This window comes from Hippopotamus amphibius, chromosome 4 (genome assembly GCF_030028045.1).
Source record: "Hippopotamus amphibius kiboko isolate mHipAmp2 chromosome 4, mHipAmp2.hap2, whole genome shotgun sequence".
Taxonomy (NCBI): Eukaryota; Metazoa; Chordata; class Mammalia; order Artiodactyla; family Hippopotamidae; genus Hippopotamus; species Hippopotamus amphibius.
Window position 1 is genome coordinate 7603031 of NC_080189.1, and position 72089 is coordinate 7675119.

The following is a 72089-nucleotide window of genomic DNA, read 5'->3' on the forward strand; positions in this document are numbered from 1 at the left end:
AATGAAGATAAGGAGTCTAGCTTTAAGCACGCTGACTTGGAGATGCCATGTGAAGATGTCCGGGTGAATCACGGATCTAGTGCTCAGAAGCCAGGTCTGGTCTGACAGACGCACATTTGGGAGTCCTCAACCTAGACTGTAATCGGAGTCAAAGAAGTTGATAAAATTGCCTTGGTACAATGTTTAGGGTAACTGGAGAAGTAGCCTAGCACCCCCAAGGAACAGACACAGAAAACATAACTTGAAAAAGAGACTGATGGGATGTGGTCTGAGAAGTGTGAGAGAAGCAGAGGAATGGGCTGTCGCAGGAATCAAGAGGCTCTCCCAGAAGAGGAGGACGCTGGGCACATCACGCTGTCTGGGAGGGGGAGGGCTGGGATGCTCCATTGCACTTGACAGCGAGGACGTCCCTGGTGAGAACGGTTGTAGTTGATGAGGAACAGCCAGACGGTGCTGGTAAATGAGACCATGAGCGAAGATAACTCAAATAGGGAGAAGTGAGGTGGTTGTGGGAAAAGAACAAGGGGAACAGGGGCTGAGGAAGTTTGTTTGATTTTTAAATAAAGAAACCACCTGTGTGCATCTACTCACGTGCCAATGAGAAGGAAGTAGTTCAGAAGAAGTGAGAGATGGAGCGGAGATAGGACAAAGCAAGGAATGCGGTCTTTGAGCGGAAGTGGGTGGAAGGACTGACGGGGGTGGGGGTGGCAGGGGGGAGAGAGGGAAGGGACGGTGTGGATGCTGATGTTTATGTGGGAATGGTGGTGGGCGATTGTTGGGCTGCACCCCACAGTCCTGAAAGCCCTGTAGTTGCCCAGACTCAAGACCGAAGAAAGAGCCTGGAGACAGCAACAGAGACATCAGTGGTTTATTAGATTAGGGGATCTTACACAAAGGGTCCTAGAGCGACACCCCACCGTGTGCGGCAGACAGTGGGCAGGCCAGGCCAGCAGGGAGAAGGAGGCTACCATTTATAGGGGTTATAAGGGTTACTGACATCAGGTGGGTTCACCAGGGACTAACTAAGCCCTATAATTAAGAGGACTGAGTAGTCATGTGAGTGAAGCTGGGATTGGTTGAGCAGGGGATGTACAGAGAGCAAGAGAACAGCCATCTTCTCCAACCGTACAGGGATCAAGGACTTTCCCATTAGAGAGATTCATGCTAGTAGGATTGAGTATAGAGGGGAGATGTGGTGGGGTCAGAAGTTTGAGGAGAGTGGAAACATTGTGAAATAACTAGTGGAGACTGAAATGGATGAGGGCAGGATTCACAGGCTGCTGGCAGCACTTAGGGCCAGATAGGGTCTGGCAGGCATGAACTTATGGTGGCACCAATCTGTGAGGTTGTCTGATGTTCTCAAGCAGAGCTTGGCAGCCCAGGTACAAAAAGAGCTCAAGAATCTTGGCTTGATCCAAGCTGAGGTGTTTCCAGGTGGTTGGGGAGGGTGAACTAGGGAAACACTGGAGCCAGAGAGTTGAGGGTCTGCAAGAGTCTGGGTGAAGGCGCAGGTGGCAGAGCCTCAGCCGGATGAGGAGAAGGAGGGGCAGATCCCTGCTCTGGCTCTCATGTTGACTCTGATACTTTTGGTCAACTGCCACATATCTTGGGCTTCAGTTTTTTCCCACTTATAAGAGAGGGTGTTGGCTCACTTGGTTAACATCCCTTCCAGTTCTAAATTCTGTGGTTCAATTTTGCAAAAATGCAAGTACTTTCTGACCATGAGTGAGAGACCCTGCCAACTCCTTTTAATCACTGGGGTCAAACAACCTTCTCTTTGCCAGAGAAGCACATTCCATGGATGTTTCCAGACCATTGATGCAACTCTTTCATTTTCTCATGAAAATATGAAAAACGTTCAGGGCCCTGCCCATAAATCAAGAATAACTGCCTCATTGCCATTGGCAATCCAACCCTGCTGTACACTTCTGAATCTGTTATTTGATTCAGTTCAATTCACCTTAAAAACATATTTATTGAGTATCTACTTTGGGTAAGTTACTGAGACAGCAGTTCCAGGGGATACAGAGGTAAGAGAGCTCCAAGTGCTCATTCTGTTATAGTCTAGCAGGAAGGATCAGACTGGTACAGAAATAAGTGTGTCAGGGGAGTAAATCTTTGTATTCAACTCAGGGAAGATAGGACAATTTCTTTCTATATTTCTCCTTAACTTAATTTCTGTTTAGAGCCTGCTTTTTATCAAGTTGGAATAAACTCCGTGGGAGTCCCACCATTTTTGGGGTCACGACTAATTCTCAGGGCTTACATAATCCTAAGGCACCAGGAGGGGTGCCTTTATGGTTCTCAAGGTCATCTGTCAGCAGCTAGAGACATCCACAGGCCCCGCGGTTCTGCGTTACCAGTTCATGCAGGCAGCCACAGGGACATACTCATTTGCTCTGCGTGGTCCCTTTAGGACATTTCAATTCTCTCTGCTACCTCTAGGCCTTTCTGAGTTGCATGGGAATCAGCATGCTTAAACACACAGCTATGGTCTGACTGTTTTGTTTCCTCCCCAAATTCATATGTTGAAATCCTAACCCTGAGCTGATGGTACTAGGAGGTAGGGACTCGGGAGATGATTAGGTTGTGAGGGAAGAGCCCTCATGAATGGGATTAGTGCCTTTATAAAAGAGATCCCTGAGAGATCCCTTGCCCCTTCTGCCATGTGAGGACATACAAGGTTGGGCTCTCACCATATACTAAACCTACCAGCACGTTAAACTTGGACATCCCAGCTTCCAGAACTGTGAGCAATAGATATCTATTGTTTATAAGCCACCCAGTCTATGACATTTTATTATAGCAGCCTCAATGGACTGAGACACACCATTCATTTTCTTCATGGGGTCTTACTATGTGTCCCCAAGGTTCTATGTGGGACACAGGATAAAAGGCCTCTTCTCTCTAGAACCAATGGACATTTGATCCTCCTCATTTGCTCCCCCTGCCATCTTTCCTTTTTACTTCTAGCCCTGAGAACGCTCTGATCTGGGAAGACTGGGTAGGTGGGGTGGGGAATCCTACTATGACAAGTAACGTTTGCTTCCGAATCTTTCGTCTTTGCTGTGAGCCACTTCTGTTACACTGGGAAACTTCTTTTTCTCTCCCTTTTCTGCTCTATCACATGAACACAGAATGGATTATCTACTTGAATGTGGAGAAGAGAAAGGGGGAAAAAAGAAATGTTGGGGAAAATGTGGAAGCTATTTCATACAAGGCAGAAATATTATGAGATGTGCAAGCTTTGTGCTCTGGGGATTCAACTATATCAATAGAGATATTTGGTTGAACATGAAAAAAATGAATACCAGCTAACTTAAGAAAGAAAAATAATGTGCTATTAAGAGGATTCTGGGTACCTCACTGCACAGGAAAAAAGTGCTTAACAGATGCTTTGAGAATGACAGGAACCAGGGCAGCAGTGATGGATGCAGCAGGAGGAACTCAAGAAACATGGACCATGCTATGATCAGGGGACTCAGCTCCAACCACCTTCTGTCTGTGTGTTTCCACTGGGGAGAAAATCCTACCAGAGATAGAATCTGATTGGTTGAGCTTCGGTCACATGAACCACCCCTGTTGCCAGGGGTTCTGTACTTGGAAGCTCTGCCAGACCTAATGAATGGGAGAGAAGCTGTACTCCTAAGACAAGGGGGAGGTAAAGGAATGTAGGGGTGTGGACAAAACAACTGGTGCTTGCTCAAGAGAAGTGAGAGACCACTTCCTTGTCAGAAAACAGGAACACTTAGAGGAGATGGCATCTGTACATGACTTGGGAGGACAGGAAGTGCTCTGATGGACAGAGATAAGAGGTGGGGTAGAATGAGCAATGGCCCAGAGACAGGAAATCTGAGACTCTTTCAGGGACTGAGAACAATTTTGTAGAGCTCAGTAAATGAATAGGGGTAGGAAACAAGGTTGATAGGGCTGAGAATGTTGATCTGGAGCCATTTAAAGAAATCTGAATGAGGAATTGTTATGGGCTGAATTGTGTCCCTTCAATATCCATATATTGAAGACCTATCTCCCAAAAGTTCAGAATGACTGTGTTTGGGGATAGGATTTTTATAGGGGTAATTAAGTTAAACTGAGATTATAAGGGTGGACCCTAATCCAATATGACTGGTGTCCTTATAAGAAGAGGAGCACCTCAATATATAAGGCAAATGCTAACAGCCATAAAAAGAGAAATCAACAGTAACACAATAATAGTAGGGGACTTTAACACCCACTTATATCAAAGGATAGCTCATCCAGACAGAAAATCAGTAAGGAAACACAGGCCTTAAATGATACATTAGACCAGATGGACTTGATATTTATAGAGCATTCCATCCAAAAGCAGCAGATTATACCTCCTTTTCAAGTGCACGTGGAACATTCTCCAGGATAGGAATCACATGCTGTGCCACAAAGCAAGCTTTGGTAAATTTAAGAAAATTGATGGCATATCAGGCATCTTTTCTGACCACAACACTATGAGATCAGAAATCAACTACAAGAAAAAAAGAAAACTGTAAAACAAAAACATGCGGAGGCTAAACCATATATTACTAAACAACCAATGGATCACTGAAGAAACCAAAGAGGAAATCAAAGAACATCTTGAGACAAATGAAATAGAAAACACAACGATCCAAAACCTATGGGATGCAGCAAAAGCAGTTCTAAGAGGAAAATTTATAGCAATACAATCTTACCTCAGGAAGTAAGAAGAGGAGATTAGGACATAGACATGCACAGAGGGAGGACCATATGAAGATACAGGGAGAAGATGGCCATTTACAAGCCAAGAAAAGAGGCCGCAGAAGAAACCAACCCTGCTGGCACTCTGATCTTGGATTTCCAAGAAAATACAATTCTATAAGAAAATACAATTCTGTTGTTTAAGCCACTCAGTCTGTAGTACTTTGTCATGGCAGCCCTACCAATCTAAAACAGGATTTTTGTTTCTTATTTTGGTAGCAATGGGTACCCATGGAAACTTTGTAAAGAAGCAAATTATATAATGAGACTTATTCTGCAGGAAAATAGGTCTAACAGTGGTATATAAGTAAGGGGAGTGGGTAGAATCTGGAGGCTGGGAGACCAGTTATAAGGCTATTGTAATAGCCTTTAGAAAGGTAGATAGGATATTAGGTTGGAGAGTGAAGAAATGAGGGATATGGTGACTATTATGGGATTTACTAGGAAATGGGATTCACTAGGTTTGGTCATGAATTGAATGTTAGGGAGGAAAACAAACAGTTAAAGATGTCTTAGATTTTTCTAACCTGTTCACTGGGAGAATGGGTCATAAAGAGGACTCCTGATGATGAGTGACAAAAATCTAATTCAAATAATCTTAAGGAAAAATGGAATTTAGTAGCTGTTATAATTTCAAAGTCCAGTTGGGTGTACCCTCAGGTGGTTTATGAGGAAATTGAGGCCCCGGTGGGGCCATAACTTGTACAAGTTCCCCATGGGCTCTGGTAGAGGAACCAGGATGACCAAGCAAACCTTTGAATCTGGGTTGGTGTTCAACCCTAGGTTTGCCTTATGGTGTTGGCCTGCAGTTTCCTCTATACCAGGAGGCTTATGCTCAGATGCTTCTGGAAGCTTCTGGAAGGTAAAGCAAATGAGTGAAGCAGGCCCCATTAATGGGGACCCCTATTACTCAGCTCCATTGATCACTGCCACATGGGAATGAGAGGTCAAGAACTGTCCAGATGGGATTTTCCAAGAGAAGCTGGTAATCTGAATTTTCATGTTGGCAGATAACTTAAAAATGTCAAAATATCATGTGAGCAAAACAGGTTTGTGGTTGGACTGCCAATTTATGACCTTGGCTCTATACCTTGGGGATAGGAAGAAAAAAAAAAAAAAAAAAGAGTTCAAGATGTGGGGAAGAGATGATATAAGCAGCCTTCACCTCCAGCTCACATTCACCAGAGACGTTGGTGGGAAAATGGTTTCTGTGGTCCCGAAAATCTGTATACCTCTAATATGACAGGACAGAGTGTGGGACTTTTAAAGCCATCAGTGGTCTGGATTTTAGTCCCCTATTATCTTTTATATAAGTCTGGAAAGTTTTTCAGTGATGACCATTCTTTCCTTTTTGGTGTGAAAATACTATATAATTTGGATTAAAATAGAAGTTGTTGAAAAAAAAGATTTTGCCAATTTTGCAGTCATAGTTAATGGTATGACATCTCTTTCCTTCAACTCTTTTTTTTTTTTTTTTTTTTGCCTACAATGTGTAAGACAATGAGTTCTACCTTGAAGGGTATAAGAAATGACTAAAAATAAGCTGTGCCCATGCTCCTGATTTATAATTGAGGATTAATGGTTTCTACAGTCTCCCAACCATCATGTGTTCCTTGTACCATGTTATTATTGGGGACAAAATAATAAATAGGACATGTTCATGGACTCAGAGTTTAGTGTAGGGAGAGATGTAAACAAACAATTACAGTGTTGTATATATGTGATAATAGCAGTATGGTTGAGAAACTGAAACTGTGCACCTCAGACTGGGACTTGAACCTATGTGCTGGGACTCGAACCCAGCCTGTGCTGGGACTCAAACCTGGCCAAAATCCAACTGAGATTACACACCTGGTTTTAGGACTTAATGAAGCTCAGCTTCTTGATGTTTCATCACAGAAAGAATTCAGTGAGAGACAGAGTGATAGGTAAGAAGTGGATTTATTCAGAGAGAAACACACTCCACAGAGTGTGGGCCATCTCAGAAGCTGAGAAAGGCACCAGGGTATGGGGTTGTCTTTTTTTATAGGGATGGGTAATTTCATAGGCTAATGAGTGGGAGGAGTATTCCAGCTATTTTGGAGAAGGGGTAGGGATTTCCAGGAATTGGGCCAGCACCCACATTTTGATCCTTATGGTCAGCCTTGAACTGTCATGATGCCTGTGGGTGTCCTTGAGCTTGCTGATGTGTTACAGTGAGGCTCAAGGTCTAGTGGAAGTCAACCTGTCTGCCATCTTGGACCCATTTGGTTGTAATCAGTTTATGTCATGTCCTCGGGCTATGTCATTCTTTCAAAGGTTGTGCCCTACCCCCTTCCTTCCTGTTTCAAAACTACAGAGGAGAATGACCTAATTCTGTTTGCATGAGCCAGGGTAGGCTTCACATAGGAGGTAACATTCATGCTGTCTTTAAGGATGACTGAGGATTTGCAAAACAGATGAAGGGTAGACAGGCTTTCTAGGCAGAGGGCACAGCATGTGCAAAACTCAGGCATAAAGGAACATCACATGTTTAGGGTGTGATGGGTGAGAAATCAGACATGGCAGGTTCCTTAGGAAAACTACAAGCAAAGTGCTTTGTGATTCTTATTTACATCACAATTCTATGGTTTTATGTAAAATGAGTCAGGGCAGGGGAATGTGTGGGTCACACCAGACATTCAGGTATTTTGGGACTTGCCTTACATCCTCTACATGTGAAATTTTATTGGAATTTCTACTGGAAAGAAACCGTTCATGTCATCCAGGCTTGGGGAGTATAGTAGCCTCTACAAATTACTTCAAAGTATTTACTTCACTTCTGGTATTTAAAGTCAGGAGACCAGATATTTTAAAATGAGCATTATTTGTTACCATAATCCACAGAAAAACTGCCCTATATTATTGTGGAATTAGTGATTCTTTTTCCTTAGATGGCAGGGTTATGGTTTAAATGGAAATTTAATGGTAAGATCCATTATCTACTTACATTGAATATTGTCACCCAGATGACTATTCAGTGTTAACAATACACACAGGTAGCTATCTGAGTTTGTAAAGACAAGAGAATGCCTTTTACATTTGGTTTGTTTAGATCAGTATCACTACCGTAATTCAGAGTGAAAAAAAAAAAAACCCCAATCAAAGGAAAGGTACAGCTCCTTTCTCAGGAGAGACATTCAGAAAGACAGGACAACAATCCAACGGAACTGTCTTGGTCCACACCCTGAGGCAACCTGGTGAGAGCCGGGGACCTCCCATCAGTGAAGGTCACAGGCTGGAGGGCAGCCCATGTGATTTTTCCTTCATTTACACGCGTGTAGTTCCCATGAACTATATAATAAATATATGTGGGTTTTCAGCCAATTTTTGTTAAGAGACTGTTTCAGAGCATTTTATCTGTGAAATTTGATTTAAACATTATCAGATATTCACAAATAAAGACAATTATGTACTAAGCAGAATGTAAAATCTATTGAATTAATTCACTATCATAGTTTTAGAAAATAAACTTGAACTCTTGTGAATGTGAGTTGATGACTGCCAATGCCAGGTGACCAGCTTGTTCTGGTTGTAGCAAAGAAGATGCCACACCCCAGGGCTCCAGACTGCAAGATAATTCTGCAGATTGGAACCCAGCACCGCCCAGCTCAGGTTCACATCTGCACAGTGGGTCATGTTCTTACACCAGCTCTGAGGACTTAGCATCTGGCTGGAGCAGAGCTGGCTGGTGGCATGTGGATTGCCTGAAAAGTGAATGACCCAGGATTGTTGTGACAAATGATAAAATAATAAGGTTGCATCATCACAAATCTGATCACAAGTGGTGGGGAATATGAGAAAGACAGAAAATGTAGGCAGGAAGGAAGGAGTGCCAAAGGCTGGAGAGAAACTTAGAAAAATTTGGCTCACTAGCTCAAAAGCTTCACCCAGAAATGCTTATCAAGGAATGTTGTGGGACTTCCGTGGTGGCGCAGTGGTTGAATCCACCTGCCAATGCAGGGGACACGGGTTCGAGCCCTGGTCCGGGAAGATCCCACATGCTGTGGAGCAACTAAGCTGTCTGCCACAACTACTGAGCCTTGTGCTGCAACTACTGAAGCCCTCATGCCTAGAGCTCATGCTCTGCAACAAGAGAAGCCACCGCAATGAGAAGCCCACGCACCTCAAGGAAGAGTAGCTCCCATTCGCCACAACTAGAGAAAGCCCGCACACAGCAACAAAGACCCAATGCAGCCAAAAAATAATAAAGTTCTTTAAAAAAAAAAAAAAGGAATGTTGTTTCTCTCCTCACTGTCCCTCCACACACCTATGTTTAGGGAAAATCCAGTTAAAAATCCTCATGGACAGCATTTTAATCTTTCTCTTTTAAAAAAAAAAAATGTACTATGTCATTAAGTGAGTTTTCCTCACCATTTCTTTTTTAAGCTCTTTATTGGAATATAATTGCTTTACACTCTTGTACCAGCTTTTGAGGTACACCAAAGTGAATAAAAATATGGAACACTTCACAAATTTGCATATCATCCTTGCGCAGGGGCCATGCTAATCTTCTCTGTATCGTTTCAATTTTAGCACATGTGCTGCCGAAGCCAGCACTCCTCACCATTTTTTAATGGAAAATTTCAAACATGCAGAAAAGTTGCAAGAATTTTACCGTGAACACCCGTACACCCACCACGCAGACGGCACAATGAACATTTTACTATACACTTCGTCTCTCCAGCCATCAATCCATCTTGTTTTCTAAATGCATTTCAAAGTAAATCGCCACATCCCTTCCCCCTAAACACTTGAGCAGGCGTATCATTAACGAGACTCCAATATTTTAATGTTTTTTTCCTCTTGAGATAAAATTCACCCCCAGTGAAATACACAGAGCTTAAGCATATTTTCCCATGAGTTTTGACAAATAAATACACCTGTGTAACCGAAACCCTTAGCAACACACAGAGCGGTACATGACAACAGAAAGCTCCCCCTCATGCCTCTTCCTACTAACCCCCACCACTGTCATTCTCCCACTGCCCCCCCTCCCCAAGCAGGCAATTACTGTTCTGATCTTTTTCCACTACTAATTAGTTTTGTCTGTTCCATAGCTTCATATAAGTGGAATCAGAGAGTACACGTTCTTTGGGGTCTAGTTTGCTCTGCTCTCTGTAATATCTGCAAGATCCATCCTTGTTCATGTGACTGCCAGCATCCCACTGAATGTCTAGATCATAGTTTGTTTATTCCTTCTCCTATTCATGGACACCTGGACTGTTTCCAGCTTTTGAATATTATATATAAAGCTGCTATGGGCATTCTTGTGCAAGTCTTTTTGTGGACCTTTTCATCTCTCTGGGGTAAATGGGAATAGAATCCCCAGCATTATTTTAAATGGTTCAGTTTAGCACTCAATACATCCCATATCTCTACCCCTCCATCCATCAGATTTTCTCACCTTTTCTCCACTTTCTTATTTCTATTCTCCTGATGACCTTCTTCTGCGTCTTGTCTCTCTCTTTTTCTCTCTCTCTTGTCTCTCCTGATAGGGTATAGTATTTTATTACCATTTTTCATTGTCCTAAAAATTCTTCCAGAGGGAGGCAGTGTAATGTTGATGTAAAAGCCCTGATTCTTGGGCAACATTCAAGATACACCCCTGCCACTACTTAGCACAGCAAGTCACTACCTCTCGGAGCAGGGGGCTCATTGATCACTTATTCAAAGGGTTGGAAGAGGTGACTCTGAAGTCCCATTTCCAGATCTATTGTTCTGTGAATCCATGACCTCTTTTTCTAAGGCACAAATAGGGCAGAGAGCCAAGAGAAAAGGAGGGCAAAAGATGTGGATGTCAGGGTAGAGATGGAGAAGGAAAAGTAGAAAAATTTCCTTCCTGCTTCTTGGCCAGGAAAACACTGACACATTCTCTGGGACCAGGGCAGCTCTACCCTGTAGTTAGGTTTCTTTCCTTACTCATGGTTGTGGGGTTAGACACCCCACCTGGCTTAGCTTTTTCCTCTCCTACTGGGTGCCCCCAACTTCTCTGTTCCCCCATTAATATATGTGAGTTCTATGCTCCAGAGAAGCTCACTGTACCTTTTGAGATGGCATTGTATGCTAATTTAGGCCAAGACCCAATGAAGAAACCAACAGAGGTCCTTTCTTGCCCAGGTAAAATCTGCAATTTAACATAGGCTTTGTGGATGTGATGCACTCATTTTTATCATATAATCCAGAGTTAGGAGATGCAGGTCCAAGAAGTGAGGCAACACCATGTCAGCCTCTACGGGGAGTTCCTCTTGAGCACACGCGGCTGGGCATTTTGAGATTCTCCTCATACTATACAGACTATGTGACCTGAATTTTATCGTATAGTCTCAATGCCAAAAACTTTACCTGGCTGCTCTCAAATATACCCCTATTGTCATCAGAACACTTATCCCAACTTTTGGCTCAGAAGCTGTGTTCCCTGGCCATGTTGACTGATACCATTTTCAGCCTGTGTCCTCTCTTTTGGGCAGTCTCTGTCCTTTAATAATTAGCATATAATTAGCATATATGTTATTTCAAAAAGGAAAAGCTTCAGCTCTCAGTACTGGATTTACAGAAAGGTTAAATGAAGGGAGAAACTACTAAAATAAGAGGGAGGTAAAGCTAACTTAAAAAAAAGAAAGATAATGTAGAATGAAAGAAAGGGAAAAGATGGGATAAGCATGAATAGAAGATACAAAAAAAAAAACAACGGGATATGTGCAAAGAAAAGAGAAAGCCCTTAAAAGACATTTTATGGGGACTTCCCTGGTGGTGCAGTGGTTACAAATCCGCCTGCCAATGCAGGGGACATGGGTTTGAGCCCTGGTCCAGAAGACCCCACATGCCGTGAAGCAACTAAGCCCAAGTGCCACAACTACTGAAGCCCGCACGCCTAGAGCCTGTACTCGGCAACAAGAGAAGTCACCGCAATGAGAAGCCTGCACACGGCAACAAGGAGTAGCCAGCAGTTGTCGCAACTAGAGAAAGCCCACGTGCAGCAACGAAGACCTAACGCAGCCATAAATAAATAAATAAATAAATTTATTTAAAAAAAGACATTTTATGTTTGGAAAAAAAAATTCTGGGCTAATCTCATTCAAAACTGCTTTACCTACCCCCCCCCCACCCCTCCGCCAAAAAACCTTAAAAAACAAAACACAAAATTGCTTTACCCAAAACGAGATTTAAGAGTAGAAGGTAAATCTTGGGCCACAGCGCCCCCTGGCACACCTAGCTGCAAGCACAATCACGCATCTTCAGATCCCTTGTGTACCGTGATGCACTCAAACGTACTCATATTTCACAACAAACACAAATTAATTATAGTTCGAAAGCAGCAGAGCGAAGCTTTCAATTCAAACTCTAAGCAATCATATTAGTGATTATTTTTTCTGTTTCTAATACACCAATTAAGCTCACTGAGTGACTAATTAAGTTACTTCACTCAAAGATAAGGGAATCATAACATACACTAGAGATGGCATGGGCTTTAGCTTTTAAACACTTCTCTCTCTGAGGTTGGGGCTCTTCAGTTTCCTATGTTATGTCAGTAGACTGAATTTTAAGAGTCACTTACAGAAAAAGAAAAAGGCAGTTCTAAGGCAGTGGGTCCTCCTCATCAGACTCGGTTAAGAACACTGCGTCTTTAAGACCCAGGGGCAGGCACCTGTGGGAACTGGACCACACACATGCTTTGAAAAGAGGCCCAGCCACAGCTGGAAGTGATGCTGTACCCTTATCCTTGTCATCTAAAACCGAAGAGAGGGCGGACTCTCCACTCCAGGTATATCTAGGAGCTACTTGACGTTTAACTCCTTGGAAGGAAAGCTTCAGAAGACAGAGTGAACAAACGGAGAGTCTAACTTTGCAGACTGAGGAAATTATAAGATTTGAGATAAGGAGGAAGATCAGATAAATGAGGTCAGGCTGAAAAAACAAACCTCAGAGCCAGGATCTGGGTATCAGGGGAGGAAGGGGAAGAGGGCAGCACATCTTGTTTTGAGAGCCCAAACTAGCAAGCCTCCCAGACTGGGCTGGAAGGTGTGCCGCTGCACAGGTGGGTTGGGGGCAGGGGGAAACACCTGCCCCTGTGGCCTTTCAACTCAAGCTTGGGTTCAGAGATAACCACTTCCCCCACTACACTCCACCGTAATTAGTTAGCCCACTTCCTTGCTAACCCTGAGAATGTCTATCCAGAAATCTATCTGAAAAACAGCTCTTTTAATTTACTATTTTTTTTTTTTTTTTTTAGAAAAGAGAAGTTTTCAGTTTTTAAAAGACGTGACAGCTATGAGTCAGTCACCCTTCTGACATGGGCTGCCCCCTGGGAAGAGATGGCCACCTGTGGCTGAGAGCAAGGCCCAGCGAAGGACACAGCTGTCAGCCTTCAGCAGCCGGTGTTTCCAGCAGCACTGGTTCTGAAGGGGGAACTGAGTGAAGGCCACAACAGAACCCACTCCAGTCCACCCCTTGAGCCGTTCAGCTCCATTTACTTCCCGTAGCAAGTCTGTGCCATCTGGGAGTAGCTCCTCTAGAATTCTGGTTGGTTCTGTTTCCGGAGGAACTATCTGTCTCTTTCCTGGGGAAGAGACAGAAGGATGAGCTACAGTCCCTGATGTTACGGGTTGATCTCAAGGCTATAACTGATACACAAGATCCCCCTCCTCTGCTACCCAGTCTAGATTTCTCTCCCCACTGGGTTAGCACTCTGCTGATCTAGAGGCTTGTCCAGTGAAGTGATTCTGACCCTCATCCCAGAAGAGTGCAAGCCTCTGGCTGTGTCAACTGTACTTGTCTCTTAGCCTTTAAAACTCAGCACAGAGAACTGACACATCCCAGGGGATCACCTGAGTGCCACACATATGGTACAGATGTGTCGCAGCAGACCTGCCTGCCTACCCACCTGCTGTGATGATCAGAGGCAACTTCCTCTGCCAACGGGGCGACTCCTTCCATTGTCTGCTGGTCTCTTGCCACAAGGATTCTAAAGTGATGGGGTAGCAGCCGTGGCTTAAAGTTCAATGGGATTCTTACCATGTCCCAAGGTAGAAGTGTCCTCCTCAGGGAATAAGGACCTCTAGATGTACGATGCTTAAAGCTGTAGGGCAGAAAGCAAATTCCCCAAGTGGGTGACTGGGGGTGATGGTAAGTGGGGCCACTCCCCCTTCTATGGCCTTGGTTCCTAGAACCATGTGTTCTACCTGTTGAGAACACAGCACCATTATAATGGTTGTTGATTTAGGGTATGTAACACACCATGGAGGATGACGCCCCATCCTTGCAGGGCATCATCTCCAAGCTGGTACCCCAGCCCCATCTCTAAGAGGTCATTCCACTGCTTTACCAGGCCAGTGGCTTCTTGGTGGTGTGATAGTCTCATTGGATCTCATGGTCGTTTTCACCTCCTTTGCTGTGAAGTGGGTCCCTTCGTTCCATTCTGTTAGAGATTTTATTTCAGCAGATAAAACCATCTAAATCCTTGCATAGTAGTGCTACCCTGAGGCACTGAAGGCTGGAAAGGAACATCATTCGTGGATCCCAGGCAAGATGAATTTCTGTCTTCTCTGGAGTGGAGGGGGTCCAATGTAGTTAACCTGCTGCCAAGTGGCTGGTCTCTTCGAAGGGCAGTGCCACACTGGGGCTGGCCGTTTGGACGTCCAGCCGTGGGAGTAGCTAACTCAGCCTTGGTGAGTGGGGTCCAGGCACATGCAGGACTCGTACTGGCTCCCTGACCTTCACATGAGAGTTGGCTTAGTGACAAAGCTGTTGGGTGTATCCATAGTGTGTTCCTTTCTATTGTTTACTTTATTATTCCTGTTTAGTATTTCATTCTATAAATATATCGGTTTATCTGCTCATCTGCTGATGGACATTTAGACTGTTTCCATTTGGGGGTTATTATGAAAATCCACAACAAGTCTTTCTGTGGGAATGAGGTTTGGGAATCTGTATTTTTAATGAGTAACCCCAGGTGATTCTCGGGGATACTAAAGTTTGATAATCTGCCTGTTATGCTTAGTGAGGACCCAGAGGGCTGGGCTAGGGAGTCTCAAGGGGGAGGAGAGATGGGGATATATGTATAAATACAGCTGATTCACTGTGTTGTACAGCAGAAGCTGGCACAACAGTGTAAAGCAATTATACTCCAATAATGATCTAAAGAAAAAAAATAATCTGCCTGTTAGGACGAATGCTGACTTTTTGCTGAGACAACTGAAGGAGATGGAGCCCGACCAGGGCGGGGCGGGGCGGGGCGGGGTCTGACTCAGCAGCCAGATTTTCATGTGGATCTGGACCCCCAATTTAACGAACTTCCAGTTTGTGCCTGCCACTGAGTGTCTACCTTGAAGGTAGAATATGGGATTTAGGTGCTGGATTTGATGCTGAGTTTCTTGGTGATCAAAATAAAAAGCAGTTATGTTCTGCTACAGAATTCTTACTGTTCTGGAAGAAAACAAATGACACCAGCATCTTAGGAGAAGCAAAGCAGGTCCCAACCCTTACTCTAAAGGAATTTTCTCCCTGACTGATGTGGTGGACAAGTCCTCAATAACATCCCTGAGTAGATACAGCCCTGGGTGATCAGCTGGGTGGATAATAATTTGCAAAGCCTACAGCTTTTAAGTCAGCCGACCTGAGTTTGAATTGTAACTTACATTCCTTTCACTAGGTGAGTAATCTCCAGCAAATTATCCTTCTCGAACCCTGACCATTATTATTTTTTTAAATCAATTTCCTTTGTAAACGGTTCTAGGAATGTATAAGTGTAGAAAGAAATGGAAAAACCTCCTCTTCTCACTCTTATCTTCCCCCACTTCCCCCAATCTACTCCCCCTGCCGGAGGTGACCACCTTCAACATGTATGATGTATGTCCTGCCTAGCCTTTTATGAACACATTTTACTTTACATGAATGCATTATCCTGCAAATTTTTTTTTCACTGAATAATATATATTGGAAGTAAGAATGGGTTTACTTTACCATAAACAAAGTGAAAAGACAACCTATTTTCAAAGATGCAACCAAAAAGGGCTTAATTTCCAAAATACACAAACAGCTCATACAACTCAATACCAAAAAAAACCAAACAACCCAATCAAAAAAAAAATCAGCAGAACACCTAAAGAGACATTTCTCCAATGAAGACATACACATGGCCAACAGGCACACAAAAAGATGCTCAACATCGCTAATTCTTGGAGAAATGTACATCAAAACTATAATGAGGTCCCACCTCACACGGGTCAGAAAGGCCATCATCAAAAAGTCTACAAATAACAAATGCTGGAGAGGGTGTAGAGGAAAGGGAACCCTCCTGCACTGTTGGTGGGAATGTAAACTGGTACAGCCACTATGGAGAACAGTATGGAGGTTCCTTTAAAAACTCAAAATAGAGTCACCATATGATCCAGCAATCCCACTCTGGAGCATATATCCAGAAAAGATTAAAACTCTAATTAAAAAAGATACACCCACCTTAATGTTCATAGAAGCACTATTTACAATAACCAAGACATGGAAGCAACCTAAGTGCCCATTAACATGAATGGATAAAGAAGCTGTGGTACATGTATACAATGGAATACTACTCAGCCAGAAAAAAAATGAAGTATTATCATTTGCAGCACCATGGATGGATCTAGGGAATATACCAAGTGATGTAAGTCAGATAAAGACAAATATCATATGGTATCATTTATATGTGGAATCTGAAAAATAATACAAATGAATTTGTTTACAAAAGAGAAACAGACACAGACATAGAAAACAAACTTCTGGTTACCAAATGGAGAGGTGGGAGAGGGATAAATTAGGAGTATGGGATTAATAGATACATAACACTATATATAAAATAAATAAGCAAAAAAGATTTACTGCATAGCACAGGGAACTATATTCAATATCTTGTAATAACCTATAATGGAAAAAATCTTAAAAATATTTACATAATGGAATCACTTTGCTACACACCTGAAACTAACACAATATTATAAATCAAATATACTTCAATAAAGAAAAAAGAACGGGTTTACCTCATTTTTAAGGTTGCTTAATATTCCCAAATAGGGATATATCCTAATTTAACCACTTTTCTTTGATGACTCATAGATTTGTTCTTCTTTTCTCCTTCCCTCCCTCCCTCTCTTCCTTCTTTCCTTTGCTAATATAAACATTGCTGAACTGAACAGCAAATATGTCTTTAGGATAGATTCTAAAGGAGAATTAACTGGGTCAAAAGATACGCACATGCATTTAAAATTTGGATTGATACTGCCAAATGTCCTGCCAAGCAGCTTTACTTATTTATTACTTGGGGCAAGTTATTTAATTTCTGTTCTCCTTTGTTTCCTCAACTGTGGATATTAAACATAGTAAAACCTACCACGTGGGACTGGTGAGTTGATGCAATGAGAAAACAAACATAAAGAGTGATGGGAATGTAGGTGGCGGTCACCGCCTTTATGCCTTAGAACCAGATAGAAAAAAAAATCTATTTTACTGTGAACTTTAGTTTCATTATTCGTGGAGACTGAGGATGGTCCCAACTCTCCTTGTGGGATGTCTTCACAGTTGGTAAATTTCAGAGGTGCTACTATACAAAAAAGTTCTCCAAAACGTGGTGGTGTGATTTTTATTGTTATGCTAGAGCACCACTTGACAAGCCAATCTCAGGATCCTCTGACTTTAGGCAAATATAACTTTATTTAACTTACTATTTACTAATGAATAGGGCCCAGGTATTTTACAACAAAAATTAGAAGTTAATGTGTAAAAAAACCCAAATAAGTTGAAAATAATTCTTTGTCCAAGACCAATGCAAACGATTTCTGCTTAGGAGAGAAAATTACCCCAGAGATGATAATTTATTGCCCTGTAGGTATTGAGTTTTATATCTAATTCGATAATTTTATTCTAGTCTTGTTTTCTCTAACGCACATATGTTTCTTGACTCTACCTTGGAATCATTTTGTCATTCTGATGGTTCCTTCATGAATGAGCTAAATAAAACTTCAAGGTCAGCCTCTTTACATGTGTGTTTTTAGTATTTTGACAATCACCCTTTTGACAGTCACTGCTTGCAGATGGGTCATACTTTGGGGACCTCCATTGGTTGGTCTTTTGAGTTGTCTCTAAATTTTCCGTGGGTCTGGGGACTAATTAAACACAATACTCAAGTAAGGAGAGAACTCCTCCCACATCACTCCTTCAGTCCTCAGCTTAGATTTCATCTCCTTTGGAAACCTTCCATCCTCCTTCTATCTTAGCACCCCGCAATTTCCTCTGGCATTATTGCTTATTTACTTGTCTGTCCTCTTCTCTGAATTTCTTGGGAGCACAGACTATATTTTAAGTTTTTAACCCCACTTTTCAGTGCAGTGCCCGGCTGTAGGTTCTCAATAAATATTTTAATGAATGGATTACGCAGTGAATATTACATCTGTTTTACTTTGTATTTCAAGGGTTCTACAGTCTACTTGTATGTAACTTACTGTTCTAACAACAGTGACATCAGTCTTTAGCTTGTGTATTTCTTGTAAATCTTCCTTTTGGGGACTGTACTGGTGCACAAGCATAACCAAGACTCCATCTTCTATTCATTGCTTTTGTTTCCTTCCCTAATATTTTCAGAGTGCTGCTCCTTTAAGATCGGAAGACGCCTGCTTGTAGAGAAGAGGTCCCGACACACAAAAAAATGTCTGTGCTGATCTAGCCACCCTTATTTTATATGTTCCTTAGTCTCCTTTAACTTGTCTATTCATCTATCCCTGTTTGATTTGTCCTTAGATTTGTCCCCGAGATGCTGCATTTGGCTTGTCCTGGTTTGAACTTGGTGTCTCTGGCCATTGACTCATGTTCTGACCTCCACCCATCCCTAGCTCTGCTCCTTGGTACCAGGCTTTGGCATCTCCAAGGACCTGACCTCGGCTCAACCTGCCTCTGGCCCTGTTTCTCCTGCCTGACACCAGCAACTGGAAGGAACTGGCCCTTCTGCAAGGAGCACGATGGAGCTGAGTGGCTTACCTGAAATAAAGCTTGCATTATGGGAGGGAACAAACAGGTACCTAGTGTTTTAGAAGGGAGGATTTGAACTTAATGTACGCGTTGTTTTTCTGGTAGGTCTCTTCTGTTTCTGCTTTTGTTATGAAATATGTTTTGCCAATATGGAATGGAATATTCCAGAAGTAAGAAAAAATAAAACCCTGGTTGCCTGTCAGTAATTAAAGTAAAACTCTGCTTTATTTTTAGTTTCTTTTCCAACTTCCTGTACAAAGAGGGGAAAACTTTACAGTTTGGAAAAAATTTAGACCTCGCCTGCTGAACTGAATGGTACTGCCGAGCTTTATTCTACTGACTATACGTGTTCTTTCTGTATATTATTCCACAATATTTTTACAAATACTTGATAAAAATATTTTCAGGAATTTTAGCAACCCTGCCTTTAGATGACTGTAAAATGCCTATTGTTAAACTATTAAAGCTCATTTCTAGCTTTTTATTAACTCGGTATAACCAAGCACAACCCTATAGGGCCCACCTGGGATAGACCCCTCCCCCATGTCCTCTGCTTTAGCTCCTCTCTGAAGTGCCTAGATAACAGTATCTGATGCACATTTCCTGAGTTGTTTTACAGATGCTAAAACCCCCACCAAATGGAAGAAATTAACTACTTGATGACCAGGAGGGAGCACATAGCCCCCAGACCTCCTGGAGCCTAAGGATTGATTATGTTAACCCCTGTGACACCGCCCTGTTACCTCACCATCAACCAATCAGAGTGCAGTAGCTGATCTCATACCCTGGGGCGCTCTCCCTCACCTGGCCTTTAAAAATGCGTTGCTGAACCCCATCATGGAGTTTGGGGTTTTACAGTCACCTGTTTTTCTTGTATTGGCGCCTGCAATAAATGTTGCACTTTCCTTCACCACAGCCCAGTGTCAGTAGATTGGCTTCACTGCGCACAAAAGAGCAACCTAAGTTTGGTTCGGTAACAATGGTATTTAGCATAGCTGTTTGTTAAAAAGAAGCCTCCAGAGAATGAATTTTGCAAAACGAAATCAGCTAACTACACAAGAAAGCCTCTTCATGCTTGTTCACAACTTTTTAGATAAAGTGGCTCTTTTCAAATATCACCTTTTTTTCCAGTCTCTAGGTGAAACATTATAGGAACTGTACTCCCATCAGATCCAGACCAGGTGAAGAAGTTACCTGCGGAGCACATGGGATACCCTCAGCTTGTGATGGGCTGTGCAGGTTTGTGGCTTACAGGCTGCTGATGAGAGTAGCAGCGCTGGTGGCCTGGTCCAAATAACCACAAAAGAGAACCGATTTCAGACAGGCAGTTTTACGGTTTTCCAGTGGTTATTTTGCCAACTTGCAGCCAGTTTCTCTAGAACTGAGCATAAAAGACAAACAATCATTCTTTTAAAATGTTCTGAATATATAGGTCACTCTGTTTCTTTTATCTTTAATCTGATGGGTATTGATTTACCTCTCCACACTGATCCACTCAATTTACATTTAAATAAAGCTTTCTAATTAATTGCATACTAAAAAAAAAGCTACTTAGGAAGATGAAGGCAGTTAAAAATGTGTTGTCTTTCTTCTCCATCGCTGGAAAGATGGAGAAGACCATCTTCTATAAAAAGCCTTTAAAATGTTTTTCATTCTAGCCATAGCCAGGTTTGCTGTTTTCCTAAAACCCTCATATGTAGCACACCTGTTGTAAATATTTTGTTTTATGTGGTTTTTATTTAAAAATCCTGAATCACATTTACTAGAGTAAAAAGGAAACCTCTTTGGAGAGAGTGTTTGGGTCTTCTTTTTCATTGATTTTACTTCTTTCCTGTGTGGCTGTATTTTCACTGCTACACCATCTGTCAATAAACCAACAGCTCCATGGGAGCAGTAAAAACCTGAGAGCTCTGCACGGCCACAGGAGCAGGCTTGTTTGTCAAGGGACGCAGGTTCTGGAGATGGAGCCTCTTAACGCAGATAACTCCCAGGCTTTTTCCAGGGATTGTATTTAAAAAATCTGCAGACCCAGATACAGGACCAGAGTTACAAAATCACCAAGTCTTGAGGTTTGACTCTTCAATCTTTTTCTTGCATCTTTCTAAAGATTTAGTTCATTTATTATTTAAAATATAGTCTTCCTATACTCAACAGTAATGTACACTTAAAAGTTTGTTGTGTGGGTAAATCTCACGTCAAATGTTCTTACCACAATAAAGTAAGGTAAAAAAGGTCTTTTAAAATATGTAATTAACGTAAGTTGGTGCAGCCACAATGGAAAACAGTATGGAGGCTCCTCAAAAAACTAAAAATAGAGTTGCCATATGATCTAGCAATCCCACTCCTGGGCATATATCCAGACAAAACCATAATTCAAAAAGATACATGCACCCCTATGTTCATAGCAGCACTATTCACAATAGCCAAGACATGGACACAACCTAAATGTCCATCTACAGATGAATGGATAAAGAAGATGTGGTACATATATACAGTGGAATATTACTCAGCCATGAAAAGGATGAAATATTGCCATTTGCAGCAACATGGATGGACCTAGAGATTACCATACTAAGTGAAGTAAGTCAGAAAGAGTAAGACAAATTCCATATGATATCACACATGTGGAATCTAAAATATGACATAAATGAACTTATCTATGAAACAGACTCACAGATATAGAGAACAGACTTGTGGTTGCCAATGGGGAGGGGGGTCAGGGGGAGGGATGGATTGGGAGTTTGGGATTAGATTGAAACTATTATATATAGAATGGATAAACAACAAGGTCCTACCGTACAGCACAGGGAACTATATTCAATATCCTGTGATAAACCATAATGGAAAAGAATATAAAAAATACTGTGTATGTATATATATATATATATATATATATATATATATATATATATATATATAACTGAATCACTTTGCTGTACAGCAGAAGTTACCACATTGCAAATCAACTATACTTCAATAAGAAAATCTTTTAAAATATTTTATTAAATTACTTTAAAAACTTTATTATTTTAATTAAATATTTAATAACATTTTAATATTCTAAGACAATTTAGGAATAACCTTGTTCCTAATCATTTCACACTAATGTGAGAATATTCATAAACTCCTAAAAGTGGAATTTCTTGAACAAAATGTACACATATTTAAAATTTTGATAGATACCACTAAATTGCCCTCCATAGGGGTTTTACTAACTTACTTTTCCACCAGCAAAGTATGAGAGGGCCTGTTTTCTGATGGTCTTAGTAACAGAGTGTGTTACCAAACTCTTTGGTTTTTGCCAAACTGATACATGAAAGTGATGTTTCAGTGTAGTTTTAAATGACATTTCTATTTTATGAGTAAGGTTGAATATCTTTTACATGTTTTAAAGCCATTGCATTTTGCTTTTTGTAAACTGTCCATTCCTGTTACTGAACTGAACTTGGATCTTTTCACCCGAGTGCAGTAAAGTCAATCTACTGACCTCAGGGTGTGGCAAAGGGAAGTGCAGCATTTACTGCAGGCACCAAACAAGGAGTCCAGGGCAGCTAATGCTCAAAAAGCCCGAACTCCCTGATGGGTTTCAGCAAAGCATTTTTAAAGGCAAGGTGAGGGAGGGGCGTCCCAGGGTGTGTGATCAACTTGTGCACAACTGATTGATGGTGAGGTAACAGGGCAGTGTCACAGGGGTTAACATTATTAATCCTCAGGCTCCAGGAGGCCTGGGGGGCTGCATGATCATGGTCATCAAGTAGTTAATTTCTTCCATTTGGTGGGGGTTTTAGCATCTGTAAAACAACTCAGTGTTGTGCATCAGACACTGTTATCTAGGTACTTCAGAGAGGAATTATAGCAGAGGATATGGGGGAGGGGTCCATCCCAGGAAGGCCCCATGGGGTCCTGCTCATTTACATTCCTATACTTCACTAATACTTTTACTGAGTTGTTGATTAAAAAAATATTTTGTAGTAGCTCTTTATATATTAATAAGCTTAACCCTTAGTCTGTGATATAGTAGAAAATGTTTTTTCCTCTATTTGTTTGTGTTTTGACTTTGCTTTTTTTTGTTAAAGTGTTTTTTTAAAGATGAATTTATAAATATTTTCTTTTATAATGTCTAGAATTTGTGTCATAGTTAGGCTTCCCTGTACTCCAGTTATGAAAAAATGCTCCTAAATTTTCACTGTCTTTTTAAAAAAATCTTTTCCTTCCTCCCTTCCTTTCTTCTTTCCTTCTTCACTTCTTTCCCTTCTTTTACCCCCCTCTCTTTTCTCTCCTCTCTCTTTTTCTCTCTCTACCAAACTGGGTTCCAGGAGTGAGTTAAATCCAGAGAGTGGGTATTTGGCCAGGTCAGGAATCAGAATTACAGGAGTGGAGCTTAGAGGTCATTACTAGGGAAATAATGGAAACCATTAAGTCTAATCATTGAGGACAAAAATGGAAGAAGTAGCAGCAAAGTGAAGCAGCTGCAAAAGATGTAAGCAGAACCAGGTGCAAGACAAAGGTCAAGGGGAGTGATTCAGGACCCAATCTGTGAATGCCTCTTGTTCAAAAGCCTAGTGCATGTTATAGCATGCAAGAGAGCTTTAGTGGGCTCTGCAGGGCTGGACAATTTGTTAATGCCAAGTCTAAAAACCTGGAGAGAGGCTGGATGCACACAACTCAGAGGCTGCTGAGAGTACCTTGTGTTGTGGTCAGCGGTTTAAGTAACATCAGGGGTTTGTACGTGGTTCAAGGGAGTGGTTGACATCAGGCAGGCTGAAATCTGAAGGTTAATCAAGAAGGACGCCAGGTCAAAGATCTCATAGTCAGTCAGGGGCCAGGGACTCTCCCGGAGCCAAAGGGCAAGTCTGGATGAGCGAGACAAGAAGTTAGCAGTAAGGTGAGTGAGCACCTAGCAGACTGGACCACAGCCTGCACAACAGGAGTGAGCATGTGGAAAGGGAGGCTAGGCAACACCAAACCGAAAGCTTAATTGATGCTGAGTTACCCCAACGTGGAAGCGCCAGCTGATGTGTTCTACTAGACTGGGAGCCGATTATACGGCGCTGGCGGCAGCTGGAATTCAGAGGAAACAGCCAGTGGATGGAGAGCTTGAGTGAAGGGGCAGCATGAAGGGCCGCTGGTGCTCCCACCCCATCCTCAAGTGGCCTTCTCTTCCCTGGCATTGTCCCATGTGTTTCTGTGCAGGGGGTTCTAGGACTAAGTGAGCTTGGTTTTGTTCCTGGGGCCACCAATGCTTCCCAGGAGAGTCACCCTCTCTTTGAGAAGTGTCAGCTCTCTTCACGGGGTGTGGGGGGCAACAATACCCTAAGATGATTCCGTTTGGAAAAGCATTTGGACAGATTCTTCATTGATTTGTTTACTGTTTTTATTTTGAAAATTTCAAACCTACAGAACATTTCAACAATAGTAGAATAAACTCCTATAGACCCATCAACAGATACTTAGCCAGCATACATCCAGACTCAGGAAAATCATGAACGGCAGATTTCTGAGAAACAAAAGCTTTCACTGGGCGCAGAGGATGGACTAGGAGCTGCCTCTTAAGCTGCAGGAGTAGGTTTGGAGGATGCAGGAGATTCAGGAAAGGGTTCACGGAGGTGGATGCACCTGCCTCCTGACGCTCCAGGGGCTTGAATGGACAAGGGCTCTCAAGTCCATAGGGCAGAAGGAATAGACTTTGTAGGCATCCAAGGCCCAGGAGTCCCAGACGGGATGGGTCTTTTCAACCAAGAGACGCTGGTTTTCAGAGCTCAGATAAGCAATTATCAGGAGAGAAAGCAGCTGAATACTGGAATAGGTGCCCTCAGCGTTCCTATAATAATCCCGTAGATGACACCCTGAAGCCTCTGGCCTCATCACTCCTCCCTTTTCTGAAAATGGCTTGGCCCCCTACTTTGTAGGGAAAACAGATGCTAGCAGCGACTCTAAACAAATCTGCATTTACACGTGGTTAAATGGGAGAAGAGTGCCTTCTCCTCTCTAAGGCTCTAGTTCCCTCCTCAGAAAAAACCAACCCTGCTGACACCTGGATCTCAGCCTCCCAGCCTCTAGAAACATGAGAAGATGAGCTTCTGTTGTTTAAGCCACCCAGTCTGCGGTACTTGGTTATGGCAACCTGAGCTAACTAATTAAACTATCAATATTACAGAGTAAAGCTGTGGTCAGACTTCTCCATTTCAAACTGGCAAGGACTGTCCTCTCCTTTACACTCAATATAATGGTTTCCAAATGGTTTTTTGGAGAAATCTATGTGACATCTAATTTATTTGGGGTCAAAGACCAGATATAGGATGAACCTGGGCTTCTCATATTTATGAGAAAGGACCCCAGGCCCAAGTAAATGGAGGGTCACCACAGGGTCACTACAGGTCAGTTCAAAGGGGCTGTGTCAGAAAGGAGCACACAAGCCATGTGATGAAGTGGACGTGGCAGCAGGAGGCCTGAGTAACAATGCCAGGCCATGGCTTCTCCCGAGACATCCCACCTGGCTGACAGCAGGACCTCGAAGGGGCAGGTCCTTGCCCTTTTCGACCACAATCGAGTGATTCTCTTTTCAAGCTGGACGTGTGCCCAGTCTGACAAGAAGAACTTCATGAAGAATCAACGTGCTCCCAGGGGCAGAAAGAACGTCAGGGAAAGGGTCTGTTAATTCAGTGTTTCCAAGAAATGTGTCGTCAAGACCATGCTGAATGAAAATAGCTGTCACTGTGATGGGACTATGCGTAAGCTCTGTGATCATTATTTTGAATTTTGATTTAATCTCTTTATGCTCTATTTCCAACGAACAATTTTTAAAGAGTGCACGGGGCAGGTGGATGGCACATGAGTTTCTTGGGCTGCCTATCCTTTACCTACTAACATTCCCATTGCTGTTACCAAGGTGATCTGTGACCTTCCTGCTACCCCCTCATCCCTCCCACTTTCATTAATTTTTATTTTTAAATTTATTTTTTACTGAGGTGACACTCACATCACAGAAAATTAACCATTTTAAAATGGCCAATTCAGCAGCGTTTAGTACATTCACAACCACCACCTCTATCTAGTCCCCAAACACTTTCATCACCCCCAAAAGGCAACCCATACCCATTAAGCAATCACTACTCTGTCCTTCTCCCCAACCCCTGGCAACCACCAATCGGCTTCTGTCTCTATGGATCTACCTCTTCCGTATATTTCACGTACACGGATTCATGCAATATGGGACCTTTTGTGACTCGCATCCTTCCCTTAGCACAGTGTTTTTGAGATGCATCTGCACTGTAGTGTGGGTCAGTACTTCCTTCCCTTTTATGGCCGAGGAACATTCCATTGTACGGAGAGACCACACTTCATTTACCGTGTATGTGTTGATGGACATTTGGGTTGTTTTCACCTTTTGGCTATTGTGACTAGTGCTGCTATGAACATGTGTGTACAAGTATTTGAGTCCTTGCTTTCAATTTTTCCAGGTATATACCTTGGAGTGGAATTGCTGGGTCTTACGGCAATTCTACGAATTTACTCTTTTAAAACATTTTTGGGGACTTCCCTGGTGGTGCAGTGGTTAAGAGTCGCCTGCCAATGCAGGGGACATGGGTTCGATCCCTAGTCCAGGAAGATCCCACATACCACACAGCAACTAAGCCCATGCGCCGTAACTACTGAGCCTGTGTGCCACAACTGCCGAAGCTTGCGTGCCTAGAGCCCGTGCTCCACAACAAGAGGAGCCACTGCAATGAGAAGCCCGAGGACCGCAACGAAGAGTAGCCCCTGCTTGCCACAATTAGAGAAAGCCCGCGTGCAGCAACGAAGACCCAACGCAGCCAAAAAACTAAATTAAAAAGAAATATTTTTTGAATGCTGGTTCATTTTCTTTTTCATTGAAGACGTGATACTTAATCATGTTAAGAATTCAAATAGAACCAAAGAGGATCCTGGGGAAGGAAGGCTCTCTCCTACTCTGACGGCAGCCTCTCTCTCCTCAGGAATAACCCTTAGGTGTCTCCTGTGTATCCATCCATGCATTTTCTACGTGCGTTCAAATATGTCTACCCTTCCCTGTTTTACACAAATGAGAGTGCTGATGCTCTCCGTCACGCAGTCTGCTCTCCTTTTGGGTACAGCTTCACCCATGGGTGGTCTGCGGCTGGGACGAGCGTCCCCCCAAACGGTGGGGATGCAGGATTGCTGGTGCTGAGTCAGTCTCTTCTCCCATCTCTCTCTCCATCCGTTTCTTAGCCTGGGCCTGATGCTGCTTGCTCTGCCTGCCTGCACAGCCCTGCCTGGCCCTCCTTTCTCCCCTCGGGGTGTGTAGCAGCAGGCTCGGGAAGAGTAATCAGGCTGTGGAATGCCAGGGCCCAAGAAGCACAATGTTCGTTAATGTCACTAAGCACACGGTGCTCGTTTGACCTACTTTGTAGTTGACAGGCCACCGAGAAGATGAGGGAGGTGGTGTATGGTTAGAAAAGCCGCCTTTTCCCAAGAGTCTCGAGGAGTTTACCCAAACATCTATCAGCTTGTTAACTCTTTGTGGGCAGGGGACTTCCCTGGCAGTCCAGTGGTGAAGACTCCATGCTTCCAATGCAGAGGGTGTGGGTTCGATCCCTGGTCGGGGAACTAAGATCCCACATGCTCCGTGGTGCAGTCAAAAAAAAAAAAAAAAAAACCTCTCTTCGGGCAGGACTGTGTTTTATTCAGGTGTGTGATCTCCACATCTCCTGGATTATATCTTTCAATATAGCAGGTGATTGGCACGTGTCTGTTGAGTTTTCCTTTGGATACAAAAAAACCTCAAAAGCACACATTTCACTTTAAGATATAAAGGTCCACATAGTCTAATACTGACGAGCAACCGCAGAACAGCTGAGGTGTGGAATGCTGAGTGGCACAGCCAAAGTCTGCAGGTTAAATATCAGGATATCTTTATTCACAACAATGTCCAAAGTCATAAAATATAATGTGATGCAAATTGAGTGGGAGAAACCCACAGACCAAAGCATCTTGTTCATCGAAAGGTTCAAAAAGTTATTCATTTTCTCCCTCCAGAAAACTGGTCCTGTACTTTTACTTTCCTCTTTGGTTAAAGGTGTCAACATCCTCACAATATCTTGGAGATATCCTAGGTATTCGTCTGCTCTCACTCCCATATTCATTTGGTCACCAAGCAACTCCTACTGAATACCTTCAAGGTCCTTGAATTTGTCAATTTCCCCCTCACTATTGCCCCAATCCTGGTCTGTGATAATGATATTTTTTTTTCCTTTTGACTGTGAACAAATTTCTGGAAAAGTCTCTTCTAGAAAGAGAGACTTTCTCTCTGGTTTTGCTTTAATCTAGTTTAGTCCATCCTAAAACTCTAATAAATCTAGATGATTTATTAAATCTTAATGATCCCATGGCTCTCATCATCTACAGAGCATGTTTTTCTGAACAGTTACCTTAGACATACCAGGTATTATGAATAACATGCAGGTGAATTAGAGTGTGGGTCAGGTGTAAACCCTTGGGTCCCATTATAACCGAGGGGGACCATATCGGGCCTTCCTGGGACAGATTCCTCCCCACCTAGTCCTTTTCCTGCCTCTTATCTGCAGAAGATCTGTAGTCTCCCAGGCCTCCCCTGAGTCACAAATGCCTGCTTCAAGAATTCATGACTGAAAGGATGTGAACACGCAGTGACAAAAAAAGCAGTTGGGCCAGGAGAACTGTTAAGAATTTAAACAATCAGCCACGTGGCAGTCATAGAATCCTTAGTTCCCCCCTGAAGTACCCAGATAACAGTATCTGGTGCACATTTCCTGAGTTGTTTCACAGAAGCTAAAACCACCACACCAAATGGGAGAAATTAACGGCATGATGACCGTGAGAGCCTAGACCCCAGACCTACTGGCATCTACGGATGGATAATGTTAACCCCTGTGACACGGCCCTGTTACCTCACCATCAATCAATCAGAGAACTGTGCTCAAACTGATCACACACCCTGAGACTTGTCTCCCTCACCTGGCCTTTAAAAATGCCTCCCTGAAACCCATTTGGGAGTTCAGGTTTTTTATGAGCTGCCCTGGACTCCCTGTCTGGCACCCTACAATAAATGCTGCACTTCCTTCACCACACCCCGGTGTCAGCAGATTGGCTTTACTGCGTGTGGGTGAGCAGACCCAAGTTTGGTTCAGTAACACCACATTGGGCACACACTTAGCAAATGACGGTCACAGGTCCTCCGGGACCTTCTCTCCCTTAATGCCTGGTCCCTTGGCATTCTGCGGTGCTCTCATGAGCTTCACACCAGCGCACACCCACCACACAGACTGCTGTGAAATCATTAGAGAATTCTCGGCTTCTCCGCTATTGTTCAGTCAGCCTTCAGATTGCCAAACTTTCATCAACTGTCAATTTCCCTAATTCCAGCTACTACTCTTCCTGCAGGAGGATATTCCACAGTCCACACACATGTTGAGATGTGACTCCTCAATTCTGCAAAATTCTTACGAACACTTGAGGCCTCAGCAGGGATCTGGAGCTTACATACTTCATGTCCACTTAACTACGTGTGGGTTACAAGGACCTAGGTCATCTCTCAGACTGACTTAGCTTTTCCCCAGGACATCAATAACAGTTGAAAACACCATCTCTACCAGCTCCCATTAGAATCAAAGAAAATCAATTTCACTTACTTCATCGAAATGTTTATGAATATTCAGCCTATTTGCTTTGAACTTGAGAATCTCCCATAAAGAGATTTCATGGATACCTTTCATCTCAAAGATTTGGAGTGATGTAGGCAACAATAATTTTAGAACAATCTCATTGCTTTATTACCACTACGAGGATTTTAAAATTTTAGGTTAAGGTAGATGATGTGAATGCTCAAGTTGACAGATTATTTTTCTGAGCTGGGAGTTCCCCAGAGATGCTCTAGTTGGAAGCTCTAATTGGATGGAGGCAGCTATATGTGCTGAGCGATTTCCCCAGGGTCACATAACTACCGAGGCCCCTGGCTTCCTGCAATGTCCTCCTTCTACAGCACAAAGTTAGCCCGGGAACGGCATCTGCATAAACAAGTTTAGATATATAATTCCCATTCCTGAGCTCCTCTTCTGTTGAAATTGCCATACATTCTTTTAACAACACTAGTTATCATAAATATAATAGAGAGAAGAAGGCAAGAAGGGAGGCACATTAATGAGATGCTCTGGGACATTGGTAGAAGGTACTTTCTTTTATCCTAATGTAAAACACTCTGGCAAAAAGGCTTGTGATGCAAAGGAAACTACGAAACAGAAACAGACTCACAGACATAGAGAACAGACTTGTGGTTGTCAAGGGGCAGCGTGGGGGAGGGGTGGATTGGGAGTCTGGGATTCGCAGATGCAAACTATTATCTATAGGATGGATAAACAACAAGGTCCTACTGTAGAGCACAGGGAACTATATTCAAGATCCTGTGATAAACCATAAGGGAAGAGAATATAAAAATTATATATACACATATGTATAACTGAGTCACTTTGCTGTACAGCAGAAATTAACACAACATTGCAAGTCAACTATCCTTCAATGAAAAAAGAAATTAAAGAAAAAAAAGCTTGTGATCGGTTCTGTTTCATGTTCAGATATTCAGAGAATTATGAAATATCGGGTATGCTCGAAGGAAAGCTCTCCAAATTTTAATTTTTGGGAAAGTTTCAGAGGATCCCTGAGGGTTTTCTTAAGCTTGTAAGTTGTAAGACCCTTCAGAATTTATGTTCAGGTAGGAATTATTCATAATTGGTGGAGAGAGAACGTTATATCCACAGACTTGTGCAACAATCATCACAGTCAATTTTAGAACTTTTTAATCTCTCCTAAAAGAAGCCCTGTCCCCAACAGCAGTCGCTCCCTTTCTCCTCCCAAGTCTCCCTAGACAACCACTAATCTACATTCTATCTCTATGGATTTGCCTATTCTGGACATTTTATGTAAATGAAATCATATAGTATGTGATCCTTTGGGACTAAATTCTTGTATTTAACATAATTTTTTCAAGGTTCATCCATACTGTAGCATGTAACAGCACTGCATTCCTTTTTATGTTCAATAACAGCCCATCATATGGACATATCACATTTTATCCATTCATTTATTGTTTGGTGGACACGGGTTGTCTCTACTTTTTGACTATTATGAGTAATGCTATGAACATTCATGTGCACCTTTTTGTGTGGACACCTGCTTTCATTTCTCTTGAGTATATACCAAGAAGTAGAATTGCTGGGTCATATGGTAATTCTATGTCAAATTTTGGAGGAAGTATCAAGGTAGCTGGCCCTGTTCTACATTCTCACTAGTACATGAGGGTTCTAATTTCTCCACATCATCACCAACACTTATTGTTATCTGTCTTTTTTGTTATCACCATCCTGTAAAATGGTACCTCGTGGCTTTGACTTGCAGATCCCAAAGGCCAATGATGTTGAGTATCTCTTCATGTGTTTCTTAGCCATTTGTATCTCTCTTTTGGAGAAATGTCTATTCATACGCTTTGCCCAGTTTAAAAATGGGTTATTATCTTTCCTTAGGGAGTTGTAAGAGTTCTTTACAGTATATTCTAGATCCAAGTCTCTTATGAGATATATGATTCACAAACATTTTCTCCCATTCTGTGGGTTGTCTTTCCACTTTCTTGGTGAGTCTCTTTGTAGCACAGAAGATTTTAACTGTGAGAAAATCCAATTTTTATCTATTCTTCTTTTGTTACTTGTTCAGTTCCAACAGTTTGAAAGATAAACTAGTTCCTCAGGGTAGCAGTAAAAGAATTACTTACAACTTACAGGTCTGATGAGAAATTTATTATTAATGGGAAGATGAGGAAATAAGACACTTAGAACCAAGAAGTGAGAAAAGAGCAGACAAAGGAGATTTTTAAAAGTCATTGGACAACTTCAGTTGACGATGAAGGTCACTCTGTGGTCACGGTCCTGGCAGGAAGCAGAAGGGATACTGGGGAGAGGTTAAGGAAGGGACCTTACGGACAGGGTTAAGGGAAACCAACAAATGATGACGAAGCATCCTGGGCTAGTGACGCTGGGAAGCTGCTGTCACAACCTGGTGAGCAGGGAGTTACTGGAAACTAGCTGCAGGGAAGGGCTGCTCAAGGGAAGCCATGACTTTTCGTGAAGGAATGTAGCCACTGCAGACCTACAGTGAGGCAAGGAGGAAGCTGGAGGAACAGCACCTGCAGCTCTCTGTCCCCCCCACTCCATAATCTCCTGACTGTGCCTCAGCTAATATCTGATGAATGAATGGATTGGAGATGAGGAATTAGCTAGACTTCTTGGAATCTGCTAGTTGGAAGAGTCCTTAACGTCTTTCTGTTTTTCATGCAGCCACTTCATGGTCCTACTCAGCAAAGACTCTGCCTCTAGGTGGGGACACTGTTGATGCCAACTCAACGTTCCTCCCTTCTTCCTCTAACACAGCCCTGATTTTGTTCAAGCCTCCCCTCTCCGCCCCCACCCCTCACAGCCCTGCATCAGAGGGGACCCTCACCCAGGCTAGATAATTTAAGGATACTGCACTCCCTCTTGCCAGGAATCAGTTTAGGGAGGGACATGTGACCGAGTTCTGGCTACCGAGCCTTGAAGGGAAGCTGCTTGTGATGTCCAGAAGAGTCCTTCCTCCCTCTTTAGAGAGAAGGTCCCGTGATTCCTGGGAGCCACTTTACAACCAGGAGAAGAACCAGCTTCAAGATGATGTCAGTGTGTACTGCAGGGCAGGGATCTGAGAAGAACTGGGCCCTTGCTGACATCATTGAGGGTAACCTGAAGCCTGCTCTAAGGTGGAACTTCTCCTTCAGTGATTAAATATGTTTCCTTGTTTGGAAAGATCTCTGAGCTGGGTTTTCTGTTACTCTGTATCTAAAAGCAGGCACATACAGTCTGCCATTGTTTTCCTCTTCAATTCTTCTGTTATAAGAGCCAAAATATAATTGAATAGCCCTCTGCATGTTTAGACTCACTCTGTACCCAGGAATGTAAGAATGGTTTATACCAGAGAGACCCTGTCAAGCCTGAACATCACATACCTTTTCATAGTAGCTGGAGGCTGGGAGTTTGTTCTATATTCATCCTAGGATCCCATTTATGTCCTACCTCTTGCCTATTACGTTGGACCTGGATTTTTTTTGTTTTAATAACGTCTCCAAAATGTTAAAGATGTTTTCTTTTCCATACACACAAAAAATTCTTTGCTTCTTCAAGGTAAGAATGAGCCGTAAGCCCTTAAGCTCTGAACCCAGGATAGATCAACAACAGCATTTGCCAAAGTAAAGCCCTGCTTACCCCAGGGGCCTTCCACTCAGGACTCCCAGCAGGACTTGATGCTTCACAATAGGCAGGATTTGGGGCTATTTATGCTGTAAACTGGCAGGTCAACTTCACAGTGAGGTTTATTTTGCCTTTCCTTGCAATTTAGATGAAAAGTCAACACCAGTTCTTGTGTAACTTTAAGTCCAGGTAGAGTGAGTATTGGAGGCATTCAGTAGGCAAGGGGAAAGGATTTGTACCTGGGAGCACTACGGGGTCCTGCTTGGTTTCAATACTTCCGTGCCCTCCATTTCTTGTTTGCAGGAAACTGGCTTCATTAAGCCTCCCTGACCTTCCCGGAGTTCCAAAGGAGAGGTTCAAACAGTTGCTAATCATAGAAAGGAGGGAACACAGAAACAAGGGAGGAGCAGTCAAGAAACAATAGTGCAGCCTTGGGGCAGGGTCCTGGTTCCTCCTCAAGGAATATACATAACAGCATCTTTGAGTTCTTATGCAGAACTAAGGCCCCACCCAGGTGGAGGATGGTAACTTCAGGCTGAGCACAAGGTTCCTGGAGCACCACCCTGTTACCTCACCCCCAGCCAATCAGGAGAAAGGCACACACCCTGCAGCCCTCACCCCAAATTTTGCCTACAAAACCTTTTTCCCCCCAAACTATCAGGGAGTTCAGGGTTTCTGAGTACAAGCCACCTGGACTCCTTGCTTGGCTCTGCAATAAATCTTTCTCTGCTCCAAACTCCTAAGTTTCAGTTTATTTGGCTTCACTGTGCTCCGGACACACAAACTTTGTTTGATAATAAAAGTATGTTTCATGAGGCTCCTCTAGCCCGAATAACCCAGAATCTTTGGGGGGAGGGTATTTTTAACCAGCATCTCAGATAAGTTTTACAAATTTTAATCTTCAGAAACACTGGTCTAGCTTTCAAGTTTCATGAGACAGGATCCATGTTATTTTGTTTCTTTCTAATGCCTTGCATGCAGGAAGTGCTTGAGAAATGGGTTTTGGGGGACTGGATCTAAGAAAAATGACTGCCTCAAAATTGGCTTTGAAGACCCTTACTGTCCTGTCCCTGCCTATCTCCAGAGTAAACCTTAGCTGTCTGTTCATAACCTTCTGTATCTTGGGATTTGCGGTGGTGGGGGTACAGGCAGAAATTTGAAGGCCCAGCAGCAGGGGCTCATCCAAAAGATTCCTGCAGAGTGAATGTGGCCAGGCTTCCTGCCTTCGCAAGGCTGATCTCTAGCAATCCTGTTCCTCTGATGAGTTCTCCAGTGACACTTCAATAACATTCCCCTTCTACTTAAGTTAGCCAGCATAGTCAGGGTCCAGCCAGGAGACAGTATACATACAGATTATCTGAACATTAAAAAGTTAATATAAAACAGTCAATTAGGTAAAAATGGGTTAATTATAAAATTATAAAAGGGTAAAAAGAGAACTCCAAGGGATCATAGAGGGGGCAACTGCAGTGACCACTCCCAGGGCTGACAGAACAAAAAGGAAGGGGAAAATGTAGACACTTAGGGGTGGGGCTCCATGGAGCTAAAACTCAGATCTTTGAGGTGGGGTTGGGTGTGGGTGTGGCTTAGCACATAGAAGGGAGGGTTCAGAGCTTGGAGACAATGGCCAGATTATGTCTTTGTTGCTCATTGTTTTGGATATTTTCATTTTATGATTCTCCTTTGAACGCCTTGCAGTTTAGTCCTATTTTATGAGTTGGTTTGGCCTTTTTCTTCACTTTTTTTTTCCGAGCTAAATTGTTTCACTTCTCCTTTTTGTCCATCTCTGTCCAGAGTTTCTTATTTATGGTGTTCTGTCCTAGTTGCTGCTGTTTGTTTAGTTATATTTAATTCATGTTGGAGTCTGTTACAATATTTCTTTCCTTTTTTTTTTTTTTGAACTTTTATTGGAACTTTTTATTAGTAGATAAATTTGGATCCTCATTGTGTTTTTCCCACAGTATCTTTGTATGCAGGCTGCCTGCCTACTTCCGTTCATTTCGGTTTTTCTTGATCAGCCATAGCATATGTATCTATGGGGTGAGTGAGGAGTTGGGCTGAGTTACTTACTGTGTTTCTTAGTCCAAGAGGGTGCTCTGTTGGTACAGCAAAGTGCAGCTCTTACTTCTTGGTGCCAAGGAAGGTAATATATCTTCCAGTTGTATGACTCCCTTGTTTCTGTGAGACCTTTAATTTCCACTGGGTTTTTTGTTGTGTTTTGTTTTTTTCACTTCTTCAAGAGATGCTTCCCCTTTCCAAGTCCTCCCCCTCACTCAGAACTGGTACATTTCTCATGCTGATCCTTTGATCCTACACTTTCAAGCATCTTCCTTTTGATTATTTTGCAGCCAAGTCCACCTGAACTCAGAGCTGTTCTGAGATTTCCCCCTTCCTGAGGGAGATGCTTTCCTCCTGGTTGTGACATTTTTACTGGGGTGTTCTGCCACTACTACCAATCTTGCTTCACTCTACTCATTCTGTGTGGCTTTCACCTGACTCTTTGCTCCAGTGTGGGCTTTGGAGCTGGGTCTGCTGGTTCTGTATGTTTATTTCCTCCCTGACGTGTAAACTGACATTTGTAGTGTTCTAGTTATGATATAGATGTGCCTTTTTGGACTGTTTCACTTGCTTTTCTTATTGATCTTTTTATTGTATTTATTTTTTATTCCACATTGCCTTCCCAGTTTTATTAATGTTTTTAATTTATTTTTTAAATAAATTTATTTATTTATTGGCTGCGTTGTGTTCATTGCTGCACACAGGCTTTCTCTAGTTGCAGCGAGTGGGGATACTCTTCATTGTAGTGCACGGGCCTCTCAGTGAGTGGCTTCTCTTGTTGTGGAGCATGGGCTCTAGGCTCTTGGGCTTCAGTAGTTGTGGCACATGGGCTCAGTAGCTGTGGCTCACGGGCTCTAGAGCGCAGGCTCAGTAGTTGTGGTGCATGGGCTTAGTTGCTCTGCAGCATGTGGGATCTTCCCAAACCCGGGCTTGAACCCATGTCTCCTGCATTGGCAGGCGGATTCCCAACTACTGCACCACTAGGGAAGTTCCCACTTTTATTAATAATTGACATACATCACTGCATAAGTTTAAGGTATACAGCTTGATAGTTTGATTTACATATTTTGTGAAATGATTACCACATTAGGTTTACCTAACATCCATCTTCTCATTTATTGGGTTGGCCAAAAAGTTCCTTCGAGTTTTTCTGTAACATCTTATCAAAACCCAAACGAACTTGCTGGCCAGCCCAATAGATACAACAAAAAGAAAGCAAAACAGAAAAAGGGAAAAAAATTTTCTCCTTGTGATGAGAACTCTTAGGATTAACTCTTTTATTAATCTTTATAACTTCTGAAGAATATATGGAGAATTTCTTACTTAGGGAATAGCTATTATCCTATAGGAATCTGGAAGGGATGCCTTCTTAAAAATTTTTTTCTTTTCTAACCATGGCTGGTAAATAGACATGTAATTGAGCTCATGTGTTTACTTTTTATTCAATGGCCTTGCTAAGTGTTGGAACTAATACAACAGTTTAGATTATTTTAGAATTTTCTGGTAAACAAGCATGTCAGTGGGTCAGCACAGTTTTGTTTTTTCCTTTTTAACTCCTTATAACTCTTACTTCCCTTTCTGACTGTACTGCATTGGCTGAATCTTCAGCACAATTGTGAATAGAAGTGTTGATAGCAGGCATCCTTGTCTTATTAACAATTATTATCAATTATTAGAGTTCTTTGCCATTAAATATAATCATTGCTAAAGTTATTTTGTAGATACACTATATCGAAGACATTTCCATCTTCTCATTTTAAAAAAGAATTTAATGGTGGAAGTGTTGAATTTTATAAACCTTTTTCTATATCAACTGAGAAAATCATATGATTTTAATCTCTTAGTCAAATAATGTTCCAAAGAGAGAGAAATTTAGATTTTCTAATGTTAACTCACTCTAGTGTTCTGGGGCCAAAGTCTACTTGGTCATGATGTATTGTTTTTTTAAAACACATTTTGGACTTGTTTTGGTAGTATTTTGTTTAGAATGTTTACATCTATATTAAAAAATAAGACTTGCCTATAATTTTTATTTCTTGTACTGTTCTTGTTTGCTTTGGTATCAAGGTTATAAGTGTTCAAAGAAGTTCTCTTTTTCTATTTTCCAGAGGAGTTTATGTAAAATGTAATTTTTTTTGTTCCTTGAAACTTTTGCAGAATTTACATATAAAATCATCTGGGTATCAAAAAAGCATATAATCCAATCCACAAATGGGCAGAAGACCTAAATAGACATTTCTTCAAAGAAGACATACAGATGGCCAACAAACACATGAAAAGATGCTCAACATCACTAATCATCAGAGAAATGCAAGTCAAAGCCACAATGAGGTATCACCTCACACAGGTCAGAATGGCCATCATCAAAAAATCTAGAAACAACAAATGTTGGAGAGGGTGTGGAGAAAAGGGAACTCTCCTGCACTGTTGGTGGGAATGTAAGTTGGTACAGCCACTGTGGAAAACAGTATGGAGGTTCCTTAAAAAACTAAAAATAGAACTACCATATGATCCAGTAATCCCACTACTGGGCACATACCCAGAGAAAACCATAATCCAAAAAGAAACATGTACCATAATGTTTACTGCAGCACTGTTTACAATAGCCAGGACATGGAAGCAACCTAAATGCCTGTCAACAAATGGATAAAGAAGATGTGGCATATATATCCAATGGAATATTACTCAGCTATAAAAAGGAATGAAATGGAGCTATATAATGAGGTGGATAGACCTAGAGTCTATCATACAGAGTGAAGGAAGCCAGAAAGAGAAAAATAAATACTCTATGCTATCTCATATATATGGAATCTAAAAAAAAAATGGTACTGATGAACCCAGTGACAAGACAAGAATAAAGATGCAGATGCAGAGAATGGACTGGAGGACACGAGGTTGGGGGGGCAGGGGGCGAAGGGGAAGCTGGGACGAAGTGAGAGAGTAGCATAGACACATATATACTACCAACTGTAAAAGAGATAGCCAGTGGGAAGTTGCTGTATAACAAAGGGAGATCAACTCGATGATGGGTGATGCCTTAGAGGGCCGGGATGGGGAGGGTGGGGGGGGAGTCGTGGGAGGGAGGGACTATGGGGATATGTGTGTAAATACAGCTGATTGACTTTGGTGTACCTCAAACACTGGAACAAGAATGTAAAGCAATTATATTCCAATAAAGAGCCTAAATAAATAAATAAATAAATATTTTCTAATTTCAAAAAAAAAATCATCTGGGTATGGAGTTCAGCAACATGGCAGCAATGCATCTTGACTTGGTGTTTTGAGATAAAAATTAAACAATGGATTCAATTTAACATTCATAGGACTCTTCAGGCTTTCTACTTCTTAAGCCAATTTCGGGAACTTAAGTCTAGGTCATAGGATAAACTATAAGAGATGTCATGATACATTTAGAAAGGTCAATATCAAACATAATGTTTCCTAACCACACTGCAATAAAATTAAAAAGCAATAACAAATGAATTGCTTAAAGAGGCCCACCTATTTGGAAAAAATAAATAACATGCTGCTAAAGAATCTGGATTTTAAAAGGATTTGGATGTTATAAAAAAAAAGTAAGAAATATGTAGAATTAGGCAATAATGAAAACACTACTTGTCAAATTTTGCGGGAAACTGCCAAAAAAGAATTAAGAGGAAATTTTTAAGCTTAAAATAAAATTTTCAGGCAACAAGAAAGGTCAAACAAAATGAACCCAAAAAGTGATCTGAACGAAGTCAAAGAAATGAAGAAAACAGCAACACAAGGGAGAGGAACAAAATCCAAAGCTAGTCCTCTGAAAAGATTAATAAGAACTGCGGCAACAGCCGTCAAGAAAACACAAAAGATGAAAATAGACAGAATAAAGAATTTAAAAAAGGAAGTGAACAGAAGCATATGAGAAATTCTTTTCTTAATGAATATTATGAACCACAAAACACTAAACATTTGAAAACTACACTGAAAGTAAAAAATTCCTGGTACTGCCCTCATATCCTGGCAAGAGGGGCCCCTGCCCTGGGCCTGCCTTAGAGGACCCAACTCTGACCCTCCTCTGGCTCTACCCCTGCCCAAATGGCCAGGGGTACCCAGAGCCAAGAGGGTGTGCCCATTGACAACTGTCCCCTCCACTAGACCAAGAAGTAGGTGTGGAATTCTCTGTCTAAGCAGTTCTGGGTTCACTGCTAAGAAGTGGGGGGCTCTTTCCTGCACACAGGCCTGTTTTCCCAAGGGGGCCAAGGGATGGCTGTTTGTGACAGTGTAGGTGCAGTTTGGATGTGTAGCTAGGTGTCCATACACATGCATAAGGGGCCCTTTGAGGTGCATGACAGAGCAGGGGATGGGAAGAGAGGAGGGGCAGGCTGCAGGTCAGGGGCCAGGGGACAGCTCTCCTCAGCTACCCACCCTACAAAGTGAATTTCAAGGAGTTTGAGAATTCTAAATTTGAACTAGACCTTCTAGGTTGTTATGAAGGTACTGTTATGGTAGGATGATAGAACATATTTAACAGTTTATTAGCATGACTTATAACTTTAAATATTTAGACATATGTGGGTGTCCATTTGCATGTTTGCCCCAGGCCCTGTAATGTTTGAGGTAGACCTGTATTTTAGTATTTCAGATGTATGGAAATTCATACTCTGATGTTAGGTGTTAAGCTCCGGGGAGCAGTTTGCCATTATTTAGAAAGCAGACCATTCACCAGCCGAGCCAATAATTCCATTCTTAGATATATACCCAAGAGCAGTGCTATTCAGAGAACAGCAGAAGAAAGAAGAGCTTGCACCAGGACGACGTAAATCAACTTATCATGAAGCACACTATTTACCGCAGCTCAAATTTGTTTTACAGAGAAACTTTCTTGATGAAGGAAGCAAGGCATTGATTTACCAGGTCTAGGACCATATTTTGAGCAGCACTGCCCCAGAGAAATTCTTGCCTATGTGCCCAAGGAGACATGTACCAGAATGTTTATAACAGCATCATTTGTAATAGCAAAAACCTGGGAGCAACCTTAGTGTTCATTAACAAGACAACAGGAAACCTGATTATGGTATGTTTGGAACACAACATAGCAACCAAAGTCAATGAACCAGAATGGTACATTTCAATATGAGTGAGTTTCATAAACCTAGTAGTGGCGAGACTTGGAGGGAGAGGAGGGAGATGGGTTGTGAAGGAATATACACATAATACAATTTACATAAAGTTAAAAACATGGAAAAATATGGTGTGTTGTTCAGGAACACATATATAAGCAGTAAAAGTATAAGAAATTCAAGGGAAGGATTAACAACAAATTCAGGGTGATGTTGACTTCTTGGAGAGGAAGGGAGATCAGGAAGGACTAGGCAAGCCTGCTGGGAAGTGGGTATGAACATTCTTGTTTGCAATTTTATGCCTTTTTGTCTGAAATATTTTAAAATACATTTAGGAAAGATTTTAGTTTTAATTCTGGTTAAACATTTTTTGAAAAAAACTATTTTATCATCACACAATTCAGCAATATCACTCTTTGGTATTTACCCAAATGAACTGAAAAATTACATCCACAAAAAAGCCTGCACACAGATGCTGACGGCAGCTTCAATCATAACTTAAAACTTCTAGAGGGGTGTGGTCAAGATGGCAGAGTGGGAAGACCCTGAATGCACCTCCTCCCATGGGAATAACTGCCAAAACTTGGAAGCAACCAAGAAGTCCTTCAGTAGGTGAACGGATAAATAAACGGTGGTACATTGGACAATGGGATATTAGCACTGAAAAGAAATAAGCAAGAAATAGCTATCAACATAAAACACATGGAGGAAACGTAAATGCTTATTATGAAGCGAAAGAAAAAAACAATCTGAAAAGGCTACATACTGTGTGATTCCAACTATCTGACATTCTGGAAAAGGCAAAACTATGGAGACAGTAAAAAGGTCAGTGGTTGCCAGTGGTTGGTGTGGTAGGCAGAGCACAGAGGACTTTCAGGGCAGTGGAACTATTCTGTATGATGCTATGATGGTGGTTTCATGTCATCACACGTTTGTCCAAACCACAGAATGTACAACTCAAGAGTGACCCCTCATGTAAACTGTGGACTCTGGGTGATAATGACCTGTCAGTGCAGGTTCACAGATTGTAACAGATGTGCCTCTCTGGTGGGGGATGTTAACAGTAAAGGCGTCTGTGCACGTGTGGGAACTCTGTACTTCCTGCTCAATTCTGCTGTGAACCTAAAGCTGTTCTGAAAAATAAAGTTTGTTAATTAAAAAAGTATATTTTAAAAATTCACATTCCTGGACCTCCCAGGTGACACAGTGTATTAACCACTGCCAATCCAGGGGACACGGGTTCGATCCCTGGTCTGAGAAGATTCCTCATGCGATGGAGCAACTAAGCCTGTGCGACTACTGAGCCTGCACTCTAGAGCCCGTGAGCCTCAACTACGGAGCCCACATGCTGCAACTACTGAAGCCCACATGCTGCAACTACTGAAGCCCACAAGCCTAGAGCCTGTGCTCTGCAACAAGAGAAGCCACCACACTGAGAAGCCCATGCACCGCAACTGAAGAGTAGCCCCTTCTCTCTGCAACCTCAGAAGGCTGGCGCCCAGCAACAAAGACCCAACGCAGCCAAAAATAAGAATAAATAAAAAAATTTATTTATTTATTTAAAAAAATTCACATGCCTTTAAAGAGGTGAGTTCTTTTTTCAAACTCAATTGCATCAACCACAGAATTGTAACTTTGGAATATTAAATGTTAATGTAAAATTTATTTGGGAAAAAAATGTCAAGTTTCACATGATCTACTGTAATTTTGCAGTTGCTAATTCTCACCAGTATTCTCAGTTATTTGTGATAGGATGAAATTTCAATGGTCATGACTTGTTTAAGCGCAAGCATCATTTCATGACACCAAGCCTAATCAGCTTGCAGGCTAAGGCAAAGTAAAAAACCGAACCAACCAACCAACCAACCAACCAAACAGACAGACAAAAGTGACCCGGGGAATGTTCACAAACTACTAAGCTTGGAAACCTGGCACGCATCACTACGTGACTGGGACCTCCTAACCTGCTCCAGCTAGAGCCCCCACTGACTCCCAGGGGCAAGCAGGTCTGGACCGAGATGCGCCTCTGCCCGCCCTGCGGTCGCACATGCGCAGAGTGGCGGCGCACGTAGGCGGCACTTGCCAATCAGGTCCCCGAACCACAGCATGCAGACGGATGTCAACCTCCCTTTGAACCGAAGACAAATGATCCACGGCGATCACACCAAATCTTAATCTCCAAGGATATACCTGACACATCCAATTCCATCACAGTTTCCCTCAACCGTGTGGGTGGATTATGTCTCCCTGCAAATTCACACCCACCTCCTGCAGAGCAAATCACGCCATAACTGTGCTGCTTTGACTTAGGCGTCATCTCCACTCATCCTTGACGGCAAGTCTTTCCTCCTACTTCCTTACCAACCGACACTTCTCCAGGTTCTGACCCTCTCCACGCGGTCCCAGCTTGGACTTTCCCTTTCTTTTTCTCCTCGAAGCAGGCTCCTCCCCTCACGCTGGCTTCACGCACAGTCTTCTCCAAACGTTTTAGACGCTGAGTTGGAGGAAAAGCGCTTTGACTTATCTTGACTTTAACATTTTAAATAAAATGAAATAATCCTACTGTAAAAAATACATGCTATATTAATATATACTTATATGTTCCTGTGTGTATATATACTTATATATTTATATATCCATATAAAATATAGATATTTTTATATATGTGTATAAATATATATGTTTATAATATATAAATATATTCTCTTCCTTTAAAAATTCAGAATATTCTGAACTTTGGAAAAATCACATGGAACCCATGGTGCCATCCAGAGACAACTATTGTGAAGACGTGGACGTCTATTCTAGTGATTTAATTAGATTTAAATCAGATCCACCCCATATGCTCCACCCAGCCCCTGGTAGTCTCCTTCAAAAGAAGGGACTGGGCAGTGATAATCTTTCCTCATCTTCTTTCAAACACATAGATGTCTTTAAAGATCATTCACACTCATAGTTCAAACACTAATTTCATTGCTTCACATCAAAATAACTCTGGCTTGGAGGTGTTTCCGTCTTCTTCCTTTTTTTTTTTTTTTTTTTGTCTTTTGATGCTGAATAGGTTCCCCTGATTTGGGAGCAGACGCCTCACCTTCCACCTGCAGCTGAGCCTGCACCCTCTTGCTGACCCTTCAGTTCATGCAGTTGTTCCCAGGGAAAGGCCTTTAAGCTCGTTCTGCCCTCTAACGACTGGCCCAGAAGATACCCTGAGCCTGAGGTGTGTGCCATTTGGGGGCACTATGCCACAATTAGGGTGTGGGCACTTAGAAGGAGCCTGTATCTAGAAAACGGGAAGAAAGCAAACGGGTGGCAAAGAGCTAGAGGAGGAAGCCTGTGGTCCTAGTGGACCTGACACCCGAGATCCAGTCGAATCCAAAGAGGGGGCGCACTGTTCTACCAAAAATGCACGCCGAGCAGGAGGGAGCAGTCTGGGGAGTCAGACACAGCAAAGGCTGAGGGTGAGGAGGTGTCAGAGGTCAGAGGCAAATGATAAGTCAAAGGTCCGAGTCTTTTCAGAGAGGGACTAAGGAACCCAGGCAGTGAGATTGGGAACAGGTGCAAGACGTGCCTGAGGAAGGCACTTGGTGCTGCACCAGAGGCCCACCAAGATGGAGGCTTCCTACAGATGACCATCTGGGAGTCAAGCCCAGGCTCCCCAGTGGAGAAGAGCACAGAACAGGACCACTGCTCCTACCTTAGTGGGTAGAAACATACAACTTTTATGCTGGAAAATTTCAGGTCAACATGACTCAAGGGTTAAACAAGACTACTCAGTGGGCTGTTTTGTGAGGACTGTTTTCCCAAAGGAGATTCCCTGTCTCTTTAGGGGAGTGAACCAGTCTGTCTGTCTGTCTCTCTCTTAAATGTCCTTTACCCAAGTGTCCAGACACAATAGACAGCACACACCTCTGCTGGATGAGTAAATGAGTGGATTTGCGAGAGACGATATTGTGGACTAAAATGGCTGGCAACCCATCTTAGAATCACAGCTTCCCTTCCGTCTTCCTGCACAACACTGACCTTGCTTATCTCTGGACTAGACCCAAAGAGCGACTACCCTCTCACCCAGGCAGAGACCCCGTCAGCGCCCTTCCCGCCCTGGGCAAGAGCTCTTCACATTCACATCGAGGGCCTGAAAATTCCCAGGAACCCTCTTCAAGGCGAGGCTTGTGATCTCCCACTCACATTTTGGAAAAGTAACGACCTCCCCCGGATGCTCTCAAGGAGGGCAACAACTCACCATCAATAACTGAAATCAAGTCATACCTTTCCCCAGAGGCAGCTGGAGGATGCAGACATAGGATGGGCGCCTTGTTCCTGACCACCAGGTTGGCATGACCATGAGTGAGGTCACAGCTAAGTATAAAATGCTCCGAGCAAACTGGAGGTGAAAGAGGGGCCGCTGGCGGCCATATAATGGGCAGTCCCTCCACACTTATTATTCCCACCTGCTCCGTCTTCTCCGATTAGAATCCTAATGCAAGTTTGCAGAAAGTCAGCTGGAGCTCCTCGTCCGTGTAATTCAGATCACGTTGCCGGCAGCTTCTAGGAGCTCAAAGAAACAGAAGGACTAATATTACTATTGAAAATGTAATTAAGGGCATTCATTGTAAAGTAATAATGAATTACCTCACCCTCACCATATGGCCAGAACTGATTAATACCTAGAGGAAATGATCTAAAACCCCTAAAATCAGAATTCAGGTCTCAGATCATAATGAGAATTTTGTTTTCTTTTTTTTTTGGAGGGGAAAGAAAATGTGATAGGGAGTTTACTAAACCCAGAGGCAAAAAGAAAATACTGGGGAAACCATTCTGAAAAATCTTATCTTAGGTGAGTTATGTTTTCAGTGCAGAACCATATCACAAGTGCAAAAATATTATAAGATTTACAGATTGGAATTGTTATTTAATTGAATGACTTTCCCTCTTGTAATTGTGAGGAATTCATGGAAGAGTCTCCACCTAGACTGACAGTTTCATAAATCACCAGGGATGGGCTCAGCCCATTGACTGAAAATCTTTTTTTCAGAAGTTACTGGTTGAAATGCTGTTTGTCGGCAGGAAGATCGTGCATTATGATTTAATCCCTTAGGATTAGTTACAATGGTAGAAATGTTAGAATTTCTGGGCAGTGCCAAACAGGTTAGCATGACAAGAGATGCCTGGAAAGATGCAGACCCGTACAGAAGACAGCGCTGCTATGAAAAGGAGTTTGCGGGTGCACCTTGGGGAATTTTGGGATACCTAGGGCTGTTCCAGGCTTTTGATTAGCATATGCGCCCTGGGGCCCTCTGGGGAAACAGAAGGAAGCAGAATTTGAGGTGGTTTTTTTTTTTTTTTTTTCCTGCCAGAAACCCTTAGATGACTTTGTATACTGCTGGGAGGGAGTTTGATGGGCTGAACACTACCTTGAGGGAGGGTGAGGGGGGGAATATTTTTTTCTGCAAATCCTTCTGTGGGTGGCAAGGTTTTCTGCAGCAGGGCTCCTAGTGCTGCTAGGACGGAGTTCCACGAATTTTGTGTGGAAGCTTGGACCTGCAACTCTCAACGCCGACTCCAGTTTTGCCTTTTTGCTTCTCTTTGGCCACCAGAGAAATGGACAAACTTCAGAGTATTCTTTCTTAAACGACTGCTAAAAAGGTTATCACCTTAGGTTGAGGACACCCCACATCTGGTCAGGACCCATGGACCTAGATGAAAGTAAATCAGAGAATTCCCAGGGTGGCAAAAGTTCCTCCTGGATCGAGTTCCTTCTCCTGGATTTGGGTTGAGGAGTGAGACAGCCGGTCACCCCAGGCATGAACACAGCTAATGTACAAGCCGAATTGTTGTTTTAATGACCCAAGTTGGATTCAGGAACATCTGTGCATTTCTGTGATTGACATTAAGATTTCCTCATGCCATAACCCAGAGAGGAGTGGCGACCCTTTAGGGAAATATCAGAATCTCTTCCTGTAGAACAGATACTTGGATGTCTCTTCTATTGCTGAATGTGAGCTCAGGGGCTCCGCCCCTCACTTTCTGGACAGTGTGTATACTTAGCTGATCTTCTAATTGCTGTGACATGCAGTCTCATCAACCGGGCCCCATCTGGGGACATTATAAAGAACTCAAACCTGGTTCAGTCACAAAGCCCTATTGGAGGACTTCAAACTGAAATCCATAAAGAGATCCTGCAACCCTGTCCAGTGCCTGGAAGTTTCCGTGCTGTGACAGATGGCCCGGCTCAACTGTAAGCCACAATACCCTCACCAGGCCATTGATTCCATTTGTGAAATTTAAATATCTGAACTATGACTGATGTGCCGGTGAGAAGGGCACCTTCAATCCCGAGAACTCATCAGATCTCAGTAGTCTTTCCTGGTAGACACTGGGCAGTCAATGACCTTATTTACTGCAAAGCTTGGGCTCCCGGGGTGGCTGAGATGTGTGCAGGCCCGGAACTGGAGGTGGGCGGGGCCGGGGATGGAAGTAACTTCTATCAGAAAACAAGATGCTCCACGCGCACAGAAAACAGAAGAAGCTGAGGGAGCAGAGAGGACAGGCAGCTACTTGGAGGCGCTGCGAAGGGAAATCAATGCTCTTTCTCTTTGAGAAAGTTTTGAAAGCTGCAGCGAAAACTGCAGTTTCATTTTAAGGAATGCCATTACTGGAAAACCCTGGACGCTTTCAAATTACAAAGTTTTGCTTATTAAAGGGAGAGTTTGAGGTTTCTCTTTAAAGAAGAGGTTAAAACCAGGATCATGTTAAAGGTTATTTATCAATAGTTAATGACTCTGTGGCACCTTTGCTCTAAACTATGTTCTTTTTTTTTTGCCTAAATTAGTAATAGTTAATATTAATGCTTTATTAGTTTAATAATAATTTATTAAAAGCAGTTATTTTCACAGAAAGACAGTAATTCTCTGGTACGCTATGCTATAAAAGAGAAACGCCATTGTTCCCATTGGCGGCTACTTCTATTCGTCTCCATACGCAGGTGCCAGTGTCCACCTGGTGTTCAAATCCAAATTACAAGCACAGTGCTGAGAACTCTACGGACTCCTGCAAACCTCAACCTTTATATAAGGGATGGCGCAGCAGAACGAGTGCCCAGGCGTGGTGCAGACAATGGGAGGTGGTTTCGGCAGGAAGATTCTCTACTGTGAAGTGTCTCTCTTACTTTCTAGGGCTATGCTGGTTTCAGTACCTACACAGGTGCAGTCAGAGTATCATAGCTGAGCTATTTTCAAATAAAATCAAGACCAGTATACACTTAGGAACAACCTTTACTTTTTTTTATCACTTGAAATGCTTCCTTTTCTCACTGATGACATGCACCTTTGATCTTTGTCTTGCCTGAAAGTCTACTGTAGAAATGTTTTTCATCCCTATGTTTCTACTGATGGATTTAAAGAGTCTAGGAAACGATTTCAGAGGCAAGTTTTCAGCAGTCCCTAAGATACTGAGCCCTGATTTAGAACCCCCCAAATATAAGCACAGAGCTGCAAGGGGATACTTTTGACCCTTTCTTTATGGAACTGATGGCTGTAAGGAGGTCAGCAGCATGAGGGTTAAAGCCCTCAGCGGATCAGACTGCCCCAAGCAGCCCTGTTTCTATTCTGGGCTTTGGCCATGGGGACCTCCTGGGAGCTGACAACAGCTGCCTTGGGGCTCTGGGGGGGAGGGGTCCTCCAAGGAGCAGTTAGGCAGCTGCTGTACTCCATCTTTACTGCATCTTTGAGGGCCTCTACATTCTGAAAGCAGCCATTTGTAGCCGCAGTTTTAAAGGGTTTCTGTATTGCAATTTCTTTCTATTATCCTCAAAGGTAGTGGCCATCTGTTGTTTTTACCTTCCTGATATTTTGGTAATAGTGCCTTCCATTTCCTTCAGGCAATTGGATTCCTCACATATTCCATGGGTTTCAGACAGAGCTGGCCTCATCCCATCAGTTCATGGGTGTGCATGTGACACAGACCTGACCAATGAGGTGCCAAGTACTGGGCACCTCTGCCCACAGTGATTGGCTCATGGATGAGCATGTGACCCAAGCTGGGCCAATCAGAGCCAGCCCTCGAACTCACCAGGACTATTGAGAAAAAGTCATCCTCTTGTAACTGGGATGAACACGCCTGGAACCACTGGGGGCCTCCACGTGGAGGTTAAAGTACACAGAGCAAACAGAGCCAAGAAAGGGATTTTGATTCCTGAGTCTCTGAATTCAGCCACACTCAAACTAAAAATATGCCTGCACTTTCTCAGTTATGTGAAGCAATAACTCCCTTTTTGGCTTGTCAGTTTTAATTAGGGTTTCTGACATTTTCTCCTAAAGCTATCTTGTTAAATGTTCAACCTGTCTCCCAGCTATCGCTGTGGGAAATTCAGGAGGGGTGGATGCCTGGGCTTGGAGTAAACTGCATTGTGGGACAACAGTAACAGCTTAAGGAAGTGCATACAGATTTGAAAGGAGATAATCCCCAGGGAAGGAAGGGGACAACGGTGGTCCAAAACCAGATCACTGGTGAAGCCAGCAAGCTTCAAACTGGACAGATTTGTGGAACACGTCATTATTCTTTGCAGATGCTCAGAAATACCTGGGAACAGAAACCTAGTACAAGGTCCTAGGTGTTACAATAAATGAGGCATTAAAAGCTCATGTTATCTCATTTGCATTGTACATATCCAGCAGTGAGGCCAGGCCACATTTGGATTACACAGCTAAGTGTCTTACATTTTGCTAGGGAGGAACAAACACTGTTGGCTGGGGAGAGATGGGTAAATGAAATTCCCAAGTTTCCCCTAAGGGTTTCAGATTGGAGACAGGTCCTGAATCCAGAAAATATTGTGGGAACACTCCATAAATTCAAACTGCCTAGAAGGGCTAGAAGAAGGGCAGAGATCAGTTAAAATACTTAGAGGTGAGATCTAGCCGTGTTGGAGCCACAGCTCTTTGTTTTTATTTCTTACTCTTACCTTGTGAATCTGGACCACCTCAGGATGATCATGGGTGAGAAGCAGAAGGTCCTGGCAAGTCTTTGTGTCATGGTAGGATGATTCAGGATGCTTTGGGAGTGATGAGGTCCCTGCTAGAGGGACAGATTGAGGTAAAGATAAGGGGGCTTCTTAGTCTTCCTTACACTTTTTATCTCTTCTCATCTTTGGTCCAAGCATCATTTCTTCTCTGCATAAAAACTGCACTGAATGTTCTTTAAAAACTGCTTCCCTTTGAAGTATAGGGGATCCAGGTGAATAAGTCTTGCTGGCCTGGAGGACAGGAGGCAACATGTCAAGGCCAAGGTGAAGATTTCACTTTCTGATAAAGTGAGGATGGCATTTACCAGCCTAGGGCCCAGGGACTTCAGCAAGAGGACCTGGTACCCTAGGGAGAAAAGAGGATGGGAGATAGGAGGTGGGGGCTTCCAGCTGCCTCTTCAAGGGAGGTAGGCTTTTAATATCTTTGAAGATTTCCTAAGGGGAACTGTAAATGCTATATTTTGTACAATTCTCCAGGTGGTTTGTGATCAGCTATGTTCCATGTATGAAAGTCTGTGTAACGCATGTACTCCTGCAGATGGTATGAGGCATATCAGCAGAATTACATTTATATTTCTTATTTCTCTGTATTAGCAAACTCAAAGAATGGTGGCCAATGGGAGGCATAAAAAGAATAAAAGAGAAAAAGGGTAGAACAGGGAGTAAGTTCAAATCTTCTTAGCATACACGAGGACTTCATTCAGAAGGTTACACAGTAAGGTTTTATCAACAAGATGAAGTGAAACCCGAGGGACTTTAGAAAGTCCCTATTATTTTAACAAATGCGTCATTTGGGGAAAGGAATTGAGTTTCAAGAAATTGAAACTTATGTGATTGCTTAAAACCCAGAGGAGGAAGAAAAAAAAAAACCAAACCCAGCTGAAGAACGTGAATTCAAAAAGCTCTAATGACCCGGCAAGTGCGATGCCCTTTAGTGGGCCGCCCGGCAGCAGTTTCTCGTGCATTTTGTTACGCACGCCTAGGAGCTACGCCCCTAATGGTCTGGAGTTTCTTTCGTCCTGAGTTTTCAACCAATTAACCATCGCTGCTCAAAATCATCATTCCCCTAGCAAGGTATCAAAAAAAAAAAAAAAAAAAAAAGTAGAGAGAGAAGATGTGGTGTGGACTTATCACTCAGCCATAAAAAGAATGAAATAATGTCATTTGCAGCAACATGGATGGACCTAGGGATGATCATACTAAGTGAAGTAAGTCAGAAAGAGAAAGACAAATACCATATGATATCACTTCTATGTGGAATCTAAAAAAGTGATACAAATGAATCTATACACATAACAGAAACAGACTCACAGACATAGAAAACAAACTTAGGGTTGACAAAGGGGAAAAGCAAGGGGAGGGATAAAGTAGGAGTTTGGAATCAACAAATACAAACTACTACATATTAAATAGATATAAGCAACAAGGATTTATTGTATAGCACAGGGAACTGTATTCAATATCACTTTGCTGTACGCTAGAAACTAACACAATATTGTAAATAAACTATATTCGATAAAAAGGTAGAGAGATGAAGAAAAACCATTCACATTTTTAAGATATGTGTATACGAGTGTGGTAAGAGTCTTTGAATTTTTTGCTATTCTCTGACTGTAACTTGATTGAAACTTTTAAGAAAATTTGATCTTCTAAATTTATAACTACGATTTATGAGAATTACAAAAATTACTTAAGAGCTTAGGGAGCTTTTGCCTTCGGTGGGAGAATGCTGTCAGTGCTGCACTCTGAGACATCCTTTCAGATCCCTTTTCCATTTTCAGGCACATGGGTCCCAGGGGTTTCCACTCCGACAGCCAGGACCTGCATATCGGAGGGCTGCCACCAAGCTGTCAGATAAGAGCAGGTTCCAGAGCAAGAGAGGGCTTTGCAGCGGCCCAGGCTGTGGAACAAGTGGCCCTGCTACTGGGGCCATATGGCTTGGTAGGTCCTGTGATGCTTGATAAAGACACTGCCTCTGGCAAGCCCCAGTGAATCTTAGCCTAGACCCTTGGGATGCTGAAGTGATGCCACGCCCCCTGCAGAAGGAAACTATACATCATTGGGAAAATCTCCTCTTATGCTGTTGGGCACTGAGCATCTGACAATGAGATATCAACTGATATGTGATCAGAGCTGCCTACTATGAACTGGGTGCTGGGGTGCCGTCAGACCTACCAAGTTATAAAGTTGAGTGAGCACAACAGCAACTGATGATGAAGTGGTACCCAGGATCGAGCCTGAGCATGTCAAAGGGGCACAAGTAAGTTACACAAAAAGGGGTCCAGACCTGCTCATTTACCACCCTTGCATCCATTCTTCTCCCAGGTCTATACCTATGGCCCCATATGGGGCTTGCTATGACCAACTGATGGAGGAAAAAATCTGGGCCTCGTTCATGGAAGGTTGTCTTAATAACTTGGGGGGGGGGGTGGATGGACTCTTGCTACAGTAAAACCTCACTCAGAAATGGCCCTGGAGTCAGGGGCGAGTGGAAATCCTCTTTACACAGAGCTTGTGCTTCATGCGGAAAGACAAGAAGGGTAAAAACATGGACTCCTGAGTTGTGGCTAAGGCATATCTGGATTGTCAGGATCCTGGAAGGAGTTTATCTGCAAAGAGGTTTGGGGAAGAGGCATGTGGATGGACCTCTGGGAGAGAACTTGTACGTCGATGCCCACCAGAGACCATGCACCGCAAGAGGAGGCACAAATGACCGGGTAAACGATACGACAGCTTGTGGATGTCAGACAGCCTCCGTCCTCGGCCACCCCAGTGTTCGCACAGTGGGCTAAGAATGGAATAGCTTTGGTGGTAGAGACGGAGGCTATATATGGGCCCAACACAGAATCAGATCCTCTCTCACCAAGGTGAATTTAGCTATCGCTTGCCTCTTAGCAGCGGAGGCTAATACCAGGCTGTAGCTGGTTTACAATCCCTTGAGACCAATCAGCCACTTGGTGGTGAGCTGATGACGTCAGATACTTCCCACCCTGGAAACATGTGGCAGTGATTTCTCTGTGACCAGGACTGGCATAACTACCAGGTATGAGTTTACATTTCCTGCGTACGGTGTCTCAGTCGACACCATTATCTGAGGGCAAACACAATGCCTAATTTCCTGATGTGGGATCTTGTGAAAAACTGCCTCACACCAAGGGGCCCACATTACAGCTAAGGAGGTACAACAGCGACACGAGGGCCCCGCTGGTATGCGCCACTGTGTCACAAGCCTCTTTCTCAAATCTCTTTTCCCCAATCATCCACTCTTGGTCCTTCCGTGGTCCTGACCACCCAGCCAAGTCCTTGGACCGTCTTATCCTCCTCTCAGGGCACCTTTCTCTTCCCAGCAAATGAAAAAGCCCCATCCACTAGGAGGATTTCCCCTCACCACCAATTTTCTTTTTCCTTTTTTAAAAATTCTTTTGGCCCATGTCACGAGGCAAGTGGGATCTTAGGTCTCCGACCAGGGATCGAACCTGTGCCCCCCTGTAGTGGAAGCGTGGAGTCTTAACCACTGGACCACCAGGGAAATCTTTCACAACTAATTTTCAGTGTCACTCCTAAGTTGCGGAGTAGAGCAGCAGCAGTCCATGACCCAGGTCCAGCTCCTGGCCCAAAAGAACATTAGACTGTCCTCTTAAAACACAGCTAAGGCATCTGCTTCAAGATGATGCCACGTGTAGTTGGAGTACTTCAAAATGAAATATATACCTTGGAACCAACAGCCATTATATGTGTGCTGTCCCTGGGAGGGAACATCACAAGTCTGGGAACCAAGGGATGGAAATAAGAGTGGTCCTTCTTACCATCACTCTCAGTGACCCACTTGGGGACTTTGTACTTTCTGTACCTGCAACATTGTATCTGGTGGGTTGGTCTTTCTGACCCTCTCCCCAGGGGATGCAATTATATTTCCACTCTACCTAAAGCTACAAGTGCCACCTGGTCAGGTCATTTTGGTCTCCTCCTGTCAGTGGAGCAGGCAAAGGAGGAGTTAATACACTGAAGGGGGTTATCAGTCCGTATGCTCATTGCAACAGACTGGGGGCAGAGGTGAATATGCCTAGAACCGCCTAGGGCATCTCTCAGTGCTCTAGATTTTTAACTGTGACTAGGCAGCCATAGCAACTGTGGTGTGACAACGGCATGGTAAACAGGGGTCCAGACTCCTCAGAGATGACGGTCTGGGGCATCCCCATCAGACAAATGCTGGGCTAGCATGAGCGGAATATCAAATAGAGAGTAAAGGAGAATGACCAATCATCAGTTACAGCCTGAGGACCAACCAGCAGTAACTTGCTCCACTAACCCTTCTCTTGAAAGTCTTTTTTTCCAGAAATGGTGACTGGCCACTCCCCTGAAGGATTAGGGGAGTGAACTCATGACAGGCACAGATGGATGTGAGCGGTGCAAGGGGTGGACAGAGTTCCACCCAGGTGTCCTCGGATCCCACTACCATTTTGGTCCTGGTGGGCTTTCCCTCTCAATGGTCAGGACCCGCATCTCTGTTGGAGGGTGGTCCTCAGGCTGCCAAAGCTGGCGTGGCTGAGACTTGCCATCCCTCTAGATGCAGCTGGCATAAGTACTCCAGCGTTTTTGCCACGAATTAGGACACTTATAAAGTGTGTCCTCCACAGCTCCTGTGTGGGTCTGAGTCAAAGTCCCTCTACCTGGTGGTCAGCACCTTTGTGTGGCCTTCTTCTCTTTCTCTACATAATTCTTCATTCCCGTACCAATTTTTTTCCTAATAAATCACTTCTACATGAATTCTTGTCTCAGAGTGTTACAGGTGAACCCAATCTAAGACATTTTCTTAGTTGTTTGAAGTATTTGAGAGAACCAGATACATTAAATTTACAACTAGAGTTTGAAATGTCTAAGGGAATTTAATTTTCCAAGTAAGGTGAAATGTTTAAGGATGATTTGGTCATTTGAGTTCACTGAAATACTAATAAAGGAACAAATCAAAATGATTATTTTTTTATACAAAGTGTGTTAGATTTAGATATAAAATAGCAAGATTTATAAATTGAGCTTAAAGCTTTCAAAGTAATTAGGTTCCTAACTTACAACTTTAATAGATTTAACTTGAGGAAAACAAAGAGTTCTTTTTGGGCAGTAGAAACGCACTAGACTGTGAAGAAAATAAAATATTGAATGAATAAACTCAAGGCTTACCTTTATGTTTATAGATATCCGTAGCCGTATTCTTCATTGTAAATGTGAGTTATCCAATGTGTCCAGCAGGGTATGTAAAATTCTCAAGTCAATATCAAAATATCAACTCTGAGCTAAAAATGAGAAACACTCATAAATTATCACAGATACTCATTTACCAAACTAGACAACTAATTACAATTAAGCTCATTAATGCAAACAAAATAAGTAGTTCAGCATAAAAACGAAGCTATAAAAAGGTGCCTCAATAATCATGAATGCAGGATATCATCACACCCCCATCTTGGTAATCATCTGAGGTAACTACAATTTTAAATCTGAAATTTCACCTTGAAACTAAAAGGTGGGATAAATACAGTCTAGCTGAATATATTTTTAGGTGTCTGTTTTTCGAAGTGCAGCATTCAGTCTTGCTGAAGAAAATTAGGGCAGAATTCAGAAAATGGAATGAGGTGGTATTTATTTTATTACAGTGACAGGTAGTGGAAATTTTGTCTGCATTTTCCTAACTGTATGAAACACAGAATAAAACACTTAGTGCTTTAAGAGACACATAGGTTGTTGACAAGAACTTAGGGTTTAAATGCTTATCGTTGGTAAATTGGTTTTGCTGTCTGGTCCCGATGACAGTTTCTCATAGTTTAAGGAAGAACTACTCTATTTTCTCAGGTCTTTGATTTTATTACAAAATGGGTGCCGGATATGAATATTCTTACAGGCACCTCCTTCCCTGGGGGGGCAAAGGAGAATGAATTACAGAGAAGAAACACTGAAAGTACAAATATCACTCTAAATTATTTGATAGCTACGTTTACATTATTCAGTAATTAATCCCTTCCCCCAAATTCAAACATTCAAAAATGTTCCTCAGTAGATCAATTTTGAAGCACAGTGTGTAAACAGTTCTTTTTTTTTTCCACACAAAACCACACATGCATGTGCTAAATTTTTTTTTATGTAGTCATTCATAAATATTGAAAAAATAGACCTGGTAAACAAAGGTACACAATCATAAATTATAATTATGTAATCATAATGTTATCAGACAAGCTATATTTGAAATATTTCAGCAACAAATTCTCAGTTCAAAAAATATTTCTATGAGCATATATTATGCTTTAAAAATTTAATAAACATAGGTCTTATTTATTTTCTATACTTCTGATAGAAAGATGTTACATAGAGAGTAATTAGAGTGGGATAGAATGAAAAAAGAACTAAAAGCTAAGTGTGAAACAGTAATCTTCCACCAAGAGAAGCATAAAGCAGAGAACGCATAAGAGGGAGTGAAAGGAATCTGAGGGAAGTTTCCAAATTTATTTAGCAGACCTTGCAAATATAAAAAAGCAATAATATGAGGATACCATGACTTCATTTTCAGAAGTGTTCTTATGCTCTTTTGCAACACATGGGATACTAGTTACACTGGTTGCTCCTCTCCAAACTGTGACTTGTCTTCATGGTTCAAACATGTGTATGTGATGACATCTTCCCAGTTGCTTTGGTTTTGTGTTTGCTTTAGCTTTTTGGCTTAACCTTCCCTAGCAGTCATGAAGATACTCTTCTCTACTATGTTTTTAAAGCTTTATAGTTTTTCTTTTCATATTTGAATTTTTAATTCCTTTGGAATTGATTTTTGTGTATGCACTTGATTTTTAAATAGAGCTCCGATTTTCCCTGTACCATTTATTGGGATAGTTTAACTTCCTTGTGAATGAATTTTGATAAATGATTTTTTTTTCTGGAAATACTACTTTCTGGAAAAGTTTACTGGCATAAAATTGTTCATAATAGCATCTCTTCTCTGTTTTGTCTTTATCGTCTTCCTTTTTAAGCATCTTCAGCAACCTTTTCATTCCTGCTTTTGGCTATTGGGACTTTTTCTCTTTTTTTTCCCTTCATTGGTTACTTTTATTAGTCCCTATGAAGAATTAACTTTTAGCCATACTGATACTCTCTACTGTTTGTTTTTTAAGTTTTTTGTTAATTTCTGCCTCCCCCCCCCATTCGTTGCATTCATTTTGCTATTCTTTTTCTAATGTCTCATGCATTAGCTTTTAGCTATTTTTATTTTGAGTATCTGCACTTAAGGCTGTATAGATTTCTAAGACCTACTTCAGCTTTATCACGCAAGTTTCGATATGTGATATTTTCATTATTGTATAATTTGAACTACTTTCAACTTCCCGGTATGATTCCTCCATTCATTGGTTATTTTAGACACGCGTTTTTCAATTTACAGACACAAGTATTTTCTTCATCATCTTCTGTATTTGATTCTTAGTAAGATTAACTTATGGTCATTGAACATGCTCAATTTTATTCACATTCTTAAAACTTATTGAGGCTTGCTTAATGACCAAACATAAGGTCAATTTTTGTAAATGTTCCCTGTGTTCTTGGAAAGAATGCGTATTCTGCATAATTGGGTATGATGTTCTGTATGTGCCATTAGTCGTTTCTTAATCATGTTTAAATCTTTTAAATCCTCACTGACTTTCTTTCTGCTTACTGTATTAATAACTCAGAAAACTATAAGATCTCTCATGCTAGTTGCAGCCCATTCGGTTAATCCTTACAATTCTGCAATATTTGCTTTGTATATTTTGAGGCTATATCTTAGATGCACATAAGTTAAAATTTTTTTATCTTCTTAGTGAGTTGAACCTTTTGTCATTATGATGTGGTTTCTTTTCTTTTCTATAAATTTATTTATTTATTGGCTGCATTGGGTCTTTTTTGCTGTGTGCAGGCTTTCTCTAGTTGCAAGGAGCAGGGGCTACTCTGCATTGTGGTGCACGGGCTTCTCACTGCAGTGGCTTCTCTTGGGGAGCATGGGCTCTAGGCATGTGGGCTCAATAGTTGTGGCTCGCAGGCTCTAGAGCGCAGGCTTAGTAGTTGTGGTGCACGGGCTTAGTTGCTCAGTGGCATGTGGGATCTTCCTGGACCAGGGCTTGAACCCATATCCCCTGTATTGGTAGGCAGATTCTTAACCACTGTATCACCAGGGAAGTCTCGCCTTTTTTTTATAGTTTTGCTTTTTTGCTTTAATGTGTTTTGTGTTTATGGTGACACATCTTTCTTTTCATTAACATTTGCATGGTATACTTTTTGATCTTTTTACTTTCAACTTTTCTGTGTTATTATCTATTGGACATGTCTTTTATAAACAGCATAGGGTTGGATTTAATTTTTTAAGTCCAATTTGACAATATTTTTCTTTTATCTGGAGAATTTAATCTATCTCCATTTACTATAATTACTGATGTATTTAGGTTTAAATATATCCGTTCATTTTGTGCTTTCCATTTGTCCTGCTTTCTCTGTTTCTTTTTCTCATCTTTATTCCTTTTTTTTCTTGCTTTATTTTGGAATTACATAGTGTTTTTTCAACATTAATGATTTCTTAATTCTAGCTTTGCAATTGTTATTTCTGTTTCTATTCTTTTACTAGTTATTAGTAACTGAATAAATTACTTAGTTACTACTAAGAAAATTTTACTTGCATACTTATTTTATTACATTCTAAATTAATCTGTATTTTTACCCTGATTTTGGACAATATGAGCAATTTAGAACACTAAATTCATTAATTTTCTTGACTTATACATTGTCATGTATTTCTGTTCTGTTTAAAACTTCACTAGACATTGTTATTACTCATTTACATAGAGTTATTTAGTTAACATTCATGTAAATTAATCTGCAGGTTTATCTCTTTCTTTGTTCTTCATTTCTTCTTGCATTTCAGATCCTTTGTCTTGAATCCCTTTCCCTCTACTTGAAGTACATCCTTTAGTAATTCTCTCAGTGAGAGTCTGAGGAAAGACAAATCCTGATGGCTGAGTTAATTAGGATACACCACCAGATGTGGGAAATCAATAAGGACCCTGAATTCTAGGTGATGCACTATTTCTTACTCCACCCAATGCTGGAATAACAGTCTCTATTTTCCCAGAATCTGAGACAGCCCTGGGATAGCTGGTGAATAGGTCAGCAGCTCAGATTTGCATCTTGATGTAGCTATAGTCAGTCATTGAGGAGAACAACTCTGTGTGTGTGTGTGTATGTGTGTGTTTCTGCTCTCCTGAAATGGATCCATCACTGACTACTGAGCTCGTGTTCTCATTGGCTCAATTTAAGAAGGTTCTACGGGTGCGATGAGAGTGTAACAATTCACTGGTCTTGATGTTAGTTACTGAGATATGTTATCATTTTTTCAAAGTGGGACACATATTCAACTTCTATTTTTAGTATAGGAAAATGTTTACCATCGTTTTGGTCACTTACTAAAGAGTGAAAGGATAAAATGCACTAGGTTCCCAGTTATGCCTGAAAAAAAATATATAAGTAAAATTTATTTCATCAAAAAGGATCAGGGTCTCTTCCCACTACTGTGTAGAATTAGGAGGTGAAACAACAAAAGCTGAATAGCAGCTGGAGACCAGTTGTCAGTAAGTACCATGAGGTAAGCTGCAAAGAACTTTGAATTAGGTCAGTATAAACAATAGGGGGTTATTCAAGTCGTTGCCTCAGGAAGGTCACGAACAAAGTGAGTATTTGTGATTCTGTCTCTCACCAACAGCCAACCCCCAGGTGTTGTAAGGCTACAAAGCTCTCTCATTGTCCTCCTGGATCATCTAACTCTGGGATTCTCTGTGACATTTTAAATTGCTCGCTTTAGAGCACACCAATGGAGATCAGTAGTCAAACACACTGTGCATTTGTAGAACATGATAAGCTGAAAATATGAGTGGATTCAAAGTGCATTTAGAAAAAAAAGTCTGTTACATTCATGATTTGTTGTTAAGGGATGCTTTCGTAGAATATTAGAACTGGAAGGGCCCTGGAACTGGATGACGTCAGCCATGCTATATTTGGGACCTATTTATACTAAAAATTATTCATTGTTCATGTTTATTATACTTACATTATATTAAAAAAATATATTTTTTTGTTTATCTGAAATTCAGTTCAACTTAGTGCGTGGTATTTTTCTTTGCTAAACTGGTAACCCTACCATAAAGACTTCTCCCAGGCACCAGCAAGATCTCACTATGTAGAAAAACTTCCTGTGTAAGTTACTGTTGAAAAGTCTATTTGTTTGTTATTTTAGAATATTTAAATCTATTCAGAAAAGAAATTATTGAAAGATTTTTTAAAAACTTATTTTGTATTTGAAACTTGGAAATAAGACAAAAAGAGGACAGCATGTTCTTTCAATGTCATTTTGGAGCACTGTTTAACAGGTCTACCCGAGGATTATTTAAATATTTAGGGCAAGGTACTTGTTTGTCTTGCTATCTATTCATGATTAAAGGGTCAGAGTCTACAAACTTACATGTTATATTGATATATTTGTATGGAAAACATGCAAATAATTTCAGTGTATTAGAAAAGATAACTGAAAGGTTATTGCTTTATTGCTTTGTAGGACATTAACCAGTTTTGTATAACCTAGAACTCTTATTCCAACATTCTTTTTTTCAATACCTGTAAATACTCACTTCCTCAAATGTTCCTTGAACCAACTTTGCCATCCAGCTAGTTCCTTCAGAGAATAAGTCTTGGACGTGCATTCTTTCTCTATTTGTGCATGGATCATGTTTTTAAGTTTTTGAAAATTAGCTTTGATGCCTTTGTATAAGAAAGGGCAGTCCTGACGTGCATTGTGCATTGTGACTCTTCCTGCATAAGATAAGCTGCATGGAGAAGAAAGCTGGATTTGAGGAGCTGAAATCCAGTTTCTTTCTCTTGCAGAAAAATGCAGCCAACTAGGAAGTAGTCAAGAACTAAGTACACATCCTGAATGGGAATGACTGATTGTCAAAGTCAATAGCAATCGATGATTTAAATCTTCTATTTTCCCATATACAATGACAATATATTATATTTATGATAAAAAATACTTAATTAAAATATAATTGAAGAAAGCCTTCTAGGAACTATTTTCAAGGCTTGGATTTTCCAACATGAAGCACCAGTAATTAAAATATAAGTATAATTGAATGGAATTATGACCTCTCCTATACTGTTATCCACCTTTGAAAAAGCTTAACAATTTAGATCACAAAGTCCATCAAAAGGGAACATTGTTCAATTTGTTGGCAATCATCAAAATCATGATAAATATCTCCTAAGCTGTGAAGAAAACAGCCTCGGAAAGGATAGCTAGGAGAAGTCTGAGTCAGATTATAATTCATGAGAGGAAAAAGATTTAGAGCGAGATGATCTGAGGTCTGGAGACAGCTCTGTCAGCAAGTAAGCATCTGACCTTGGCACATTTTCATCTGGCCTCTGGTTTTCCCATCTGTGAATTAAGGGGTAACAATAGTAGCAACAGCTAACACTTACACAGCCCTTACTTTAAATGTGTAAATATGTGAGTGTAGTCTATAGACAGCCGTTATGAGACATTTTTCTCACACTAACGTGCTGAGACTGAATATCTGTGTCCCCTCAGATTCATGTGTTGAAACCTTATCCCCAATATGATGGTACTAGGAGGTGGGGCCTTTGGGAGATGATTAGGTCATGAGGGTGGAGCCCTCATGAAAGGGATTAGTGCCCTTGTAAAACAGACCCAACAAGCTCTCTTTTTCTGCCAAGTGAAGACACAGTGACAAGGTGGCCATCTATGAACCAGGAAATGGACTCTCACCAGACAATAAACCTGCTGACACCTTGATCTTGGACTTCCAGCCTGCAGAACTGTGAAAGATAAATTTCTGTTGTTTACAAGCCATCTAATTTATGGTATTCTGTTACAGCAATCTGAACAGACTAAGACACTTGGGCATACTCTTCTCAAAAAACGTGGGCAATTAGTTAAGCTCTCAAAAAGGAAATCAAGGTAGAGATTGATTAGGTAACTAGCTAGTGTGTGGAATTGGGCTTCAAATGCAGGCAGCTGTCTCCAGAACTTATTCTCAACCTCTGTGCTACACTGCCTCACTAAAGGTCCCTTCTAAGCAGAGCCCTCAACCTATTAACCACTTATTTTAAATTCTTGGTTTGATAATTCCAATATCTGTGTCGTATCTGAGTCTGGTTCTAATGTTTGCTTTGTCTCTTCGGACTGTGTTTTTTTCCCTTTTAGCATGCCTTGTGATTTTTTTCTTAATAACCAGGTATGATATATCAGGTAAAAGGAACTGAGGTTAATAGGAAGTTAGTGTGAGGTTTCATGCTTATTTGGCCAGGAGTTAGGCTGTGTTTGCTGCTTTCAGTAGCTGTAAGTGCAGAGGCTAACATTTTCTCTAGCATCCTTGTTTCAGTCTCCCCAGTTGTCTTTGGGTTTCCCTAGAGACTCTGTCTTATGTAAGATCTGAGGCTTGCTGCTCTTTCAGCTGTAATCCCCATAATTATATAGGAACCCTACTGTGGTGGTAGGGCATGGGGGAGGGAAAGTGTCCTATAGTCCTATGATGGGGTCTCAGCCTTGTAATGAGCCTGCACCTCTGGGCTGTGACCTTCACACACGCTTCCCAGTCCCTGATGCCCTCCTCTCCTTAGGCGAGACAGGACTGGAGCTGGGTATTTTCCTTCCTTCAGGTTGCTTAGACTCTGGTAAAACCCAAATGGGTTAGGCTCTGAAAAAACAGTTTCCCTTGAGGACAGCCTTTCACTAAAGAGAACAGAGTGCTCTGTGTATATCTCAAAACGATTACCTTTCCCTCCCCTGCCTGAAGCACCAGGGGTTTTTTCTCTGATCATCACCATGAGAACCTAGTGGAGCTCCTGGAGGTAGAACTCATGGAAGAGTGGGGGCCTCTCCTGAAGACTGGGCCCCTGGAGTGTTCAACTGTCCTGCAACCTCACACTCAGCCTCCAGCAATCCGTCAGGCAGGGCGCAGGTGCTCCTGCTGCACTGGCTCCCACTCCTGAGCTTCTGCTCCTCGTGGCTATGGCTCCCTGCACCCTCCTCTCTCTCCAATGTCTGGAGCAGTGGCTTACCCTGTGACCTCAATTCACTCACGGATCTAAGAAGAGTTGTAGACTGTCAGTTTACTCAGCTTTTTTCTTGTTGCAAGGACAGGTTTAATGACTTTCAAGCTCTTCACATATGGCATCACAAACCCAAAGTCCCTCAGGTCCCTTCTGGCTCTCCTGGCCCTGGAGCTCTGCAGCCCTGGCTGTGGCTTCTCATGCTTTGTAGCCTGAGTTTTTGAATGTTTTCTTTCTTTGTAAAGGCATGCAAAACATGGCAGGCATGAAGCTAATTGACTTTTGTTCCTCCTATCTTTTTGATCCATTAGAACCAGCTCAGAAGGCCATGATGCAAATGGCCAAGAAACCTGTACAAAATCACACATAATTGTTTTTCGTGATTATCATGTTAATAACTACAATAATAAATGCAATAACAAATTATATGTCATAGGTTGGCAAATTACAATTCTTCGTGTGTGTGTGCACGTGCGTGCTTTAATGGTTCCTTTTTTTTTAATTAAAATTTTTTTAAAATTGAAGTGTAGTTGATTTACAATGTTGTGTTAAATCACACACAATCTGTGTGTGGCAGATCCAGAAATCAAACCCAGGCAGTTAATCAGGAAGTGCCCAGTCTCCTAAATATAACTGAAGTAGCTTATCTTTCAGTTAGAGCTGGGGATGTGATGTTGGTTTGTTCTGTTATGGGTGATAAGTTTGATCACTTGGTTAAGGTGGTTCCACCAAGTTTCTCTACTTATTATTTCTTGAAATATTCCTTCTTGTATTTTATATATCTTTTCTCCTCTGACCCTCCCATTATTAAATGCAAATAAAATTGGTGTCTTCATGCGACAACATGAAAGAATCTCAAATGCATTTAGCTAAAGAGAAAAAGCCATCCCCAAAGGGCCACACGATGCCATTCATAGGACACCCCGGAAAAGGCAAAACTAAGGAAGGAAAATGGATCAGAGACTCCATGAGGAGGCTGAGGAGGGGGAACGTGAGGTCAGGTCTCTGGGGTGGGTCCAGGCTGCACCTTGAGTTAGTCTAGAGGTGGTAGGAGTATGAAGGGGACAGAGACTGAAGGTGGCTTGGTTCCTGGAATCCAGTGGGTAGGAATACAACTGTGGCATTATTTTATATACAAATTTGTAAGGCCTGAGCTTGCTGGCTGCATGTAGTGAAAAGCCATTTGCATTCATTTCTGTAGGAGGAGTTTATTTATCTTTGGCTGCTCAGCCAGTGCATTCTTTGTCAGGGTCAAATGTTCTGTGTTTTGCTAAAACCCAGTGCTGCTCGGTGAATTCTGTTCCTCTTCCGATCTTGTGCGGATCATGTCTGATGCTCTGATTTCAGGGATGTGTTGCTGCCATGTTATCTTCCCCCCAATGCACTGCGCTGGACAACTTAGAGGCACAGAATGGAATGTGGCTTCATCACAGGGTCATCGTCATTGAGGTTTAAAGTAACTTACTTTCACTTTCCAAAAGAAAGCTCTCTGAACATTAAATAGTTTAAAAATTTCTTAGTTTACATAATTGGTAAAATGCCTGTCTCCTCCTCTGTTTCCCCCAACCCAAAAGGGGTAAAGGAACACGTTTTTAAGCAAATCTTTTTCTTTTTTATCTTTTTAAGATCTAGAGACTTTAGTATGGGATTCATAATGGCCGGAAATTTATTAGCCTTTACCCCTGGGAGGAAATAATGGGTTTATGGTTTGTTTTGTGGCCAACACCATTCTTTCTAGTTTTGTCTATGGCCTAAACTGTGAGAGAAAATAATTGGGACTGCTGTGATGAAAATAATAGAGTGATTCCTTTTGTTGCTATAGTGACAAGAATAAATTGAATCCATTGCTCTGAAAAATTGCCTCAAAGCGTACTTTAGCGTTCTGCCGTGCGTGTATTTGTTAAGAATTTTAATCTGTCATCTTCCATCAAAATGGCACAGCAGCCAGAGAAATATTTTACATCTGTACTTTTAGCTGGTTTTGATTAGTTTAAAAGAAAACAGTGGAGAAGAAATAGTCATCATTATATTGGCAGTGTAAGTGATTTTTCTAAAAGTATCTTGCCAGGTACAAACCTAAAAGCACATTATAGTTTTCTTTCCACCATGATGGAAAATGTCATTGTCAGCACTAGCTGAGCTTTGGGTGATTTTTCAGGTAATCAATAATCATTAGCGTGAAATAGGATTCAAGAGGTCTGGTCTAGAAACTACAGACTGTGGTTTCCCTCCCTCCCTCCCACCATCCCTTTTTCTTTTTCTCTCTTCTCCTCCCAGCAGTTATGAATCCCTGAAATGGTGTGTTTAACAACTTCACCTGCCAGAAAAGCTTTTATATGCTCATTCTCTCAAGCTCCAGTTGGTTTGTACCCATTTCATTTTCTGGTGTTCCTGGATGAAAAGTGAGGATCAACTATGCAGCCTCTTCTTTTAGCTTCCCATTTGTTGCTTTGGAACTTAATTGTTCTAATGGTTTTCTAACATGTCAGTATCGCTTTCAGTCCTTGGTACAGGTAAACAGGAAATAAGGGGGCAAATATATTCTCATGCATTTACCTCGGACTTTATTTGTTCCTGTGCTCTTTAGTTTTTAATTGCTATTGGAAGAATATTATTTCTTTTCAAGAAGTTCTGTTTCATCAACTCTACAGAAGGGTGGGTTTACTTAGTTTCTAGACACTGTCTCCCCTTCTTCCTCATTTTGTGTTACTTTATTGCCAAAAAACACTTCTATTTAGATGATTCAAAAAAAATGAAGTCAACTCTTATGCTCTTTTTCTATTTTTCCCAAGAAAGGAAGTTTAAATCAATAACTGAAATACGTTTTTGTGGTGCTTGGAGATTTATTTCCTTGGAGCAGAGGGAATTAACTTTGGTAATTGAAGTCAGCTCTGGTAGAGACATAACGAATGCCTCTCCAGAAAGGGAGCCTCCCCTTCAGAGTACCAAAGGCACAAATGCTTCACCTCTAGACTTTTTAAATAGCTGAAGCAGAGAAGAAGCATGTTTTTAAACGTGCCAACAGAATCAATTTTTGGTTTTTAATTTGGGGAACTTTCTCAGATCTGGAAAACTTACTGAAAATCAAGGGTGAAGTTTACACATTTTACATATTTACCTTTTGAGGAACACAACTGAAGACTATTGATTTTCATGTCTTTCTCTTTCAAGGAGGGAAATATCTTGACAAAGGGCCATTTCCAAGTCCTCTGTTTCCTGCACGCTGCTCTGCTGTTGATGGGCTCTATTTTGCTATATTTTGATGAGGCCTCTTTGGGGGGAAACCTGCCCTGTCCTGCCTCGCTGCCCATTAGAAGACAGCCTAGAGGGAGCTGGGGGTGCTGAGCTGCAGAGTGCGAGGCTGGCTTGCTTTCTCCAGGAGAAGCAGGATGACTCTGAGCTGTTTCTTAGTCTGGCTGGGCATTGAAAGAGCCCGGCCAGCTGCGGGAGGGCTCAGCTGAGACCTTGCTGGGGAGGCCATTCAAACAGCCAAAGGCTGCTGCTGGGCAGAGAGCTTTTGGATGCTGACCAGTATGGGAACGGTCATCAGACTTCTCAGCGTCCCTGGACCTGGAGCAGTGCTGGGGAAGATGGTTTTGGAAACAACTCACACCGGGGATGCTGAGAACTGTTACTGGAGAAGGGAAAACTAGACACTTGCATGTGACTCAGAGGATGCACAGTTAAGCTAACAGATCCTGAACACTGTCTGGAGCCCTAAAATTCTAGCTTTTGAAGATCAGTATCATGGATGGAATCGTCACAGGCCTTCTGTGACCCGTACTGGCCATTCGCCTGACTGGAGCATCCTCAGTTCATGAGAATCTGACACTCTGAGCAGAGTCACTAGCTTTGGCTCTAGGGGCATGTATCTCTGTAGGGTAGGTTTCTCTGCATCCCAACCTCAAATAGCGACCCTTTAAGAGTCCCAGAGAAGTTCTTTGCAACACATATAACAGACAAAAGGTTAGTGTCCAGAGTATAAAAACGCCTACAAATCAGTAATAAAAACATAGTAGAATATCAGTGAAAAAAGTCACTAAGAGAAAGACCCAAGATAGAAGGGCAAAAGACACAAATGAGCATTTCACAGGAGAGAAAACATAAACAGCCAATAAACTTATGAAAAATGTCACCCTCATTAGCAAGCAGGGAAACGTAAATTCTAAAGCCACTACGAGAGATCACCTTATACTCACTTCACTGGCAAAAAAATAAAGTAAAACAAGACCAAGTGTTGGTGAGGCTATGAGGCGAGGGGAGCTCTCTTACGACACAGTTAGGAGTGTAAAGTGGCACAATCGCATCAGAAAACAAGTCGGCGTTAATTAGCGATTCCTGCCACTCGGCGATTACACTTCAAGGGATGAAATGTGCAAGAGTATGTCCAGTATCGTTATTTATAATAATAAAAATTCAAAACAACCAATATATCCAACAACAGTAGATTGGACAAACCAACTTTAATATACTCACACAACAGAGCACTGTGTCGCAATGACAATGAAAAAGTATACTTCCTGTATCAATATCAGTAAATTTTAAGAACAAAGTGAAAAGAAACAAAAAAGCAAGTCACCGAAGAATGCATCCAGCAAGATCTCATTGTAAGTTGAAGGACAGGCAATAGGCAATAATCTGTTGTTTGGAGATACGCACGTATGGGGTAGAACTGAAAGAAAACTTACAAACTAAGTAATATGAAAATCAGGATGGGGGCCTCCCTGGTGGTGCAGTGGTTAAGAATCCGCCTGCCAATGCAGGGGACACGGGTTTGAGCCCTGGTTCAGGAAGATCCCACATGCCATGGAGCAACTAAGCCTGTGTGCCACAACTATTGAGCCTGTACTGTAGAGCCCACGAGCCACAACTATTGAGCCCATGTGCCACAACCACTGAAGCCTGCATGCCTAGAGCCTGTGCTCCCCAACAAGAGAAGCCACCGCAATGAGAAGCCCGTGCACTGCAACGAAGTGTAGCCCCCACTCACCACAACTAGAGAAAGCCAGCGTGCAGCAATGAAGACCCAACACAGCCAATCAATTAATTAATTAATTAAAAAAAAATCAGGATGGTGCCCTCCATGGTGGAAGTTGGAGAAGGGGTTGGTGATAGAGACGTGCTTGCAGAGGGTGTCAAAGTCATTGACAAAGTTCTGTTGTCTAAGCTGGGTAGTCACATAGCTGTTTGCTTTATTATTGTTTAAACATGTTAGTTAAACTATTGCTATACATGTATATGTATGTATAATTGCTCTATGATGTTATTTCACAATTTTTAAAAAAAAAGAAGGAGGAGGGGGAGGAGGGACACCAAGTGGTGTTTGGGGTCCATGTGCGGTGGCTTTAGCACTGGGGGAGTGGGTATCTGAGGGGACTGTACAATTTCTGCAGTGTCTGCTCTGGGCTCCGAGTATATACCTGATAAGACTGGGTCTTTGTGGTGCTGGACTGAGTAGACACACCTCTCCAAACTGTGGGCTCAGTGATGGCTTCCTATAGAAGACGATGCTTGAGCTGGGTCCTGAGGGGTGGAGGACAGTGTGTCCAAGGGCATGGAGGCTTATTTTATGATGTAGTGTGATTGCCACTTGTTCAACAAATATTTATTGAGGTTCTTTCAAAAAAATAAAGGAATAGAGACACATAAAGCTATACCTGAAAAGTGTCATAGGTATGCATGAATGAAGCATTACAGAAATTGATGCAAAGAAGATACTGGTTTCAGTTGTTACAGAATCAGGAGAACTTTAGAATCATGGTATTTCAGAGCTGGGAAGAAACAGTTACTGAGTGTTGCTAGAGTTGGGTGTTGTGTTTGGTACTTTATGTATCCAGGTGGGTGGAAAGGGCTCTCTAGGTGAAGGGGCTGCCTGAGCAAAGGCCAGAGGAGGAAATCACAGGGTTCATCCAAGGAATGGTGAGCAAGGAATCAAACAGAATAAGTTAGCATTTATTGCAGGGGTTCAAAAATGTTTCTGTAAAGGGCCAGATAGTAAATATTTTAGGCTGTGTGGGCAACATGGTCTCTACTGCAACTACTCAACTCTGCTGTTGTACCACAAACACAGTCATAGACCGTGTGGGCGTGGGTGTGTTCCAATAATATTTACAAAAACAGGGAGTGGGCTGGATTTGGCCCACCGGCCACAGCTTGCCAACCCCTGATTTATTGAATCCTTACTGTGTGACGAAAGAGCTCTGTGTTAAACATACCTTGTGCTTCATCTCAGTCCTCAAAACCGTCGTGGAGAAGGACAGTGTCTATCACTACCATTCTCTCTCATTGGAAACCACAGAAATCTCTGAGAGATGAAGGTCATTTAGTAAAAAGTGTTGGGGGCAGGATTTGAATCAGAGTCAGGCTCTAGTGTCACTCTTAATCACTGTGCTGCCTGAAAATTAGAGGGGTTGCTGGGGGCATGGGGCCCTCACGGAGATCCTTGCTGCCAGGCTAAGAGTCAGCTTGGCTGGACAATTGAGAGCCCTGGAAGGTTCTGGGTGGAGACTTATACAATCAGAGCTGTTCTACACCCTGCTCCTCCTCCACGGAGGCATAAGCTGTGGAGCTGCCTCTCACTCAGCTGTTCGCAAGCAGGACGTCGAAGACAGATTTTAAGATCACTTGGAATTAGCCGTGCTGAGATGTCAGCACATCTGGGGGTGGTCCAGTGCGGCGGGGAGAGATGAGCATCTAGTCGAGGAGGGCCTCTTCCTTGGCAGGCGAGGAGCAGATAGCCTGCAGGAAAGGCTGAAACAGCTTCAGATAAATATCAGCCGTGGCAGGTTTTCTGGACTTGCTACGACAAAAATAGACTCTTTGGTTCCTGGTGACTTAATTGAGCCAGGGGACCCAGGGTCCACACTGTGAGCATCTGCCCCGTGGCAGCCCTCTCACTTCACAGAGCAGTTTGGCAAGCTCGGGTTTTCCATTTTCCAAGTCTTCCCAAACGTAAGTATCGTGTTGCTTCCATATGGAAGGCTGACGCCATCTTCATTTCACCAGAAGGCAGCTATTCGCTAAACACTCCTCCACCTGGAATACAACAGCTCATGAGGAAGGGTCCCCACTGCCATGTGTGAAAATGGGCTGGACAGAGGATGGGAACCAGTCACTAGTGACTTATATCCCAATTCATGTCCTCCTGGCCAGGTAGGGAAGAGTGGGGCCAGATCTTGAAGATCTTAACAACATACTAAGGAGGGAAGGTTTATCCTTGAGGTCAGTGTCTTCTGAAGTGTGCTCCACAGAACCAAACTCCTACAAGATATTCTTTAAAAAGAGTTACAGAGCTGACATGTTCAGGAAGCCCCATGCACTAGATTCCGGCATCTTAATAGCTTCACAAAGCATGATAGCACTTTTAAGGCTCTGGGAAGTTTTATAGTAAGGCATAGTCAATGTATATTTTTAGCTTGGCATTCCCAAAGTTAGTTGGTCATATAAAGTCTTGACCTCAGGTAATACCTATTAAAATTCTGTAGTGCTTGGGCTTCCCCGGTGGTGCAGTGGTTAAGAATCCACCTGCCAATGCAGGGGGCAGGGGTTTGAGCCCTGGTCCGGGGAAGATCCCACATCCCGTGGAGCAACTAAGCCTGTGTGCCACAACTACTGAGCCTGTGGTCTAGAGCCCACAAGCCACAACTATTGAGCCCACGTGCCACAACTACTGAAGCCTGCGTGCCTAGAGCCCATGCTCCGCAACAAGAGAAGCCACTGCAATGAGAAGCCTGTGTACCACAATGAAGAGTAGCCCCCGCTTGCCACAACTACAGAAAGCCTGCACAGCAGCAATAAATACCCAACACAGCCAATAAATAAATTAATTAATTAATTAATAAAAATAAATAAATAAATGTATATTAAAAAAAATCTGTAGTGCTAGTGTTCTCTGGACCTAATTTTGGGAAATATTGTTGCAGGTGATTAGGGTCAGTGGGATATTTTAGAAAAAGTAGGATCATCAGATAGATGATGTAGAAAAATAACTCAGGCAGTCAATTAAAAGTTGGGTTAGAGTTAGACTCAAGTTAGGCAAAAGAATCTAATCCAAATCAAGAAAATAATATACTAGTCCAGGAAAAATGAGGGCTTAAAGTATCAACAGTGATCATGGAGGTGAAGAGAAACAGATTTTGTCAGGACACTTTTCTAAGATGGGATGAGATTGCACATGATGGACTGAAGATGGATGGTAAAGAAGAGGGAGAGATTAAGGTTGCTCCAAGGTATCCAGCTTGGTTGACCAGATGGACTGTTTTTCTGTTCACTGAGACTGTAAATGTAGAATTCCCAACATGGCTGCCTGGTAAAATAATGCCAGTTCTTTGCTTTCTGGATCCACACAGCTGATGTCACAGAGCAAGTACAGGCAGGGTCAACACTGAAGCCTCAGGCTCTGGGGCCTGGCAGAGACGTACAGTCTATTGTCCCACAGATTTCTCTGCTTCTTTCATGCTTCTCTGTTTAGTTTCAGTCTTCAGCTCCGGGTGTGAAAACCAGCAGGGCACACTGGCTAGAAATGTAAACAAGTCTCTTTCCTGTCAAAATGCTTAATTACAGCAATATATTATGACACAATTGGCCAGCCTGGTCTCTCGGAAAGGCTCAGAAACAAGAACGATTGTTTCAAAGTGGGAGTTTCCAAGCTAATTTGTCAGAGAATTTTGGGAAGTCATAATGGGTAAAGTTTGTCAGAGGCAGCCGTTAAACATTGCCTCTGGATGTGTCTCAGGCGGGAGAATACTGAAAATCAGCATACATACTGGACTGTGATCCTTCCAGCATTGGAAGAAACTGTAACAAAAAACATCATAACATTGTCTTTATGTTCCTTTTTTCAAAGAAGCAATAGCTGAAAACTACGAAGGAGAGTACATGAATGATATAAGTCCAAAATATGAAGGCTCTGGCTTTCTGGAAACAACATGGGAGAGGTCAGTTTATTAGCACTATGACCACATGTTCTATTGCCAGGAATTTAGGGTTCATTTTTGAAAGCACCATTCTGTAATTTATAAATGTACTTATGCAAAGTTCTCCTGCAGATATTCAAATGCCACATCAACTTAGACACCTTTTACTAAGTTATAGGTTCATATTTTAGCTTTAACATTTATTGAGGGTTAATATTATTAGAAAGAACTACAGGAAGAACATTTCTGCACCTCCATAAAACTCTTGAAGAAATCTATATCTTGAAGATATCTATATCTATATCTATATATCTATATCTATATCTATATCTATATCTATATCTATATGAAAGAGTGCCATTTGCAGAGACGTGGATGGACTTAGAGATTGTCATACAGAGCGAAGTCAGAAAGAGAAAAACAAATATCGTTTAATATTGCTTATAGGTGGAATCTAGAAAAATGCTACAGGTGAACTTATTGGCAGGGCAGAAATCAAGTTACAGATGTAGAGAACAAACTTACGGTAACCAAGAGGGAAAGAGAGGGGTGGGATGAGTTGGGAGATGGGATTGACATATATACACTACTAAGTATAAAATAGGTAACTAATAAAAATCTACTTAGGGAACTCTACTCAATGATCTGTGGTGACCTAAATGGGAAGGAAATCTAAAAAAGAGGGCATATGTGTATATGTATAACTGAAGCACTTTGCTATACAGCAGAAACTAACACAACATTGGAAAGCAACTACATTCCAATAAAAAATTTAAAAATAAATAAAAATAAACAAAAAAAATTAGAGGTTCTTAAA

At 42.0% G+C, this 72089-nt stretch overlaps 1 non-coding gene across 1 annotated transcript; it reads right to left on the bottom strand.

Moving 5' to 3' along the window:
• Nucleotides 1-9220: 9220 nt before the first annotated feature.
• On the bottom strand, nt 9221-9327 carry LOC130852905 (U6 spliceosomal RNA). Its single transcript, XR_009053605.1, has one exon. It is a non-coding gene; the product is annotated as a U6 spliceosomal RNA (small nuclear RNA).
• Nucleotides 9328-72089: the final 62762 nt, after the last annotated feature.